Source organism: Arvicanthis niloticus, chromosome 22, assembly GCF_011762505.2.
Source record: "Arvicanthis niloticus isolate mArvNil1 chromosome 22, mArvNil1.pat.X, whole genome shotgun sequence".
Lineage (NCBI taxonomy): Eukaryota > Metazoa > Chordata > Mammalia > Rodentia > Muridae > Arvicanthis > Arvicanthis niloticus.
The window spans coordinates 49,298,387-49,370,475 of NC_133429.1; the positions used below are offsets into that span (position 1 = coordinate 49,298,387).

Consider the following 72,089-nt stretch of genomic DNA (forward strand, 5'->3'; position numbering starts at 1 on the left):
AAATGAGTAACAATCAACTCTCATTGTTGATAAACATCTCTATTGATGAAAATTAATATTGATCAATTCTCAATGTTTTTCAGCATCAATACCACTTGTCATCAATATTGTTCAACTCTCCTCAGATGCTTACTAAACCCAATGTATTGGCTAATTTTGTGAAAACTTATCAAAAGCTAGAGTCACCGGAGATGAAGGAGCCTCATTTGAGGAAATTCCTCCATAAGATCCAGCTAGAGTGTATTTTCTCAATTACTGATCTTCTAAGGAGCATCTAGCCCATTGTTGGTAGTGCCATCCTTGGGCTGCTGGTCCTGGATTTTATGAGAAAGCAGGCTAAGCAAGCCATGGGGAACAAGCCAGTAGCATCACTCATTCCTGGTTTCTGCATTATCTCCTGCATCCAGGTTCCTTCACAATTTGAGTTGTAGTCTTGACTTCCACTGGTGATGAAATGTGATTTTGTACTGTAACCTAAATAAACCCTTTCCTAGAACAACTTGCTTTGTGGTCATGATGTTTTGTTGCAATAGTAAAAATCCTAAGACACCAAGGGACAGAATAAGGGAGGTGATGATCTTTGCTAATAATCAATAGGACAGATTTTTGGCTGTCAACCTGAACACAGGGTGCTCTCTTTCCCACCAACCCACAGGTGGCCCTCAATCATCCCTTTGAAATTAAGTAATGGATCTTCAAAGAACCATTCTGAAAGGCCTACAAATAAACATCTTATCTCCATCTTCAATTTCCATGCAGGTTGAATGGGAGACCAGTTGACTGAGATTAAGATCAGCATTTGTTGATGTTAAAACTTGGTTCAAATAAAACATCTGCATCCTTGGCTCAAAATCATGTCTTATGATTCTATAGACACATAACCTCTAATCAAGATTGTTTTTGTTCAGTTTTGAAAAACTATATGAGGACGTACTTCTGTAGAAGCTTGCTAAAATACATATCTCAGGAGTCACCAAATGATGGTAGATACAAAACCCCAAGTAGAAATCAAATGCCAACAAGTAAATCCTTCACTGCCAATAATGGATCACATTTTGTCATACCAACTCCACAAAAAAACCCATAGTATAACTCCTCTGTTTTAGTTGGGGCTTTAGTGCTGTGAACAGACACCATGACTAAACCAACTCTTAGACAATACTTAATTGGGGCTGGGTACAAGTTCAGACATTCAGGCCATGATCATTAAGGTAATTTTCCAGGCAGCCTTAGGGATGAAGGAGCTGAGAGTTTCTCCTCTCCCTTGAAAGGTACCTAGGAGAAGAATGGTTCCAGGCAGCTAGGATGAGGTTATTAAATCCCAAGCCCACAGTGGCACACCTACTTCATCACAGGTATACCTCCAAATAATGCCACTCCCTGGGCAAGGCATACTCAAACCACCACAGCCTCCAAACCCCCATTACAGGCTTTGCTCAAGACTACTATTTGCTCTCTAAACCTGATGGTAAGGCTATTTAGCTGTGGTGGTTTGAATATACTAGCCCAGCAATTGGCACTATTCAGAGGTATGGCCTTGTCAAAAGAAGTGTATCACTGTGGGCATAGATTTTAAGATACTCATCCTAGATCCCTAGAAGCCAGTCTTGTCCTGTTTGCCTCTGAAGAAGATGTAGAACTCTCAGCTCATCCTACACCATGACTACCTAGATGATTACAAGGTACTGCCTTGATAAAGGACTGAATATCTGACCGTTTAAGCCAGCCCCAATTAATTGTTGTCCTTCTAAGGGTTGTCTTGGTCATGATGTCTGTTCATACCAGTAATCCTAACTAAGACAGTATGACACTGTGGAAATATGATTGAAGACCCTCATCCTAGGTCCCTGGAAGCCAATCTTCCTTGGTTTTCTTCAGAAGAAGATGTAAAACTCTCAGCTCCTCCTACATCATGCCTGCCTGGATGCTGCCATGCTTCTACCTTGATAATAGAGTGAATGTCTGAACCTGTAAACCAGCCCCAATTAAATGTTGTCCTACTAGTCCTTAAGATTTGTGTTGGCCATGGTGTCTGTTCATAATAGTAAAACCCTACCTAAGTCAATAGCTGAAGTCTGTACTATCTGATGTCATCCAGCTAAAAGAATGCAAGCTGTTGCCAAACTAAAAGCTTCACTGCTATGGATTAGCATGTCAGGTGCCAGAAGATAGACTGGACACTCCTAGAGGAGAAATGTAGTCATTAGTATTAGCACAAGCCCTGTCTGTGATCTACCTCAGTGACCTGACTTTAAGATATACTGTTCCATAAGGCAACAATGGCATGGGTTTAACTAAACACTTTTCATTAGATTGAAGGTGTTCTTTCTGAGATGGAATCCATAATGACACTACTAGAGTGGCAAAGAACCTGAGACTAGATAAGTCATCTTTCTATGGGAAAACTAAATATCATTATTATTCTAAGGGAACACACAGTAACAATACTCTGAATGCATATTACTAGCAGCACTCAAAAATCCAGTGATTTGATCAATCTCCATGTGGAAAACATGCCTTGCAATGACAAGAATTAACACAGAAACAGACAAGTGACCAATGTGCAAAGAGTGAGAGACTCTGGCACACTCAGTCCTAAAAGGGACGTCTTCATCATGCCTCTCCCTTCAAGACTCAGAGGTCTATGGTGATGAAGAGGCAGAAACACTTTAAGAGCCAAAGGTGATGAGTGACTCCAAGGAAACTGTCTCCAGGCACAAAGGACTGCTGTTCACATTAACTCACAGAGGCTGTGGACGCACAAGTAAGACCTGCACAGTCAAAAGGGGACAGTGACCCAGCACTGAGGAGGGAAATGGACACAGGGTCTAACCTCTAAGCAACAAGCTATTTGTAACTGATAACTGTTGTCCAGAGAAAGAACAGTTTTCTGCACTGTAGTGTCAATGGTACCTTGTATGCATTTTGATGTGCACTGTGTGAAGATTGACATGCTGATTTCTGTGTCCACTGCATCTGGTTACAGTCCTTATTCAGAGAATATCCAGGTGCAATCTTGTGTAAACAACATTTTTCCAATTGTTCTCTGAAGTGTTAATAAAGGCTTTATTAATAAAGTGTTAATAAAGAAATGTCTGAGCAGGGGAGAGAACAGGCTAGTCTTCTCTTTGACAATGGACTGACCTGGAGAAGAGGAAGTATGGATCAGCCACCTACAAAGAGTCTAGGAGAGACCATAAGAAAACACCTGGAGCAGAAAAAGTCTTAAATGCAGTATCTCCTTGATTTTGACTGGAAGTTTGGTAGATTAGAGCATTGAAATGAGTAACACATCTCAGTAATTCTGCCCTTTAAGCATGTTAAATAAATAAGGTGGTCCAGCCTCAGTTATTTGAAAACTAGTTGGGTAAGAAGCAAACTGTAACCCTCTCATTATAAAGGCACACACAGAGCTTTGCACCCAATAGTTGTGTTTCCACAAACTAAATTCCATGAAATATTCGGAAGAAGATGAGCCTGCATTTTTCTTATTCTGAATCGAACTGGCTTTTATGCTTGTTTCTTTTTGTTTCTTTTTTGTTATTGGTTTTTTAATTTGTTTGTTTGTTTATGTAACCTTTCCTTAGGGGATTTATTTTTTTGTTTCTTTTTTTTAGACAAAGAGAAGTAGAGACATAAAAAATATGAATTGTGTGACTGGGACATGGTGAGGATCTGGCAGGAGTTCAGGAAAGGGAAACATGAGCTAAATGTTTGGATGAAAAATTTTAATAAAATATGGAAAACAGGTATTTTAATTCTAGGATCCCAAAATACACATGCTTGAAGACTCAGAATTGACCAGAAGTATCACAAGACAGTACTTAGGACAATAAAACAAGGTGAGACTGGTGACCATTTCTGCTGATGCCAACAGGAAGGAGCTGAGGAACAGGTTCATCAGGTAGTAACCAGCTCCATATGTGAAACCCTGCCTGAAGAACATGAGGCAGAAGAACACAAAGGGAATAAACAATACCAGTGCCAATGCCTGCTAAGTGTAATAAGGCTTGGATAAGATCAAGTTATTTTACTTCACTGAATGTTATTATTTTAATCAGTGTTCTTTAAGTGGAAAAGTGGTCACAAAGCTTGATTTTAAAGGGGAAAGTAAGCACATACAGTAAACATAAAGGTCAAAGTATTACTAGTTTTTATTCACTAAATAGTAAATCATACATTAGTTTTAGTTTGACATGACTAGAGTTTAGAAAAATAACTGTTTCCAATTTATTTTTATATAAATTTATCTTTTAAATAATACAAATAGTGGAGAGAGAGAGAGATTCAGTTGCAATGAGTGTGTGTGTGTGTGTGTGTGTGTGTGTGTGTGTGTGTGTGTGTGTGAGAAAGAGAGAGACCACTTCCTAGATTTTCATTCCTAAGGCATTCCTTGACTTTGAGCCTAAGCATGGCAATGGTTTTGGCTATCTCTGTGAAGATACACAGGTAGTGTATAAGAATGTTTCAGAAGTGAGAAAGCAGATGCACATGGGCCCATGACCTTCACATAGAGACCGTGCCCCAGTAACCCAGGGCTCTTCTTCTTCCTCACTGTCTCTAACTAGGATTCAGCAGCAAACAATTCAGTCTTTCTACATACAAAGGTAAAGAAGACAGAGAAAAATTTGGACATAAATACTTCCCAGGGCAACAGGTGATCAAAGAATACACAGAGTGGAGAATTCAGTGTAGAGGTAAGAGGACAGACTGATGTGCTAGAAAGGAACAGAGTGTGCAGTGACTCCAACACCAATGTGACCTCACCGGGAATCTTTTCAGACTACACAGGCCTTCCCTTCACCCACTGAGAAAAAAAACAAAATAGACAGGAATCTCCATGGTACCTCTGTTTCCAACACACTCCTTCACCTACTTAGTGGCTGCCACAATACTCTCTGTTTTGGTGACACCAAGAATGACTATCCCCAGCCTCTCAGATGTCTGTCTCCTCAGCTGCTAGCTCTCTTCTCCTTCAGACCTCCAGGGAGTACCTTCATTCCTCTCCTGTCCAGCTATCTGGCCAGCAGGTTCCCAAAGCCTGAGTCACAGCCCATGAAGAAGACATATTTGTCATGGAGATGGCTCATGACCTGCCTCTCCCTGAACAAGCACAGGAGTGTCCACAGGCCCACAAGTGCTATCAGGTAGAGCTACATGTCTTTTAGAAGTCAAGCAGAGTGAGAAATACTCTGAGTCATAATGATCCTTACATCTGCTCACACAGGCAGGTGTAGATATCGAGGACTCTAGGCTTTTGGGGGCTAAGTTATCTGCATTTTCTATAATTATTGATGTATCACATCTTTGGTCTTTGACCTGTTTTTAAACAGGAGAAACATAATGAATGCCCTTTGGCTTTCCCAATCTCGCTGCCAAGTAAAATACCACTGACTGTCCAATAACACACGCCTATTGTCTTATGCTTATTGCTTCCAGAACCAATGTGGGAAGACATGGATATTTCATTACATAGGTCCCATGCTCCAGTGCCAGGTTCCACTTGTGTCTCTGCATCTTGCACTCTGGAGCCACAAACCAAGATGCTGTGGACATAATGAAAATTTATTAGTGACCTGCAGTTGGAATCACCACAAGTTACAGGAGAAGCCAGGGAGAGCTGGTGCCCTCCTCATACAGCAGCTCCTAGGAAGGTAGAAGAACCAGACCCAAATATGGCATCCTTCTGTGTCCCTTTGAGTCCAATGGCTTCTCCCAACAAAGAAACCTGGGAGAGGGTGAAAGGAGGCTCCTCCTGAAATGTTGCAGGCAGCCTGGGATCACTTACGAGACACTTCCTGCTAATAACTCATTGTTCTGTCTCATTATGATGCTCTAGAGCCTCTCCCCATGCTTAGAGCTGTAGATCTGTTCTGGGTGCTGCCCCTTCCCCTGTGGATCCAGCTTGATGCTACACAGCAGACTGAGATGGTCCAGCCTCCTGAGCAGTGCCCTCACAGCCTTCAATGTGCAGAGATGCTGTTGGATTACTACAGTATGATTAATGTAATGATGAAGACAATGAGGCTACACATTACAAGTTCATTGTAAACCTTTTGCCTTAGTCAAGGTCTCTATTCCTGCACAAACATCATGACCAAGAAGCAAGTTGGGCTGGGAAGGGTTTATTCAACTTATATTTCCATCTTGCTGTTCATCACTAAAGGAGGTCAAGTCTGGAACTCAAGCAGGTCAGGAAGCAGAAACAGATGCCAGAGGGCATGGAAGGATGTTACTTACTGGCTTGCTTCCACTGGCTTGCCCAGCTTGCTTTCCTATAGAACCCAAGACTACCAGCCCATGGATGATGGTACCACACACAAGGGGCTCTCCCCCATCATTAACTAACTGAGAAAATGCCTTACAGATGGATCTCATGAAGCCATTTTCTCTACTGAAGCTCAGTTCTCTGTGATAACTCCAGCTGGTGTCATGTTGACACAAATCCAGCCAGTACAATTAACCCCTTATCCACTTGGGATAAAAGTACAGTACTATTAAGCCTCAAACATTACTTTCTTTTTCATCCCCAAGATCTACATATCTTTAAAAGTCCCACAGTCTTAGAAATTCATACATATCAACATTTCAATCCCTTTAAAATCTCCAATCTTTTTTAAAATTCAAAGTCTTTTTTTGCAATTAAAAGTCTCATATCTGTGGGCTCTACTAAAATACTTTCTTCCTTCAAGAGGGACAAATATCAGGGCACAGTCACAATCAAAATTAAAATCAAACTGGCTAGTGCCCAAGATCCAACTGGCTATCTTCTGAGCTCCTCAAAGGGCTTGTGTCACTTCTCCAGCCCTGCTCTTTGTAGGAAACACATTTTCTTCTAGGCTTCAACTGCCTGTACTCCACTAATGCTGCTATTCTTCTTGGTCATCTCATCATACTGTCATCCCCAAAACACTGCTGTCTTCCAGTGTAACTAGGCTTTACCAATAGCCTCTCTCTCTTATAGACTCTCTTCATGATGCCAAGCCTCATCTCCTTTGCATGACCCCTTCAGTCTGGAGCCATCAATTGCAACTAAAGCTGCATTTTCTTCAACAATGGACTTTCCTGACCTCTAACAGTGCTGAGCCTCAGCTCAAATTCATGACCCCTTCATGCCTTCACAACCAGTACCACCTTGGTGATTCTTCCACATTACCAAGTCCAGCCACCAATGGCAGGCTCTGTTCTCTGCCCATTATGGCTACACTGATTCCATCCCTTGGAAAGGTTGCATTTCAATCAACACAAAATAAATAGAATTCTGCAACCTCCAGTTCTCCACAACTCTACCTCTGCAAACCTAGTGCGCATTCTCATAGGAATGCACATAGACATCCAGATTCCAGGTTCCAGGGTCTGATGATTACTCTGGTGCAGTCTAATTCTGCTACAGGACTCTCAACAAATCCGATGGCTAGAATAGTCAACAGAGCTGACAGGCCATGGCAACCACACAGGAAAGCCACAGTTATTCTTTGACTCCTCTCTCATTCCCTTAGGTGTCATAGCATTTAAGTCCTGATAGAAGCACATACATTATGCTAGAAAGTGTTTATGGTCTACTCTAAAATAGGCCAGACTGTCTGTGAAATTGAAAGATATATTTGCCCCAATGCAAAACATGCTCAGTATGTAGAGATCAGGGGAATGTATTCTTGACCCAGAAATACTCACATTTCCAATCATATCTGAGTAACATGCCACACTGCCCTCCCTCCAGTATAACAGAACAAAATGAACTCAACTAATGTCTCGATCATTTCCTCTTGTAGAGACATGAAAATGTGCTGCCCAGTGAATGATTCAGTGAGGGGAAGATGAGAGAGATACAGAACCTGATGCCTTCCCCATGACTGGGGACTTAAAATTTGTGAGTAAATAAAACCATCCAAAAGCTCTCCTGGGGGATCCCTTCCTTTCCAGTACATGAGGGAGTCTGAGAAGGCCTCTATACCATGCTTGCAGATACAGTAACTTACACCACCAAAAGACACTTGGCCCAGGATGCTGGAGACATTGACCATGTGACCTCTTGCCTTCCTTACTAAGGGCAGAATGCTCAGATTCACCTTGATCATGCCCAACAGGTTCACATCCAGTATGCTTGTAAAGTCCTGTTTGTTCATCCAGTCACTAGCACCCGAGAGGATGAAGATGCAAGCATTGTTGAGCAGGCACCAGAGTCCTGGGGACAGTGGGAAGAGACAGTCACACAACACAAGTTTAATAATAGATGAAATACACATTTGATAAGGTAAGACACAGTGACACAGGTTTACTAGAGTTTAGGCAGTAATGCATAAGAGCAAGGTGTCTATAGGGCTGGGGAACTCAAGCTGGAGACTGCTGGCTCACAACATGGATGCCCTCATCCTTTACGACTTCTTGGCCCAGCTCTTTACCTGGGAATCAGACAGCAGTCCCTTGTCACTTGCTACATTTAAGAACATATAGTGAAAACATGGTGCACGTTGTTAATCTGGAGACCAGAAAAGTATGTTTGTCACTTACAAGTTCATGCCATCCTTGCAGAGATTTTATTCTTATATTTGCTGTGGTGGTTTGAATGGGAAAGCCAGCCACTGGCTCCAGGTTAGGAGCCCTTGTTGGAAAGGGTGTGGTCTTCTTGGATTTTATGATTCACTGGGAGTGGGCTATCCCAGAGTTTTGCTGTTCCTTCTACCTGTAGATCTGGATGTAGAGCTCTCAGTTGCTTCTCAGGCACCATGTCTGCCTACAACCCACCATACTTCCTGATATGATGATAATGGACTAAAACTCTGTATGTAAGCCATCCTTAGTTAAATGCTATCCTTTATAAGAGTTACCATAGTCATGGCATGACTTCACATGCAAGGAACTCTGAAAAAGACACCCATATCTTCAGAGTGCTATGAGAAGTTTACACACTGTTGCCTGTTCCTTTCAAATGGCTGCGACATGTAGTCATAAGGAAGGATTGTTATTCCTTATTTTTCTAATAAGGAAAGAGAAAAAGCAAACAGAAAATTACACAGGATAAAAGAAAGAAAGGACAAAATTAATCTATCTGTGAAATTTATGCTAAAAAGCCAAAAATTGGAGACATGTTGGGGGGAGATTTTGAAAAACAGTGTCATGTTTTTTGGCTCTGATGAAGCTGGCCTTGAGATCAATACTGATCAAAATCTCTATTGATGAAAATCAATATTGATCAACTCTCCTCAGACGCTAACAAAACACAGTGTAATGGCTAGTATGTGGCATCTTAGCACAAGCTACATTCATCAGACATGATGGAGCCACAGTTGAGGAAATGGCTCTAGGAGATCAAGTTTTAAGGCATTTTTCAACTAGTTATCAATGGGGAATGACCTAGCCCATGTGTGTTGTGCCACCACTGGGCTAGTGGTCTATGTGTTCAATAATTAAGAAGGTTTGTAAGCCATGGAAACCAAGCCAGTAAGCAGTACCCCTTTATAGCCTCTGCTTCAGCTGCTGCCTCCAGATCCTGCCCTGTTTGAGACTCTGTCCTGATTTCCTCAGGTGGTCAACAGCAATTAGGAATTAAAAACTGAATAATCTGTTTTCTCACCAGCCTTCTTTTTGGTCATGGTGATTTATTGCAACAATACTAACCATAACTGAGACAGGTTGGTACCAGTACTGTGGGGTATTTTGGGGACAGATTGAACCATGTTTTTAGTAGAAATGTAGAAGGCTTTGGAACTTGAGCTACAAAGCCATTGATTATTGTAACCTCAGTGGGATGGTCTTTAGTATCTTGGAAGACTCTCTTAGGAATATTGGCTATTTTGAGTCAAAATTCTGCCATTCTGGTCATCTGGGGCTGAAGAGTCAGCCATGATTCACAAGAGACCAGCAATATTAAAGTCAAACATTTGAGTGAGTGGAAGAATTAATGCAGGTCACATGGAGCTATGTGATTAACAGTGATTCAAAAGACTCCAGCATCACTGAGATTGAAAATCTGAAAAGTATTTCCTGAGAACACATAGAAGCTGAGTTCCAGAAGTAGCCAAGTTTGTAACTCACATTGATAGGCACCTTAGGTCATGTGTAAGAGAAAACCAGGTGATCCTGGATTGAAGGGGTCATGGAGAGCAGCTGATGCTTGGTTCTGTGAGAACCGAGGAGAGGTCATTGGTGAAGTTGCAACCTCAGTGGCACTTGAAGGTCATGACTGAAGGAGTCATGCAAAGAAGTTGAGGCATGGGCCCAGGAAGAGAGCCTATGACAGGCTATTGTAAATGTGCAGCCAATGGGTTAGAGAGATGTCTCAGCAGTTAAAAGCACTGACCGTCATTTAGAGGTCCTGAATTCAATTCTCAGCAACCACATGGTGGCTTACAACCATGAATCAATAAATCTTAAACAAAATCAAATTACAGCCCAGTTCCAGGAAGGTTTCCTAGAGGTTTTGGAGAGGCCAGTAACATGGGATGATCACCAAGAACAGCAGCAGATATGGACTGAAGCAAGGAGGATCTTAGTACACAAGCTGTGTGACTCAGAGTAGAAGTGACCTAGGGTCCTTTGGAGGAGCCCAGAAGAACATGAGTAGATCTCAGACATTGGACCTTGTGTTGTTACACAGCTGGTGTTTGGTTTGGTTTTAGTTTGATCATGAGTATACCTTGGTTCTATTCTCTTGAAGTAAGAAAGAATTTATTTTAATTTAAATATTCAATCTTCCCTCCTCCAGTCTGAGGCCTGCAGAATTGTATATTGCAGAATGATCAGCCTTGGTGTATCTACTCAACAAGCAAGCTGGGCAGACCTGCTCAAACCTCTGAGGTCCAGGAATTCCATCTGGAGGCAACGAAGACACAGCATCAGAGGATTGTCAATTTGCTCTCCCCCCAACTCCTCTTCTAATATCTCGACGCCCATAATCAGCTTGAAGAAGCTAATGAAGAGTCAGCGCCCCTATTCCCTGGGCTAGGGAACTAAGGTGGTAAATGTTGGGCTGTCTCTCTAGGGAAAAGTAGTGGTTTTGTCAGAATAGAGAGAATTAGCTAGGGTTTATTGCATAGCCATAACCTATTAGTAGAAATCTGTATAATTAATATCAAGATGAAGATATAAATTCTTAAATGGCACCAATTTACTTTGTTTACAAATTTTAAGGTTTTCATTGGCATGAGCTTCTTAGTGATATAAGAGTGAGATGAATATTGTTACTCTCATAGGCATTGTACCAGTATAACACATTTAGGAATACAAAGCTTAGACCCAGTCCTTCTTTAACTCTTTTTAACTGATTTGAGATGGTCAGCCTGTGAGTTAAGGGACTATAGCAAATTCATGACTTGGAGTTTATTATAAGGGTATTCTCTATGTTTTATGTAGAAATAGCTGAGTGGAGTTAACAGGCAACAGTCCAGATTATCTTACATGGATAGCTGGCTTTCAAAACATCAGAAATCCTTAGAATTGACATGACAAACATTTCAGTATTAATGCTCATTTTCATTAGAGACCTGTCTGCTCAGGACAGCTTCCTATATTGAATTCTAAGAAGAAATTGAGCATCCTTGGAGTTACTCCAGTTGTGGTGAGACAGCCACTAGGCAAGAATTGCCACTTTCCTTCTACAGACAAATTACTGTCCAGAAAAGGACACACTTGCAGAATAGTCGACTGATTATATCTGCCTAGACAGAGTAATCATCCCTTAATAATTCTGCAGCACTAAGGTCTGTCAGAAGATCCTGGACCAGAAGGCAGAAGAACAGATGCTCCAATGTTTTGAAGTAGAGCGAGTGTCCAGGTGTTCAGAGGTCTCTATAAATTGGCTAAGTTTTAGAAACTACGATTTGTGCTTCCCACAATTATAGTTAACTCAGTCATTCTGGATTTCTGATGGGGTTGAAAACAAATAGCTATTGACCTTAAGAGAAAAGATTTGAGTGGATGGTCGTCAGCTGACATTCATCCTAAAGCCAGGTTCAGAACTAAATGTTCTAGTTAGATTAGATGACAGAGGAGCTGGTTAGTCAACAAAAGGACGGACTGGGTATTAGGACTATCCTGTTCCTCACTGGTACAAATTGGCATAATTATGCTCTAATTGTATTTTGAGAGAAAAGTTTCATTTTAACAGGAAGGGTGATGTGTAGGAGGAGATAAGGTAGGAGGAGTACAGAGAGGAAGAAAAGGAGTAAGAAGAGGAGAAGAAGAAGGAGAGGAGAAGCTAGGTGATGAAAGAGAGGAAGAGGGGGAGGACAGGGAGGCAGATATTCATGTATCTCCACCAGTCAAAGATAGTTGTTATACCTAAGTCGGTCAGTGGGTTACACCTCTGATTGAACAATTCCAAACTTATAAAGCCTATGATTAACATTCTTTTTAAAAAAAATGTATAAATGCAAAAAGGAAAAGGGGGCATGGGATATGGGTTTCCTAAGGGGGGTGGGGGAGAATGGGGATAGGGGATGCCATCTGAAGTGTAAATAAAATATCTAATTAAAAAAAAAGAATTGTATAAAAAATATTCAATCTTTTTTAAAATTCACAAACTTTTTACATTAAAAGTCTCATCACTGTGTGTTCCATTAAAATACTTTCTTCCTTCAATAGGGAAAATTATCAGGGCACAGTCACAATGAAAATCAAACACAAACTCAGTCGGGCCAATGTCTACGATCCAACTCCTGATCTTCAGGGCTCCTGCAAGGGCCTGGGTCACTTCTCCAGCTCTGCAATTTGAAGTGCATACCTTGTCTTCTAGCCTCCAGCTGCCTGTACTCTAATGATGCTGCTGTTTTTCATGGTAATCTCATGGTGCTAGCATCACAAAATAACTAGTATCTTCCACTGTAACTAGGCTTTACCAATAGCCTATCATAGGTTCTCTCATGATGCCACGCCTCATCTTCTTTGCATGACCCCTTCAGTCCTAGGCAATCAATTGCAACTGAGGCAGCACTTTTTTCACCTATGGCCTTCCTTGACCTCTAACAGTGCTGAGCCTCAGCTCAAATTCATGACTACTTCATGCCTTCAAAACCAGTACCACCTGGGTGATTCTTCCACATTACCAAGTCCAGCCACAGCACAAGGTACAACCTTGACTATCTCTGGGATACAGACTCTGTGCTCTCAGAAAACACTTCCCAGAATATTTCACATCAGTGATGCTATATCTTGGGAGCCACCTCTTAGCAGAAATCGGCTATCACCTTTGCAGGCATCTTGAGCCATATACCCTGATAAGAGACTTGTTTTTCAACAGCTTACAACCACTGAAGCACATATGATAAACATCTTGTTTATCCCACATATCTGGTTTTGCTGTTTAGTGATCCCAGCTGCATGGTGCATGTGGTAAAGAATCTTTAGCTATGTGCCCTTGCTTGTGCTTATAAATACCTAGGATTTCCTTGCACTAGGAGGAGACAATAAGAGACAGAGGAGACAATAAGAGAGAGACAATAAGAGAGAGACAATAAGAGGGAGACAGTAAATGAGACTGGACCACACACTCTGGTTTGTCTCCATTCTTCGAGTCTGTTGCCCCTGCATTCGCACTCTCTCTCTTGACCAGAGCATGTAGCCCCAAAGCATGGAACAGTGTGGACAGCAACATAGTGGCCCCCAAATGTTGGGGCTCCAGTAATCTGGATACAGTGAAGAACACCACAGGAATTGGAAGCGGGCATCCTCACTCCTGCGCTGGAGAACCAGTCGACTGACAGAGCTGGATTGGCAGTGGCCCTTGACTTGAGACAGCAAGAATGAGAGACCCAGTGAGGGACGTTTCTGGAAGAAGGGTCTGCCGAGAATTCAGAAGTGAAACAAAGGTGATTGTAGCAAGAACAGTAGGTCATAGTAACAAAAATGGGGCAAGAAATAAGTAAAGATAAACAGATGAGAAAGGCTTTAAAGATGTGAGGAGTAAATTGCAGGCTGCTCTGAATCAAGAGAGCCAAACAGATAAATAGATAAATAGAAGGTTGCTTTAGGCAGAGAGCTGAACAGAAAGATAGTGTTAATCAGTTGTATTAGATTGATTTACCTTTTAAAATGGGTGTGATTCTGAGTTGTATAGTTATATTTTTCCTCTGGATAAAAGGTCAATATAAAGGCTTTTCTGGTTACTGGCCAAAGGATAGACAGATTTGGGGAAAATGTTTTTCTATGTATTTTCAGAAGAGGTCATTAAGATAGTAGTTATATCTTCTAGAATTATATGGATCAGACATGGCAGAGGTAGGCCTCCAGAAGACTAAATTCCAGAGAATCAAACAAAATAATTATATTGATACTAAAATTTGTATATTACAGAATACATAGCCTTGGTGAATGAATCTTCTTATCACCTGCATGTTCACTGATGCCCTGGACTTCCAGCTGAATGCAGTTAAGACAGACATCAGAAGCTTATTAATTTCCCCTTCCCCTAATCCTTATAATATCTCAATGCCCATATTAAGCTTAAAGAAGTTAATGAAGAGTTGGCGCCCCAATACCCTAAACTTGGGGACTGAGGTAGTTAATATTAGGCTGTCTTTCTAGGGAAAACTAATGGTTTTTCGGAAGAGGAAGGAATAGCTAAAATTGATTACACAGCCATAATCTATTGGTAGAAATCTGTATAATTGTTACTAAGCTGATGCAAATTCAAGGATTTCATTCGTGTAAGTTCTTCTATTCATAATTTGTGGGTACAAAGCTTAGACCTTTTACTTCTCCAACAGGGTCCTTGTGTGCTACCCTAAAAAAAGTGTTGCTTTTATACCAACTATTTTGGCATTACGTCTCTTGTCTCTTGGGTTCATGCTGTTCAACAAACTGATGGCTTTTATATGACAACAGATAGATGAGATTCAAATGAAACCCATACAGGTCCAATATTACAGGCTGGAAGTAGGGGACTCTGAAACCTCTGTCATCAAGACTGACAAGGATTAACCCCTAACTTGTGCTCTAAACTGGATAGTCAATGACAGGTAAGAGAACACCTCAAGACCCTTCACTTCAAGAAAACACTTCAAGACTCTGGGAGGCTTCACCATCTTAAGGGACGCTGGGGTCATTTGTTCCAACCTAAGTCAGACACAGTTTCTGTAAGTTTTTCCAGCCTTCCCTTTTGAAAAAAATCAAAAAGGGGGACATTTTGGGAGGTAACTTTTAGCAAAAAGCAGCTTTCAACTTTGCAGCCATCTTGAGCCATATTCCCTGTTAAGAGACTTCTTTTTCAACAGCCTACAACAACTGAGCACACTGTGATAAACATTTTGTTTATCCCACATATCTTGTTTGCTGTTTAGTGACTCCAGCTGCTTGGTGCACCTGGTAAAGTGTCTTCAGCTGTGTTCCCCTGCTTGTGCTTATAAATACCCAGGATTTTCTTGCAAGGGAGTTAATGGGAGACAGTTAAGGAGACTTGACTACACACCCTGTTTTGCCTCTAGTCTTTGTGTCTCTTTCCCTTTCTCCTCTCCCCCACTCTCTCTCTTGCTAAACCCTGACCCGCAGACCAGAGCAGCAGAGCAGTCCAGGACATTTTGGCCCCCAAGTGTGGGGCAGCTCAGGCTGGGAAACAGTCAGTGGTATTTTATTTGGCAGTGAGATAGGGAGAGCAAAAGGGCATTGTATGTTTTCAGTTCAAAGGCCATTCAAAGACCAGAAATGCGAGGCATCAATACTTAATGCAGAAAAGTTCACCAAAAAGACTGAAGTCCTCCGAGCCTACACCTGCCTGTGTGAGCAGATGCCAGGTTCATTTTGACTCAGAGTATTTCTTACTGTACTTGACTTCTACAAGCCATGTGGCTCTACCTGGTGGCATTGGTGGGCCTGTGGACACTCCTGCGCTTGTTCAGGGAGAGGCAGGTGGTGAGCCATCTCCATGACAAGTATGTCTTCATCACAGGCTGTGACTCAGGCTTTGGGAACCTGCTGGCCAGACAGCTGGACAGGAGAGGAATGAAGGTGCTGGCAGCATATCTGACAGAGAATGGAGCAGAGCAGCTGAGGAACAAGACATCTGAGAGGCTAGAGACAGTGATTCTTGATGTCACCAAAACAGAGAGTATTGTGGCAGCCACTCAGTGGGTGAAGGAGCTTTTTGGGAAGAGAGGTACCATTGAGATTCCTGTCCCTGTTGTTGGTTTTCTTTCAGTGAGTGAAATGAAGGCCTGTGTAGTTTTGAATCTATTCCTGGTGTGATCAGATTAGATTTGGAGTCACTGCAGACTCTGCTGCTCTCTAACATATCAGTCTGTCCTCTTACCTTTACACTGAAGCCTCCAAGCTCTGTATTCTTTTATCAGCTGGTGCCTCGGGAAGTTTTATGTCCAAATTATTTTCTGTCCTCTTTGTCTTTGTATGTAGAAAGATTGTTGACTGTTGATTCCTAGGTATGAGACAGTGAGGAGGAAGGATAGCCCTGGGTTCCTGGGGTTTGGCCTCTGTGTGAAGGTCATGGGTCAGTTCATCTGCTTTCTCAGTTCTGAAATCTGTTCTTATGCACTGCCTGTGCACCTTCACAGGGAGAGCTATAATCATTGTCATACTTAAGATGAAAGTCAAGGAATGCCTTAGGTCAGAAAAGCTAGGAAGTAGTCTCTCTCTTACACACACACACACACACACACACACACACACACACACACACAAACACACACACACACAGCCATGCACATGCACACTGCCTATCAATTTCCTTCACCCTTTGTGTCTCTTTTTACTATTTGTGTATAAATGCCTCCAACACATCATTGACATTGCTGTGCAGAAAATGGTACTTCTATTAGACAGCAGTTTCAGTCACAAATGTCTTCTTGCTTAGAGGTTAGACAATGTGTCCACTTTCCTTCCTCAGTGCTCGGTCACTGACTCCTTGAGCCTCTGCATGTGTTTCCACAATTTCTGTGAGTTATGTAAGCAGCAGTCCTGTTGTGTCTGGAAGACAGTCTCCTTGGAGTCACCCATCACCTCTGACTCTTAACCTGTTTCTGCCTCCTCATCCTCATAGACCTCTGAGCCTTGAGGGGAGAGGCATGATGAAAGTTTCCTGTTTAGGACTGAGTGTTAATTGTCTATTGCAAGGTACATTCTCCTTGATGGAGACTGATCAAGTCACTGAACTTTGAGTGCCACTAGCAATATGCATTAAGAGTCTTTTTACTGTGTGTTCTCTTAGAATAATAATAATATTTTGTTTCCCCAATAGAGCAATGACTTATCTAGTTTCAGGTTCTTGACCACTCTAGTAGTATCATTATGGATTCCATCTCAGAAAGCATACCTTCAATCTAATGAAAAGTGTTTAGTTACACCCATGACATTGTTGCCTTATAGAACACTGTATCTTAAAGGCAGATCACTGAGGTAGATCACAGACAGGGCTTGTGCCTTGGTAATACTTTTTATTGGAAATTTTATTTACATTTCAGATGCCATCCCCTTTCCCCATATCTCCTCCCTAGAAAACCCCTATCCCATGCCCCCTTCTCCTTTTTGCTTTTATACAATTTTTATATGTTAAACAAAGGCATTATAAGTTTGGTAATGCTCAATATCAATCAGAAGTGCAACCTAATACCTAACCTAGATATATCAGCTGTCTTTGACTGGCGGAGACATGTGAACATCTGCCTCCATGTCTGGACCCCCTCTCTCTTTCTCTCTCATCACCTAGCTCTACCTCTCCTTCTCCTCTTTCCAACCTTACTCCTCCTCTTCCTCTCTGTACTCCTCCCACCTTAGCTCCTCCTACATATCACCCTTCCGGTTAAAATAAAACTTTTATCTCAAAATACAGTTAGAGCATAACTATACCAATTTATGTCCATAAGGGACAAGATAGGCCTAATACCCAGTCCATCATTTTGTTGACTAACCAGAACCTCTGTCATCTCTCCTATACAAAACACTTAGTTCTGAACCTGGCTTTTTTTGTCTTTAGAATGAATGTCAGCTAAAAACCATCCTCTCAAAGTTTTTCTCTCAAAGTAAATAGCAAGGATTGACTATGAGAATATAAGTTTTCAACCCCATCAGAAATCCAGAATGACTGAGTTAACTGAAATCATGGGAAGCACAAAGCATAGCTTCTAAAACTTAGCCAATTTATAGATACTGCTGAACACATCAGTCCCTATACTACAGAACGTTGGAGCATCCAATCTTCAGCCTTCTTGCCCAGGATCATCTGACAGACCTAGTGATGCAGAATTATTAAGGGCTGACTACTCTGTCTTGGCAGATATAATCAGTTGCCTATTCTGCAAGTGTGTTCTTTTCTGGACAGTAATTTGTGTGTAGATGGAAAGAGGCAATTCTTGCCTAGTGACTGTCTCACCACAATTGAAATAACTCCAAAGATGCTCAATTTCTTCTTAGAATCCAAGACAGGAACCTGTCAGGAGCAGACAGGTCTCTAATCAAAGTGAACATTAATACAGAAATGTTTGTAACGTCAATTCTGTGGATTTCTGATGTTTTGAAAACCAACTATCCATGTAAGGTAACCTGGACTGTTGTCTTTTAACTCCTCTCAGCTATTTGTAAAGAAAATATAGAAAACACCCTAACAATAAACTGAAAGCCATGAATTTGCTATAGGCCCTTAACTCACAGTCTAACCATCTCAAAGAAGTTAAAAAAAAAAGTTAAAGAAGGACTGGGTCTAAGCCTTGTATTCCTAAATGTGTTATTCAGGCACAATGCCTATGAGAGTAACAACATTAATGTCATGTTTATATCACTGAGAAGCTGATACCAATAAAAACCTTACATTTGAAATCTATGCCCTTTTCCCCAAGCCTTGAGCAGGCCTGAAAGACCTTGTTTACCTCAGCCCACCAAGTGATAGGATCTAGGTGGAATTACCCACCTTGGCTGCACAGAACACAGAAGCAGAACTGCCCCTGGGCTTGCCTTGAGACATCTCTGACCGTGACCTAGAATGGATTATGGATTATCCCACCCATCTCTGGCTGAAAACAGGAGGGTTTGTGGGTTGGGCCTTCCCCTTTAAATTGAGAGCTGAACATTAAAGCTTTGAACCTTGATCAGAGAATTTTGTCTTGGCTTCATCTCTTCTCGCCCTCTGGCCCCTTTCATTCCCAGCCCCCTTTCAGGTGAATCCAGTTGACTATGGCCGCAGGCGGCTAAAGATTGGCATGCACAATGTGGGACTTGAAAACGGGAGACCAACTGAGGAACGCTGTCGTAGGTGGAGCTCCAAGGAAACCGGAACACGAAGAAGAGTATCCCACGCACTTGGTAAGTAGCAAACAGTACTGATACTAGCGCTAGTTAATGTTTGGAGGCCGTGTTTGCAGGAAGTGTGTTTTAGGGGATATGGTCTAGGTCAGATAGTTGTTCACCCGATGTCTATTTTGTCTAGGAGGTGACAACGAATTATGGGCCAGGAGAATTCTAAACGGGCCCGTAGCCTGTGAGAGCTGCTTCAGGTGAGAGGAGCAGGGTTAGAAGAGATTGGAAAACTAAGAAAACAGGGCACTGAGGAGTAAATATCAACAGCCACCACTACATCTCCTAAAGAAATAGAAAGTGCTAGATCTTGAATATCAGAGAGAGAAAGGGTTTTGAAAAGCAGTTGTTCTCTCTCTGGGGTATTCCAGAAAAAAAGAATGAAAAGTTTGTTTCAGAGCTCTCCTAGGAACAAGAGAAAATTTAGGAGATGTCTTAGATTAAGAGAAACTAAGAGAAATCCTTAGTTCTGCTTTCTTTGTTTATTGTCTTGTCCTTGGTGCACCAATGTCCACGTGTGTCAATTGTCTGTTTTTGTTTCCTTGTCTGAATGAATGAATGGTGTTCTGTTTCATGTTCAAAAAAAAAGATCGTTAAAACTGCTTGATCCAACCCTTGATCTAGTTTACCTTGGTTTTAAAGGCAGTTGTAATGTACACAGCTGAGGTTGATAAGTTGCCCTACACCTGTAGCTAAGAGTTGAGCTGAGCTGGAAAAACCTTTCCAGGAACTGATCATCAGCATAAGCTGCTTTTAAAAGGCCCAGCAGCTTCTTGGCTTCTATGATAAAGAAGAGTTGTCTTTCTTAGAAAAATCTCAGCGATAAGGTGCTTTTTTTCTCTTGAAATTACAGCTAGAAAAGACAAGAAAATTTGGTCTAAATATATAAGATGTGTAGCAACTTTATTGTTGTTTCTGATTGGTTTTAAAAGTGTAAATATGTTCTACATATTTTGGTTATAGATTATTGGCCTATAAGTTATTGGGTTTGATTAAAAATTTATAACTTTGGTAACAAAAAGTTTGCTTAAAACTGGTAACACAGGGTTAGTCATTCAAAAACCAGATGTATAAAAGATTTAAAAGCAATGTCTATTTAATGAGATATTAAATGCTGCACTATCATGCATTCATATATAAGAACTGGCAGCCAAACTTTGTAACGTAAAAGTAATCCACTTGGTGCTGATTTTAGAGAAAATAGATTAAAAATTGGTTTTGTTTCCAAAGATTATGGTTATATGCTAATATTGCAAAAGAAACTTAAAAATGTGGTTAACTGCCAACATTCCTTTGGCTGCAGCTGACAAGCTGTTCAATTGTGGGCTTGAGATATTTTTTGACTAGCTTATGTTTATAGAAGAAAGGCTAGAGCAGGTAGAGTTAAATAAGAGTTAAAAAACAATTGTGGCACAATATGGGCCTACTGACCCCTTCACACAAGCTTTATTGGATACTGTGGTAGAAGCAAATTTAATGCCCAAATATTGGAAAGCTATATGTAAGGCTACTTTGTCAGGAGGAGATTATTTGCTTTGGAGCTCAAAATGGCGTGATACCAGTAAGAAAACCACCATGATGAATGCCCAGGCAGACAATGCAGATTGGGATATTAACATGCTTCTATGAGAAGGTTAATGTGAAGGTAATGCTAGTCAGGTTAAACTGCCTGCAGGAGTGTATGCACAGATTGCAATGGCTGCCTGTTGTGCTTGAAATCAATTACCTACTAAGGGAGATCTTAGTGGAAATTTATTCAGTGTTAAACAGGGTTCTGAAGAACCATTCCAGAAATTTGTGGACAGGTTGCTGAAAGCAGCTGGTAGAATTTTTGGAGATCCTCAAACAGGAATTCCTTTTGTTACACATTTGGCTTATGAGAATGCTAATGCAGCCTGTTGCACAAAGCAAAGACAGACTTACATGCATACATTCGTCTTTGCACTAAAATTGGGCCCTCTTACCATCAGGGTCTGTCCATGGCTGCTGCGTTACAAGGGACCACTCTACAAGTAATGCTTGCACAGAACCATAAAGATAAAAGATGTTTTAAAATGTGGAGATTCAAGTCATTCTGCTCAGCTTGCTTGATGAATAGATACCCCAAGGCTATGTATTCTGCAATATACAATACTCAAAACAAATTTTAGTATCAAGATAATTTTTGTTTGAATTCTGGAATCTAGTCTTCTGGCAGCCTGCCACTGTCATGTCTAATCCATATAATCTGGGAGTTTCTATGAGGGTGTGCTCCCACCATTCTCCCATTTTCTCCTTCCTGCTCTCAAATTTCCCAATATTAGGGAATCCAAACTTTCAGGCACCAAGGCCCTCCACTTCCACTGATGCCTAACCCCTTACCCCATCCTGCCTCCTACAATTACTATGAGGGTGTGCCCCCAACATTCTCTCATTCCCGCTTCCCTATTCTTGCAATTCCCCAACATTAGGGAATCTAAACTTTCAGCTACCAAGGCTGTCCACTTCCACTGATGCCTGGCAAAGCCACCCTCAAATACCTGTACAGGTGGAGCCATGAGTCCCTCCCTTTGTGTTCTCTGGCTGGAGATTTTAGAATGGCTACTCCAGCTTTGTCGCGCCCTGCTTGTCCAGCAAGGAAGACGCGACAAAACGGATCCTTCTCAACAGCCTTTATTGTGGAAGCACTCTTTTAGATTTCTTGGGAGAGACTACCTCGAATGCCCAGGACGGGCTGCTTATATACCCCCAGCCCTGGGCGTGGCAAAGTGCATGGAGGTGTCCGATTGGTCAATTTGCAATGCCTCATTAGCATACTCATTAGCATACCCCGCCCAGGAGGGGGTGATTGGTCAGGTTCTTGGTACCCTAGTGGTACCTCATTTGCATGCCCCGTTCGGGAGGGGCTGGAGCCAAATTGAACTGAGCATGTGCAGGCCTCTGGTAGTTCCTACCAGAGCCTAGGCAGGCGCCATCTTGGATTGCCGCCTGAGAGCGGCTGGCGCATGCAAATGTGTGCCCTTAGCCCGCAGAGTTGAAGCAGCACAGCTTTGTTTTAGTCAGCCATGTCAACTCTGTGGTGCCATTTTATTCAGCCACATAAGGTTGGCGGCCTACACAGCTTGTTTCTTAGGACCATTTGCTTGAAAAATTGTTTTCTAGCCTTTTACTCTAAGGTGGAGTCTGTCTTTGTCTCTGAGGTGGGTTTCCTGTATGCAGCAAAATGCTGGGTCCTGTTTATGTATCCAGTCCATGAGCCTATGTGTTTTAATTGGGGAATTGAGTCCACTGATGTTAAGAGGTATTAAGAAATAGTGCTTGTTGCTTCCTGTTATTTTTGCTTAATATTAGAGGTGAAGTTATCTTCGTGTGGCTATCTTCTTTTGGATTTGTTGGAAGAGGGTTACTTTCTTGCTCTTTCTAGGGTATAATTTCCCTCCTTGTATTGCATATTGGAGCTTTCCTGCTCTTACCCTTTGTAATGCTGGGTTTGTGGAAAGATATTGTATACATTTGGTTTTGTCATGGAATATCTTGGTTTCTCCATCTATGGTAATTGAGAGTTTTGCTGGGTACTGTAGCCTGGGCTGGCATTTGTGTTCTCTTAGGGTCTGTATGACATGTGTCCAGCATCTAGGTTTTATAGTATCTGGTGAGAAGTCTGGTGTAATTCTGATAGGTCTGCCTTTATGTTACTTGACCTTTTTCCTTTACTGCATTTAATATTCTTTCTTTGTTTTGTGCACTTGGTGTTTTGATTATTATGTGATGGGAGTTATTTCTTTTTTGGTCATTTCTGCAAACATCAAAGTGTACATCTCTGTATTTGATATCAAAGCCATCTTTAGATCTCCAACTCCTTCTTCATCATTTTTACTGCAACAAACTTCTTTCTTATGGGCTGGATCTACTTCCTACTATCAGCTTTCCTCAGCAGATATCCTATGACTCTAGCAACTTGAACATCTTGAGGTCTCCAAGGCAACTTCAATATTCAAGCTTTTTGTTTCAGTGCCTTTGATCCACACATGATCTTCTGGGCTCTTCCAAAGAACTTGAGTCACATCTGAAGCTCTGCCCTCTGTACAACTCTAGGCTCTGATTGACACTACTCCACTGCTGCTGCTGTTCTTGGAGATCATCCTATAGTACTGACATCTCTAATACATTGGGATCTTCTCCTGCAACTAGGCTTCAGCAAAAGTCTCTCATGGGCTCTCTTCATTGGGCCAGACCTCAACTTGGATTTAAAAAATCCAAGTGAAAACAGTAACCAAGTAATGATAACACCTAATATCATATAATTCCTTGTTTAATGGCAAACACATTAACAGTATGTTTAGTCGGGGTTGGAGGGCTCTAACCCTAAAGTCACCGCTTCCTTAATCTGTTTATCTCCTTGAACACAAAATTCACTTTCTTTTCACTATCTGGTGTCTTTTTATTACTTGAACCATATATTTTATATTTTTTTCTATCCTGATATTCTTGACCAAAATGCTCATCATGAGACTTGACCTGAGAACAAAGTCTCTCTTGGGCTTTGTTTGTCAATTCTGATAGGTCTAATTCAATTAGGTCGCTTGGGCTTCCTCTGACAATGCAATTAATATAAATCACTTTACCTTGGCCTCAGGTGACCTCTTCAAGCAACCTTAAAAAGCAACCACATTCTTCAACATAATATCACAAAAGCTGTCACTCAGTCACATATTAAAATTCTTCTTCCCTGAAACATCTAGAGCTAGTCTTCCAAAGTTAAAATCATACTCAGCAACAAATTCTTTCATATTTGTATGAAGACCAGTAATTATTAATTTTTACTTAAAGCATTCCAAATCCACTTTCCCAATTCCACATTCTTCCACATAACAGCATGGTCAGGCCTATCACAGCAAAGCACAGACATGGTATCAACTTCTGTTTTAATTAAGATTACTCCTATGAACAAATACCATGACCAAGGCAATTCTTAGAAGGATAACACTTACTTGCACCTGGATTACAGGGTAAGATATTCAGTCCATTATGAAGGCAGGACTTTGGCAGCATCTAGGCAGGCAGGTTGCAGGACAAGCTGAGAGTTCTACATCTTGTTCAGAAGGCAAACTGGAGAAGACTGGTTTACATGGATCCAGGATGAGTATCTTATAGCCTATGCCCACACTGATACACTTCTTCCAACAAGGACATACCTCCTAATAGCACCAATCCATGGGTTTAGTATATTCAAACCACCACAGTTATAAATAGCCTTACCTGAGAGAAAAGATTTGAGAGGATGGTTTTCAGCTGACATTCATTCTAAAGCCAAGTAAAAGGCCAGGTTCAGAACTAAGTCTTTTAGTTAAGAGAGATGACAGAGGTTCTGGTTAGTCAACAAAATGATGGACTGAGTATTAGTTCTATCTTGTCCGTTACTGACACCAATTGGTATAGTTATGCTCTATTTTGAGAGAAAAGTTTTATTTTAACCGGAAAGGTGATATGTAGGAGGAGCTAAAGTGGGAGGAGTGAGTGGGGGAAGAGAAAGAGAAGAGGAGCTAGAAGACAAGAGAGAGAGAGAGAGAGAGAGAGAGAGAGAGAGAGAGAGAGAGAGATAGTGAGGGGGAGAGAGAGAGAAACATGGAGGCAGATGTTCGCATGTCTTTGCCAATCAAAGATGGTTGATATATCTAGGTTGGGTATTGGGTTACACTTCTGATTGTATGGGCATCTTGTTATTGAGCATTACCAAACTTATAAAGCACTTGATTAACATTAAAAAATTGTATAAAAGCAAAAAGGAGGAGGGGGGATGGGATAGGGATCTTCTAGGGGAAGGGAAATGGGGTAAGGGAATGGCATCTGAAATGTAAATAAAATATCAAATAAATAAATAAATAAATAGCCTAACTATCACGTTTAGAGAGCAGCTGGTAGCCTTGAGCAAAGACTGATGGGGATTTGGAGGCTGTGGTGGTTTAAGTATGCCTAGCCCAAAGAGTGACACTATTTGGACATGTCGGTGTCATGGATTAGGTGTGCCACTGTGGGCTTGGGCTTTAATAACCTCATCTTAGGGCCTGGAAGCCAGTCTTATCTTAGGTGCCTTCCAAATTAGAGGAGGGACAAATGTGACCATTTTATGTCAGTGGAATATTTATGTGACATGTGTTCACATTGAGAGTGGAAAATCTTTCCTTTTCGTTGTTAGCAAAGATTGTCACCTCCATTGTCCTATCCCTGGATGTCTCAGTTAGGGTTTTGACTCTTGTTAAAAAAAAAAACAGCATTACCAAAAACAAGTTGTTCTAAGAAAGGTTTTATATAGGTTACATTACCACATCAATGTTCATCACAAATGGAACTTGGAATACAACTCAAATTTGGAAGGAACCTGTCTGTGGATGCTAATGCAGAGGACGTGGAGAGGTGCTGCTCACTGGCTTGCTATGCATGGATTTCTCAGCCTGCTTTCTTATAGAACCCAGGACTGGCAGCCCAGTGATGACACCATCCACATTGGGCTAAACCCTCCTTAGATTAGTAATTGAGAAGATGCCTTACAGCTGGATCTTATGAAGGCATTTTCTGAACTAATGCACCTTCCTCTCTAATGACTCTAGCTTATGTCAAATTTTCACAAAACCAGCCAATAGTTTGTGTTTTGAAAGCATCTGAGGAGTGTTGATCAATGTTGATCTTCATCAGTATATGTTGATCAATTATTTTGTTCAAGGACTGCTTCAGCAGAGCTGAAAAGCTCTGTTTTCCAAATCTCCCACAATTAAGGTTTCAATTGTTTGTTTCCCAACCAAATTTCCTTCAGAGTTTAAATTTGTCTTTTCTTTCTTTTTTTTTTGTGTTTTCCTCTGTTCCTTTTTTTGCTTATGACTATTCTGTTTTATTATTATACTAAGGAATGATAAGAGAAATATTTTTTTCCTTATTACTACCTTCCTTGGCCACTTAAAAGACACAGTTAGTGTGGTGTAACTGCTCAGAGTAATGCATAGATACAACTGTCTGCATCTGACTTCTATATATATGAAGTGATGCCATGACTGTGGTAAGCCTTATAGATGGAACATTGCATTTGGGTGTGCACATGGTTAAAGGTTTTGACTGTTATCATCATGTCATTAAATCTGCTGTGTTCTATAGCAGTCATGTGCTAGAAAAGGAGCTGAGATACTATATCTATATCCACAGGTACCAGGAGCAGGAGAACTCTGGGAGAGCCCATGCCTAGTGATTCACATAATTTTTTATTGGATATTTTATTTACATTTCAGATGCCATCCCCTTTCCCCATTTCCCCTCCCTAGAAAACCCCTATCCCATACCCCCTTTTCCTTTTTCCTTTTATACAATTTTTTAATAATGTTAATCAAAGGCTTTATAAGTTTGGTAATGCTCAATCAGAAGTGTAACCCAATACCCAACCTAGATATATCAACTATCTTTGACTGGTAGAAACCCGTGAACATCTCCCTCCATGTCCCCCCTCTTTTTTGCTCTCTTTCTCTCTCTCATCACCTAGCTTCTCCTCTCCATCTTCTCCTCCTCTCCTTATTTCTTCTCTTCCTCTCAGTACTCCTCCCACCTTAGCTCCTCCTACATATCACACTTTCTTTTATAATAAAACTTTTCTCTCAAAACACAATTAGAGCATAATTATGCCAATTTGTACCTGTGAGGTACAAGATAGTTCTAATACCCAGTCTATCATTTTGTTGACTAACCAGAACCTCTGTCAGGTAAAAGAATAAAATCTCTGCCAAGATAGCATCAACTTGTTAAACCCAAATGTACTTTCATTGTTTCCAGACTAACAAAGGTGAGCCCTGTTTCTATCATCTGTTCTTAAACTTAGCAAGTGAGAAGGGACTGCTGTCTGATTCCCAGGTAGAGAGCAGTGCCAAGAAGTCTTAGGGGATGATGGTATCCATGCTGTGAGCCACTAGGCTCAGGAATGAGTTCCCTGGTTGTATGGATACCTTGCTCTTATTCCTTGCATTCTATTGTTCAGCAAACACTTGTCATAGTGGTCTTACTGTGTTAAATGTGCATGTCATCCACAGTTAAACCTGTGTTGTGTGACTGTCTTTTCTCACTGTTCCCAGGACTCTGGGGCCTGGTCAACAATGCTGGCATCTCCATTGACTCGGGTCCCAATCAGTGGTTGAATAAAGAAAGCTTTGCAAGTGTACTGGATGTGAACCTGTTGGGCATGATCGAGGTGACTCTGAGCATGCTGCCCTTAGTGAGGAAGGCAAGGGGCTGTGTGGTCAATGTCTCCAGCATCATGGGTTGAGTGTCTTTGGCTGCAGGAGGTTATTTTATCTCCAAGTTTGGTGTAGAGGCCTTCTTGGACTCCCTCAGGTACTGGGAGGAAAAGGGTACCCCAAGGGACCTTTGGGAGGGTTTTATTTACTCACACACTTTAAGTTACATTGATGAGAGGACACTCATATTCTGCATCTCTCTCATCTTCCTCTCACTTAATCCTTCACTGGACAGCACATTTCCATGTCTCTAGAAGAGGATATGACTTAGATATTTGTTGAGTTTATATTGTTTTATTAAAAAGGAGAAAGTGCATTGGGGGATATTACTAAGAATCCAGAACCCTTATCTCTAGATGCTAAGCATATTTTTTTACTGGGGTGAATATCTCTTTTAATTCCCTAGATAGAAATCAGGCCTTCTTTTACAATAAATACATTGTAGCATAACTTATGTGATTCTATCAGGACCTAAAGACCATGGCAACTAAGAGAATAAAAGAGGAGTCAAAGAAGAACTTCCTGTATTGTTGCCATAGCCAGTCAGTTGTGTTGATCATGCTAGTCATTAACTTTGCTGAAGGTCCTGCAGCAGGATTGGACTGCATCAGAACAATCATGAGATCCTGGAACCTGAAACCTGTATGTGTAGGCCAAATATGTAAAGGAATGTGATCACCATGTGGGCAGACTTACACTTCTGGAGAACTGGAGAGTGCAGAATCCTATTTATTTTGTGTTGTTGGCAATGCAACCCTTCCAAGGGATAGAACCAGGGCAGCCATTTGAGACAAGAAACAGAAAACCTGCCAATGTGAGGGAGTTGGAGGCAGGAGGTTGTTCTCTGGAGACAACAGCAGAAATAAAGTGAGAGATGTCCTTAAAACTTCCTGGGACAGATGTGGGACAGATGGAAACTTATTAGTAAGGTGGAGGTGACTTAGAGAAGGACTGGGATCCTATGGTCCGTACTCCTTGGAGAAAGGAGTTACTTATTCAGTGCCATAGACCAGAATGTCTAGTTTTAAGGCAGTGAGCTACAAACAAATAATACTTAGTGTGACCTATAAGAGCACAGAGGCAATGTTCTTATCACAAAATCCTTGGCCATTTCCTTCACATCTGAGATCCAAAACGTGTGACATTTCTTCACAACAGGCTCTTCTTGGCATGCAACTGTAGTATTATTAAGGTGTCCTCACTGGAAGACCTCTGAAGTCTTGACATCTGATTGTCTTGCAGGAGGGAACTCTCCTATTTTGGGGTGAAGGTGGCTATTATAGAGCCTGGCTCCCTCCTGACTGCTATGAGCAATAGTGCCAGATTATCTTCAAATGTCCAGATGCTGTGGGATCAGACCAGCTCAGAAATCAAGGAGATCTATGGCAAGAAGTACCTGGAATCCTGTAAGTGAGCTCTGAAGACTGGAGCCAAGCACAGTCCTGAACACTTAATCGTCTGCTCATTTTAGCAGTTCCATTATCATGCTCCTTATGCTCAAAGAACAGGAATTTAGATCCATGTACTTGAGGTATTGGGCAGTTGGTGTATGAGGCCATAAAGGAGTTCTTGTCTGTCAGGACGTGGTGCTATGTTACCTCTGATCCTCTCATGAGAACTTCCTGTGACAGACGTGGGATAGATGGAGACTTACCACTGAGGTGAAGGTGACTTAGAGAAGGCGTGTGGTCCTTTACATCTGCAACTTTTGTAGCAAGGTGTACCTTACTCACTGCCATAAACCAGAATGTTTAGTTTTAATGAAGTAAGCTAAAAATAACTATTAATTGAATTCAGGGATGGGAGGCCATATAAGACCAGCACTTTTCATTAGTGGAGATGCAGGTGACTGAGTGCAAAAGTTTCCTGAAGATTGTTTGTGATCCTCTGAGGAACTGGAACAGGCTAGGCCTGGGTTTCAGACACATGGATTCTCCCACACAGGAAACAGAAGTTCACTTTTATGCTCATGTCAGACAGTAGTGATGTGATCTGAATAATCACCTTAATCTTTCTTCATGCTGCATAGATCTGAAAACACTAACGGGATTAGACCAGAGGTGCAACAAGGACCTGTCTTTGGTGACAGACTGCATGGAGCATGCTCTGACTGCCTGTCACCCTCGCACCTGATACTCGGCTGGTTGGGATGCCAAGCTCTTCTACCTCCCCTTGAGCTACCTGCCCACCTCTCTTGTGGATGCCCTTCACTACTGGACTTCTCCAAAGCCTGAGAAAGCTCTCTAAAATCTTTATGTATGTGGATCCTTGGTGAGATGTAGGTACAGTGTAAGGGAGGGAATACACAGAAGAAGGCAAGATGGCATAGAAAGGAAGGTCACTGTCCTAGGGTTCTTTATTCTACTAATTTTCCTGTGATACTACTCACGACTGATTATGACCAAGGAAATAGCCAAAGAATTCTTCCAATGGATTCAGATATAGAAGTGCTGGCTGTTGTTCAGGCTCTGAGCATCATGAGCATCATGGTGGATCCAAACAAATGAGGAAGTTGGGACCAGCTTGTGCCAATCACTGCCCTATGTCCTCCTCTTAAGAAAATACCCATGCCCCTTTAAGTTTCTACCCCTATGCAGCATGGAAGTGTCCCTGCTCTGAATTCACCTATGACCATCGTGTGGGGTATGAGAGGAGTCACTAACAATGCCATCACTCATGCCCTCCATTCAGGTTTGCAGGACCTGAATGGGAGTTTTAGTCTGTGGTGGTGAGACTCCAGCACGCGATAGTGACATCAATCTTTCATTTATTTTAAAGTCATGGCCTTCTTAAGGTGACTCTTATTTTTTTGACCAAATATGAGGTGAAATGTGTTCTGCCATTTAAGCTCTGGCTTTACCATTTAGTAGGGTTTGGATCACAGAGGTAAGGGGAATGTCTTAAGAAGGGTTGGCACAGGGCAGCAGACTTTCTTGACTGTGTCATCCTTTCCAGTCACTGGGTTGGGAAGAATTTCTCTCTACTCAAAACTTAACAGCAACACATAAGGCAGAAGACTGTGCATGCAAGTCCATAAACATAATTTACCCTTAGACCTCAGCCTCAGCTTCAGCCTCATCATTCCCTTCTTGCTGACTCACTAAGTGAGCATCCCTTCCTGCCATCTCACTAACTGACCATGTAGACAGTACTTTCTCAGCACTGGTCTTTCATATTTGGAACAACATATTTGTAAAAGAGGAAGGGTCTTGAATTTGCCATGACACCTGAGACCTGGCTGTTCCTGGTGCTAGGTTGGTGAATCTCAAGAGTATGCTGAGCAGGCAAAGCATATGTGGAGGAGACAGAGAATCCTGGGCTCATTGCAGACTTACCCTTGGAGAGACTTTTATAGATGGCTGATTCCTCTTCTCTCAGTAGAAATCTGGGGGCCAAGGAGCTACAGGAGAATTTTGTATCTAAACAATATTTTCTGATTCTGTGAAAATTGAAATTCTTCTATCATATAATGTGTCTGGTCATTCATTTTACCTATGTTATTTTGAATGGTTTTTTTTTAGAACCTTTGAGTGTATGTTTGTGTACCTGTATGTATATGTGTGGGATGATCCTCAGAGGTGAGAAGGAAGATGAGGGCCACTGGTTATAAGAAGTTTTGTGCCATACAATTTGGGTGTCAGGAAATGACTTTGGGTTCTATAGAAGAGCAGAAAGCTCTCTTGATGGCTGACTCATTTCTCCTAAAAATGTATTTATATTATATTTTCTACAATTTTATTTGAGATCTCTCAATGCATGGAAGGTGTACTGGCTGTTATTGTGTTAACTTGATACAACCTGCAGTTATCGTATAGAAAGCTGTTTCAGTTAAGGAAATGCTTTTATAAGATTTAGCTTTACAGCATTTTCTCAATTAATGATTAAGGATGGAGAGCTCCCTGTGGGTGGTACCATCTCTGAGTTGGTAGTTTTGGTTTCTATGGGAAAGCAAGATGACCAATCCAGGGTAAGCAAGCTAGTAAATAACATACCTCCATGGATTCTGCATCAGCTCATGCTTCCTGACCTGCTTGAGCTTCAGTCCTGACTTTTCTTGGTGATCAATAGCAACTTGGAAGTTTAAGCTCCCCAATTTTCTTCTTGGTCATGATGTTTGTGCAGGAATAGAAACCTTGACTAAGACAAATTGGTACCAGGAGTTGGGTATTCCTATTCTAACCTGACCATGTTTTGGGAAGGACTGTAGAAAGACTTTAGAACTTTGGCCTAGAAGAGCCATCCAGTGTTAAGAGTTCTGTAGGGTGTTCTGTAGGAGCTGGAAGATAATGTTGAGAACAGTGCAAAGAATGGAGGCCTGGCTTGTGACATTACAGAGAGAAGGTTAATGACTCTAGTCAGTACAATTACTGTTTTGATTGTGAAGATTCTTTAGTTTTGGTTAGCTGGGGCTGAAGAATCAGCTATGGTTAACAAGATACCCATACTACTAAAGCAAATCTTTTGCATTACTGGGAATATTGATGCTGGTTAGCTGGAGCTAAGAAATTACTGGTGAATAAGAAGAGTATTGCTGTCCTGGACTTAGCTGCCCCACACTTGGGGCCAAAAATATCCTGGACTGCTCTGCTGCTCCAGTCAGTAGGTCAGGGTCTACCAAGAGGGAGAGTGGGGGGAACCAAAGTGAGTGGTCAAGTTTCATTTACTGTATCCCTCTTATTGTCTCTCTCTTATTCTCTCTCTCTCTCTTATTGTCTCCTCTCTCTATTATTGTCTCCTCCTAGTGCATAGAAATCCTGAGTATTTATAAGCACAAGCAGGGGAACACAGCTGAAGACTCTTTACCATGTGCACCATGCAGCTGGGATCACTAAGCAGCAAAACAAGATATGTGCAATAAACAAGATGTTTATCAGAGTGTGCTTCAGCTGTTATAGGCTGTTGAAAAACAAGTCTCTTATCAGGGTATGTGGTTCCAGATTGCTGCAAAGTTGATAGCTGCTTTCTGCTAAAAGTCGGCTCCCAACAGGTCCCCTTTTTAATTTTTTTCAAAAGGGAAGGCTGGGAAAACTTATGGAAACCGTGCCTGCATTAGGTCAGAACAAATGACCCCAGCCTCCCTTAAGATGCTGAGGCTTCCCTGTTAGGGGCAAGGATCTTGAAGTGTTCTCTTACTTGTCATTGACTATCCAGCTTAGTGCATAAATTAGGGGTTAATCCTCGTCAGTCTTGGTGACAGAGGTTTTAGAGTCCTTTACTTCCAGCCTGTGATAGCAGACCTGTATGGGTTTCATTTGAACAGTGTCTATTTGTTGTTGTACAAAAGCCATCAGTCTGTTGAACAGCATGAACCCAAGAGACAAGAAACTTAATGCCAAAATAGTTGGTATAAAAGCAACACTCTTTTTAAGGGCAACACACAACTCCCCTGTTACACAAGTAAAAGCTCTAAGCCTTGTACCCACAAATTTCCAATAGAAGAAATTATACCAATGAAATCCTTGAATTTGCATCAGCTTAGTAACAATTATACAGATTTCTACCAATAGGTTATGGCTGTGTAATCAATTTTAGCTCTTTCTCCCTGTTCCAATAAAACCATTACTTTTCCCAAGAAAGACAGCCTAATATTAACCACCTCCATCCCCAAGTCCAGGGAATTGGGGTGCCAACTCTTCATTAACTTCTTCAAGCTGAATATGGGCATTGAGATATTAGAAGAGGGATGAGGGGGAAGGGTAAATTGATAAGTCTCTGATGTCTGTCTTAACTGCATCCAGCTGGAAGTCGAGGGTATAAGGTGAACATGTAGGTGATTAGATTCATTCACCAAGGCTGTGTATTCTGTAATATACAAATCTCAAAACAAATTTTAGTATCAAGATAATTATTTTGTTTGATTCTCTGGAATCTAGTCTTCTGGAGGCCTACCTCTGTCATTTCTGATCCATATAATTCTGGAAGATATAACTACTACCTAAATGACCTCTTCTGAAAACACATAAAAAACATTTTCTCCCAAATCTGTCTATCCTTTCGCCAGTAACCAGGAAAGCCTTTATATTGACCTTTTATCCAGAGGAAAAATATAACTATACAACTCAGAATCATGTTGCCACCAGGCTCTGCTCTACCTGGCTTGAGACAAAAGACTTACAAATATCTGAATAGTTACTATGTTGTGGCCTGCTCCACTCTGCCTGGTTTGGCCTTTCAAAGGCTGTGATTAAAGGCATATGCCACCACTGCCTGGCTTCAAACAGCCACTCCCGTTTTCCGGTCAGGGTCTAGAGAGAGAGAGTGGGGATAAGGAGAAGAGACGCAAGGAATGAAGACAAGACAGAGGTTCTGATCAAGTCTCAAGTCTTTTGTTTTTATTGACAGGAAATTTGGGGTATTTACACTTTTGGCACACCCCTTGTAGGCATGTGGATATGACATAAGCCTTGGAGGCATGGCTAGCATGTGGATAGCTGCTTTCTAGCTGCTTTCTGCTAAAAGTTGGCTCCCAACAGAATCACACCCATTTTGAAAGTTAAATCAATCTAATACAACTGATTAACACTATCTTTCTGTTCAGATCTCTGCCTAGAGCAACCTTCTATTTATCTATTTATCTGTTTGGCTCTCTTGACTCAGAGCATCGTGCAATTTACTCCTCACATCTTTAAAGCCTTTTTCATCTGTTTATGCTTACTTATTTCTTGCCCCATTTTTGTTACTATGACCTACTGTTCTCGCTGCAATCACCTTTGTTTCACTTCTGAATTCTCGGCAGACCCTTCTTCCAGTAACGTCCCTCACTGGGTCTCTCATTCTCACTGTCTCAAGTCGAGCACCACTGCCAAGCCAGCTCTGTCAGTCGACTGGTTCTCCAGTGCAGGAGCCAGAATGCCCACTTCCCGTTCCTGTGGTGTCCTTCACTGTATCCCGATTACTGGAGCTCCAACGTTGAGGCTCTATCAGTCAAAAGGTTCTCCAGCACAGGAGCAAGGATGCCCGCTTGCAATTCCTGTGGTGTAATTTACTGTATTCCAATTACTGGAGCTCCAACATTGAGACCACACTATGTTGAGGACCACTCTGCCCCACACTTTGGGGCCACTATGTTGCTGTCCACACTGCCCCATACTTTAGGGCTAAGTCCTCTGGTCAAGAGAGAGAGTGGTGATGCAGGGGCAACAGACTCAAAGAATGGAGAAAATCCAGAGTGTGTTGTTCAGTCTCGTTTACTGTCTCCTTTTATTGTCTCTCATTGTCTCTCTCTTATTGTCTCATCTCTCTATTATTGTCTCCTCGCTCTCTTATTGTCTCCTCCTTGTGCAAAGTAATCCTGGGTATTTATAAACACAAGCAGGGGAGCACAGCTGAAGACTCTTTACCATGTGCACCATGCAGCTAGGGTCACTAAACAGCAAAACAAGATATGTGGGATGAACAAGATGCTTATCAGAGTGTGCTTCAGCTGTTGTAGGCTGTTGAAAAACAAGTCTCTTATCAGGGTATGTGGTTTGAGATGGCTGCAAAGTTGATAGCTGCTTTCTGCTAAAAGTTGGCTCCCAAAATATAACATCACTGATGTGAAATCTTCTGGGAAGTGTTTTCTGAGAGCACAGAGGTTGTGCTCCAGAAATAGCCAAGGTTGTACCTTGTGCTGTAGCTGGACTTGGTAATGTGTAAGAATCACCCTGGTTGTATCTTCCTAGGAGCTGCTGTATTAGGAGGGCACCAGCTCTCCCTGGCTTCTGTAAGTTGTGCTGATTCCAACTGCAGGTCACAAATAAATTCTCATTATGTCTACAACGTCCTGGTTTGTGGCTCCAGAGTGCAAGATGCAGAGACACAAGTGGAGCCTGGCACTGGAGCATGTGACCTGTGTAATGACATACACATGTATTACCACATGGGTCCTGGAAGCAATAATCATAAGACAATAGGCCTGTGTTATTGGACAGTCAGTGTTATTTTACTTGGCAGAGAGATAGGGAAAGCCAAAGGGCATTTTGTGTCTGGTGTTCAAAAACAGGTCAAAGACCAGAGATGTGAGACATCAATAATTGTAGAAAATGCAGAGAACTTAGCCCCAAAAACCTAGAGTCCTCGATATCTACACCTGCCTGTGTGAGCAGATGTCAGGATCATTATGACTCAGAGTATTTCTCACTCTACTTGACTTCTACAAGCCATGTGGCTCTACCTGGTGGCACTTGTGGGCCTGTGGACACTCCTGTGCTTGTTCAGGGAGAGGCAGGTCATGAGCCATCTTCATGACAAATATGTCTTCTTCATGGGCTGTGGCTCGGGCTTTGGGAACCAGACAGCTGGACAGGAGAAAAATGAAGGTGCTCCCTGGAGGTCTGAAGAAGAAGAGAGCTAGCAGCTGAGGAGCCAGACATCTGAGAGGCTGGGGATAGTCATTCTTGATGTCACCAAAACAAAGAGTATTGTGGCAGCCACTAAGTGAATGAAGGAGCATCTTGGGAACAGAGGTACCATGGAGATTCCTGTCTATGTTTTTTTTCTCTCAGTGGGTGAAGGGAAGGCCTGTGTAGTCCGAAAAGATTCCTGGTTGGGCCCGATGGAGTTGAAGTCACTGCAGACTCTGTCCCTTTCTAGCACATCAGACTGTTCTCTTACCTCTACATTGAATTCTCCATGATGTGTATTTTTTGATCACCTGTTGCCTTGGGAAGTTTTTATGTCCAAATTATTCTCTGTCTTCTTTGTCTTTCTATGTAGAAAGATTGAATTGTTGGATGCTGATTCCTAGATTAGAGACACTGAGAAAGAAGGAGAGCCCTGGGTTACTGGGGCACGGTCTCTATGTGAAGGTCATGGGCCCATGTGCATCTGCTTTCTCAGATCTGGAACATTCTTATGCACTACCTGTGTATCTTCACAGATAGAGCTAAAATCATTGCCATGCTTAGGCCCAAAGTGAAGGAATGCCTTAGGAATGAAAATCTAGGAAGTGGTCTCACTCTTTCACACACACACACACACACACACACACACACACACACACACACACACTCATTGCAGGTGAATCTCTCTCCACTATTTGTATCATTTAAAAGATAAATTTATATAAAAATAAATTTGAAACAGTTATTTTTCTAAACTCTAGTCATGTGAAACTACAGCTAATGTATGATTTAATAATCAATGGATAAAAACTAGTAATACTTTGACCTTTATGTTTACTGTATGTGCTTACTTTCCCCTTTAAAAAGCAACCTTTTCGGCTACTTTTCCACTTAAAGAACACCAATTACAATAATAACATTCAGTGAAGTAAATTCACTGGGCCTGTGGACACTCCTGTGCTTGTTCAGGGAGAGGCAGGTCATGAGCCATCTTCATGACAAATATGTCTTCTTCATGGGCTGTGGCTCGGGCTTTGGGAACCAGACAGCTGGACAGGAGAAAAATGAAGGTGCTCCCTGGAGGTCTGAAGAAGAAGAGAGCTAGCAGCTGAGGAGCTATCTTATCCAAGCCTTATTACACTTAGTAGGCATTGGCACTGGTGTTGTCTGTTTCCTTTGTGTTCTTCTGCCTCATGTTCTTCAGGCAGGGTTCCACATATGGAGCTGTTCACTACCTGATGAACCTGTTCCTCAGCTCCTTCCTGTTGGCATCACCAGAAATGGCCACCATGCTCAGCTTGTTTTATTGTCCTAAGAACTGTCTTGTGATGCTTCTAGTCCATTCTGAGTCTTCAAGCGTGTGTATTTTGAGATCCTAGAATTAAAAAAACATGTCTTGCATATGTTTATTATTTTTTTTCATGCAAACATTTAGCTCATGTTTCCCTTTCCTGAACTCCTGCCAGATCCTCACCATGTCCCAATCACACAATTCATATTTTTATGTCTCTACTTCTCTTTGTCTAAAAAAACCAAAAATATAAATTCCCTAAGGAAAGGTAACACAAACAAACCAACAAATTAAAAAACCAATAACATAAAACAAACAAAAAGAAACAAGCATAAAAGCCAGTACGAATCAGAATAAGAAAAATGCAGGCTCATCTTCTTCCGAATATTTCATGGATTTTAGTTTGTGGAAACACAACTATTGGGTGCAAAGCTCTGTGTGTGCCTTTATAATGAGAGGGTTACAGTTTGCTTCTTACCCAACTAGCTTTCAAATAACTGAGACTGGACTAAGTTATTTATTTAACATGCTTAAAGGGCAGAATTACTGAGATGTGTTACTCATTTCAATGCTCTAATCTACCAAAACTTCCAGTCAAAATTATGGAGATACTGCATTTAAGACTTTCTCTGCTCCAGGTGTTTTCTTATGGTCTCTCCTAGACTCTTTGTAGGTGGCTGATCCATACTTCCTCTTCTCCAGGTCAGTCCATTGTCAAAGAGAAGACAAGCCTGTTCTCTCCCCTGTTCAGTCATTTCTTGTTAAAGCCTTTAGTAACACTTCAGAGAACAATTAGAAAGCTGTTGTTTACACAAGATTGCACCTTGATATTCTCTGAATAAGGACTGTAACCAGATGCAGTGGACACAGAAATCAGCATGTGAATCTTCACACAGTGCACATCAAAATGCATACAAGGTACCATTGACACTACAGTGCAGAAAACTGTTCTTTCTCTGGACAGCAGTTATCAGTTACAAAAAGCTTGTTGCTTAGAGGTTAGACAATGTGTCCACTTTCCCTCCTCAGTGCTGGGTCACTGTCCCCTTTTGACTGTGCAGGTCTTACTTGTGCGTCCACAATCTCTGTGAGTTAATGTGAACAGCAGTCGTTTTGTGCCAGGAGACAGTTTCCTTGGAGTCACTCATCACCTCTGGCTCTTAAAGTGTTTCTGCCTCTTCATCACCATAGACCTCTGAGTCTTGAAGGGAGAGGCATGATGAAGACGTCCCTTTTAGGACTGAGTGTGCCAGAGTCTCTCACTCTCTGCACATTGGTCACTTGTCTGTTTCTGTGTTCATTCTTGTCATTGCAAGGCATGTTTTCCAGATGGAGACTGATCAAATCACTGGATTTCTGAGTGCTGCTAGTAATATGCATTCAGAGTCTTGTTACTGTGTGTTCCCTTAGAATAATAATGATATTTAGTTTTCTCATAGAACTGTGACTTATCTAGTCTCAGGTTCTTGGCCACTGTAGTAGTATTATTATGGATTCCATCCCAGAGAGCACAACTTCAATCTAATGAAAAGTGTTTAGTTAAACCCATGAAATTGTTGCCTTATGGAACAGTATATCTTAAAGTCAGGTCACTGTGGTAGATCACAGACAGGGCTTGTGCCTTGGTAATATTAATGACTACACTTTTCCTCTAGGAGTGTCCAGTCTATCTTCTGGCACTTGACATGATAATTTATAGCAGGGAAGCTTTTAGTTTGGCACCAGCTTGCATTCTTTTACCTGGATGACATCAGATAGTACAGACTTCAGCTATTGACTTACTTATGGTTTTACTATTGTGAACAACTACCATGACCAACACAACTCTTAAGGACTAGGATGACAACATTTAATTGGGCTGGCTTACAGGTTCAGACATTCAGTCTATTGTCAAGGTAGAAGCATGGCAGCATCCAGGCTGGCATGATGTAGGAGGAGCTGACAGTTCTACATCTTCTTCTGAAGAAAACCAATAAAGATTGGCTTCCAGGGACATAGAATCAGGATCTTCAATCATATTTCCACAGTGTCATACTTCCAACAACTAGGCCACACCAACTAGAGCAAGGTCACACATCTCCTAATAGTGCCACTCCATGGGGCAAGTCTATTCAAATCACTCTATTCTCCTGACTAACCTCCATAGGCTTGTTCAAACACATGAGTCTGTGGGGGCTATGCCTATACATATCATGATGTAGAATACATTTATTCCAACTTCATAAGTCACAATAGTGTGTAACAGTCTCTATTATGTTAAAATCTATAGTTCAAAGTGTCTTCTGAGCTTCATGCTCTCTCTAAACTGTAGACCTCAAAGGTATAGAGAAAAACAGCTAGGCAAACATTAAATTGTGCATCTCAGCATCTGATATTAAAGCCATCTTTAGATCTCCAACTCCTTCTTCATCTTTTTTACTGCAACAAACTTCTTTCTCATGGGCTGGACCTACTTCCTATTATCAGGTTTCCTCAGCAGATATCCTATGACTCTGGCAACTTGAACATCTTGAGGTCTTCAAGGAAACATTAATATTCAAGCTTCTTGTTCCAATATCTCAGATTCACTTATCATCTTCTGGGCTTTTTTGAAGAACTTAAGTCACATCTGAAGCTCTGCTGTCTGTACAACTCTAGGCTCTTATTAACACTACTCCACTGCTGCTGCTGTTCTTGGTGATCATCCTATGGTACTGGCATCTCTAATACACTGGGGTCTTCTGCTGCATCTAGGCTTTACCAGTAGCCAGTCCTAGGCTCTGTTAATTTGCGTAGGCCCTAATTTATTACATGACCTTTATTCCTGAGTCATTAACTGTAATTGAATCTGTACCTTCACCAATGACCTTCTGTAGTCTCTCACAGTGCCAAGTCTCAGCTGTTTTCCATGGGTGATTCATAAACACTATCAAGTCTAGCTGCAGAACGAGGTACAACCTTCTCTGGAAAATAGCTTCTTTGTGCTCCCAGAAACCACTTCCCTGACGATTTCACCTCAGTGATGCTTTTCACTACTTAATTATCACTAATTTCCTAGATCAAGCTAACCATCATCAATTGTCCCAGTAGTCTCTTCCTTTATTGATTCTATAGCCAGAGCCAGATGGTGGAAGCTACTGAGTTCTGCTGCTTACTGGGCCTGGAACATGGCCCCCTTATTCTATTATCAGTTTTCTCTTTTTCAGTTCCCTCACTTTTTAACCTTGGCTGTCCTTGATGTTGAGATTTAAGCTTTTCTTCACCTAGAACTTGGTCTGTCCCAAGCTTGCTTAAACTCAGAGATATGCTTGACACAGACTTCAGGGATCAAGCACTTCTACTAACTTTACTAGGCCTGACCATTTCATGGCCAGTGTTCCTCAAGATTCAGATTAAAAGCCTGTGTGTTTCATTTCTGGATTGTATTTCAGTTCCAGATAGAAATCCAAGTGAAGACTGTAACCAAGTAATGATAACAGCTAAAATCATAGAACCATTCCTTGTTCAATGGCAAACTTGTTAACTGTATGCTTAGTGGGGTGGGATCTTTGCAAAGTCACCACTTCTTTAATTTGTTTATACCCTTGGGTACAAAATTCATCTTCATTTTACTTCCTGGTGTTCCTTTATTTCTTGGAAAATATATTTTATATTTTCCTGTTCTAGGCTTGTATTCTTGCCCAAAATGCTCATCATATGACTTACCCAGAGAACAAAGTCTCTCTTGGGCTTTGTTGAGATTCCCTTTGTCAGTGCAATTAGTATAAATCACTTTACCTTAGCCTCAGGTAGACTCTTCAGGCAAGAGTAGAAAGAGCCACATTCTACACCAAAGTATCACAAAAGCCTTCTCTCAGTCACATATTAATGTCCTTCTCTTCTGAAACATTTAGAGCCTGGCCTCCAGAGTTCAAATTACACTTAGCATAAAATTTTTTTTTTTACTAAAATAGCCCATTAATCATTAATCCCACTTAAAGCATTCCACTGATTTCCAAATCCAAAGTCCCCAAATCCACATTCTTCCACATAACAGCATGGTCAGACCTATCACAATACCATAGTCATGATACCACCTTCTGTCTTAGTTAGGGTTACTGGTATGAACAGATGTCATGAACAAGACAACTCTTAGAAGAACAACAGTTAATTGGGGATGGCTTAAAGGGTAAGGTATTCAGTCCTTTATCAAGGCAGTACCTTGTAATAATCTAGGTAGTCATGGTGTAGGATGAGCTGAGAGTTCTACATCTTCTTCAGAGGCAAGCAGGACAACACTGGCTTCTAGGGATCTTGGATGAGTATCTTAAAATCTCTGCCCACAGTGATACACTTCTTTTGACAAGGCCATACCTCTGAATAGTGCCAATTGCTGGGCTAGTATATTCAAACCACCACAGCTAAATAGCCTTACCATCAGGTTTAGAGAGCAAATAGTAGTCTTGAGCAAAGCCTGTAATGGGGGTTTGGAGGCTGTGGTGGTTTGAGTATGCCTTGCCCAGGGAGTGGCATTATTTGGAGGTATACCTGTGATGAAGTAGGTGTGCCACTGTGGGCTTGGGATTTAATAACCTCATCCTAGCTGCCTGGAACCATTCTTCTCCTAGGTACCTTTCAAAGGAGAGGAGAAACTCTCAGCTCCTTCATCCCCAAGTCTGCCTGGAAAATGCCATGCTCTTACCTTGATGATAATGGCCTGAATGTCTGAACCTGTACCCAGCCCCAATTAAATATTGTCTAAGAGTTGGCTTAGTCACAGTATCTGTTCACAGCACTAAAGCCCCAAATAAAACAGAGATTATTCTATGAAGTTTTTTTGTGGAGTTGGTATGACAAAATGTGATCCATTATTGGCAGTGAAGGTTTTACTTGTTGGCATTTGATTTCTACTTGTGGTGTCCTATCTAACATCATTTGGTGACTCCCATGATATGTATTTTAGGAAGCTTCTACAGAAGTAGTTCTTCATACAGTTTTTCAAAACTGAACAAAAAGAATCTTGATTAGAGGTTATGTGTCTATAGAATCATAAGACATGATTTTGAGCCAAAGATGCAGATGTCTTATTTGAACCAAGGTTTTAACATCAACAAATGATGATCTTAATCTCAATCAACTAGTCTCCCATTCAACCTGCACAGAACTTGAAGATGGAGATATGGTGTTTATCTGTAGGCCTTTCAGAATGGTTTTTGAAGATCTATTACTTTAAATGCCAAAGGGATGATTGAAGACCACCTGTGGGTGGTGGGAAAGAGAGCACCCTGTGTTCAGGTTGACAGTAGAAAATCTGTCCTATTGATTATTAGCAAAGATCATCACCTGTCTTATTCTGTCCCTTGGTATCTTTGTTAGTATCTTTACTGTTGCAACAAAACATCATGACCAAAAAAGCAACTTGTTCTAGGAAAGTTTTTATTTAGGTTACACTACCAAATCACAGTTCATCACCAATGGAACTCAGGACTGCAACTCAAATTGGGAAGGAACCTGGATGCAGGAGCTAATGCAGAAGTCATGGGTGAGTGATGCTACTGGCTTGCTCTCCATGGTTTGCTTAGCCTGCTTTCTTATGAGATCCAGGACCAGCAGCCCAGGAATGGCACCACCAACAATGGGCTAGATGCTCCTTAGAAGATAAGTAATTGAGAAAATCCTCTATGGCTGGATCTTATGGAGGCATTTCCTCGACTGAGGCTGCTTCATCTCTGATGACTCTAGCTTTTGATAAGTTTTTACAACATCAGCCAATACATTGGGTTTTGTAAGCATCTGAGGAGAGTTGAACAATATTGATGACAAACAATATTGATGCAGAAAAATATTGAGAGTTGATCAATATTAATTTTCATCAATATAGGTGTTGAGCAACAAAGGGAGTTGATTGTTATTCATTTCAATACTGGCAGAAACTAAATGCACTTCTCTGTAATCCAAATCTCCCACAATCAAGTATTCATTTGTTCATTTACCAACCAAATTTCCTCCAGAGATTAATTTTGTCTTTTCTTTCTTTTCTCTTTTGTGGTTTCCTCTGTTCCTTCTCTTCTTCTTTATGACTGTCTTTTCTAGTTACTATAATAAGAAATGATATGGAAACTAATTCTTCCTTATTGCTTTTTTTGTGGACACTTCAATGACACAGGTAGCCGGGTGTAAACGGCTCAGAATAATACAAAGATACAACTGTCTTAGTCAGAATTCTATCTCTATGAATTGATGCCATGACCATAGTAACACTTAAAGATGAAACATTGCATTTGTGTTTACATAGAGTTAAAGATTTTGACTGCTGTCATTATGTCATGGAGTGTGGAGGGTTACATAGCAGTCATGTGCTAGAGAAGGAGCTGAAATACTACATATATATATCCATAGGTAGCAGGAGAAGCAAGACTCTGGGATTGCCCACTCCCAGTGAGTCACATAATCAAACATAGCCACACACTCACTCCCAAAAGGGCCACACCTCCTAATCCCTCCCCAGCAATGCCCCACTCTCAGGACCAACAATTTAAACATATGAGCCTATGGCTGATATTTCCATTCAAACCACTACAACAAATAGGAGAATAAAATCTGTAGAGGTGGCTTGAACTTATACATCACAAATGTACTTTTATGGTTTCCAGATTAATAATGGTGAGCCATGTTTTCACCATTGGTTTCTAAACTTGACAAGTGCTAAGGGACTGATGGCTGATTCCCAGGTAGAGAACTGGGCCACTAAGTCTTTTTCTTAGTTTAATTTTAATTTTAATTTTTATTGGATATTTTATTTATTTACAATACAGAAGTTATCACCTTTCCCCATTTTCCCTCACTAGAAACCCCTATTCCATTCCCCCTCCTCCTTCATGCTTTTATACCATTTTAATTAAATGCACAAATTAAGGTCAGTGCTATGTTGAGGGTCTAGCAATACTATAGATGTAGATAGTCAAGGAACAAAGAAGACAATAAACAAAATAGTCAAAGATAAAGCAAGGCATTAAAACCAGTTATGTGAACACTCCAGTGATCACTGTTTCTAAGGGCTTATCAGGATGACCAAACTATCTGAGCCCACTTCCCTATTTTAGCCAAGGTCATTTTCATGTCTGAAGCCTACTTCTTTGTTCTATCCTAAAATTTAGATTCCTGTCTGAAATTACTTCTTTGTTCTAGTCTAATATTTAGATTCCTGTCTTAAATTACTTCTTTGTTCTAGCCTAATATTTAGATTCCTACCTGAAACTACTTCTTTGCTCTAGCATAATGTCAGATTCCTGCCTGAAGCTCACCTCCTTGTCCTTGGCCAATGTCATATTTCTGCCAAGCAGCCCATTTTCTTGTCCTTGGCCCAGGTCAGATTCTTGCCATGCAGCCTTAAAAGCTCTCTGCCTCCCCCCGGTTTATTTCATTAACAAGTCTGAGCCTGTCTTAGGTTTTTTGGACAAGAATGACTTCCTTACCCATCATGGAAAATGCATTATCAAAATGCATTATCAAAATGCAATGCCCTTCTGTCTTAGGTTGTTAAGGCTCTGTGCAAAATCTTACCCATCCTCGGCTTGTCAGTCTGTTAATTTAATAACTCTGTCGGTGGTTCCATTTTCAGGTACAAGTCATGTACTTTGGCTACCAACATCTTGATGTTGTTAAAGAAAAGCCTTAGCACAATGGGCAGGAATAAAAGTATTTCCAGGACAAAATGGCTAGCAAGATCAAACTGTATATACCATTTTTGAAGCTTGACCAAAATAGAAATACTGACCTCAGGCCATGTGTAATGGTATCTCCATTATCTACAGCATCAATGCTTAGCAGAGCAGCATTTTTAAAATTCATAAGCTTCGGATGTATCATTAAAACATCCCGAGAGATGTTAGAAATATGCCAAATACACTGCAAGTGTCTTTAAACTTCTTCCTAATTATAATGACTACCACTGTAAATTGTAGAACTAGCATGAATCCAATGGTATTTGGTATGACACTCAAGATGGCTTCTTACCCTTAAACTCTGAACGTCCTTCCAATAATTTGAATAGGACAACAACATGTTAGTAACATTTTTTCAAATGATTAACAATAGTAGCTGTCTTAACTTCTTGTATCACAGCAATTGCAGAAGCAGGGGTGCTAGCAATTATGTATTTAAAGCTGGTATACCAGCAATAATCAAGCCCACTACCCTCTTGCTTCTGCTTAAAGCCTGACTCATTTCTTCCAGTACTTGCATGTTATCTTTAGAATATCAAGGTTCTGTGATACTCAGGGCACTAAAACAAAATCTGGTTGATAGACCTCCATATCTGACATGCCGAATTTCAAAACACAAACACAACTAGAAGGTGTACAATCAATGCAACTTACATTAAATACTGTAGAAGAAACAAAAGTATTTTTAACTTGACAATTAAAAGAGCCTTAACACATGTGCTAACACTAGTTTCAAATCCAGATCCTGCCCCAACTTTATCTCTTGCTAACATAATATAATAGAGAACTGCAGCTAATTTTTATATTTGTCTCTGAAAATATCCAGAACCAGACTTCTAAATGCACACTGTTATTTTTAATATTGGATTGATTTCTAGTCCAGTCCATACTTGAGTCTGAATAAATGTTGATATTTAATAACAATACAAGGGGAATTATTACATCTATTTTTGATTCTCTCTTCCACAAGGTCTAAGAACTTGAGGCAAGGCAGCTTGTCCCATCAAAAGTATAGATAAGTAATGGTGGTCCTGGAACATATGTTCAATACAGCTTCCCAATCACCATTGGTAGACCACTCAGCAAGCTCACAGGTCAGCATCATTCTTTGTCCTGGCATCTGCATGTCTCACCCATCACTACGGTGGCCACCATGATCCTTCAGCATCCTGCAGAAAAAACACAAACATGCCCCCTTCTCCATATTAAATACCGGATCAGGATCATGCCTTATGCCAGTAAGATTTTTCCCTTTCACCTATGCATAAATTTGCCTAGTTGTAGAGCACCATAGAGACTCAGCAAAAAGTTCCTTGGCATCCAAATTTTTTTTAAAAAATTAAAATAAAAATGATTTAAATAAACTTGTGGTAACAGGGGTATAGCTCCTCCTTTTTTATTTTATGAAGATACTGCTTTTGAGTTTCATGGGCCCATTCCACAGCCTCTTGTCCTTGACAATTATAAGGAACCTCCATAATAAAGGTAATGTTATATTGCTGCTAAAAATCTTAAATGTTTGACTGCCATAGCCAGATTCATTTCTGTTTTGGGGGGTTTGTTTGTTTCTTTTTCTTTTATTTATTTATTTTTTAATTTTTGGGTACTTTATTTATTTACATTTCTGATGTTATCCCCTTAAGCCATCCTCTCTCCTCTTATTTCTATGAGGGTGTGCCCCCACCCATCCACCCACTCATACCTTCCCTCCCTCCAATTCCCCCTCACTGGGGCATTCAGCCTTCAAGGGACCAAGGCCCTCCTCTTTCACTGATGCCTGAAAAGTCCATCCTCCTCTACAAACAGAGCTAGAGCCATGGGTTCCTTCATGTGTGTTCTCATGTCAGCTCTTTAGGCACAGAAAGTTCTAGTTGATAGGTATTGTGGCTCTCCCCATGGGGCCACAAGCCCCTTCAACTCCTTCAGTCTTCTAAATCCTCCACTGGGAACCCTGTGATCAGTTTGATGGTTAGCTGTGAGTATCTGCCTCTGTATATGTCAGGCTCTGGCAGTGCCTCTCAAGAGACAGCTATATCAGGCTCCTGTCAGCATGCACTTCCTGACATCTACAACAGTTTGCATATGATGATTGCATCTGGGCGGGATCTTTAGGCAGAGCAGTTTCTGGATGGTTTCTCCTCCAGTTTCTGCCCCACACATTGTCTCGCATTTGCTCCTGTGAGTATTTTGTTACACCTTCTAAGAAGGACCAAAGCACCCACACTTTGATCTGTCCTTTTCTTGGGCTTCATGGGGTTTATGAGTTGTGTCTTGAGTATTACAAGATTTTGGGCTAATATCCACTTATCAATGAGTACATACCATGTGAGTTCTTTTGTGATTGGGTTCCCTCACTCAGGATGATATTTCCTATTTCCATCCATTTGCCTAAAAATTTCTTGAATTCATTAGTTTTAATAGCTGAGTAGTACTCCATTGTGTAAATGTACCACATTTTCTTTCCAGCTTCTGGCTATTATAAGTAAGGATGCTATGAACATAGTGGATCATGTGCCCTTGTTATATGATGGAGCATCTTTTAGGCATATACCCAGGAGAGGTTCACTGGGTACACAGGTAATATTATTTCCAGTTTTCTAGGAACTGCCAGACTGATTTCCAGAGTGGATGTACAAGCTTACAATCCCACCAACAATGGAGGAGTGTTCCTCTTTTTCTACATCCTCACCAGCATCTACTTCCATCTGAGTTTTTAATCTTAGCCATTCTGACTGGTGTGAGGTGGAATATCACCACCTTTAATTTGCATTTCTCTGATGTCTAAAGATGTTGAATATTTCTTTAGGTGCTTCATAGCCATTCAATATTTCTCAGCTGAAAATTCTTTGTTGAGCTGTCCACTCCATTTTAAAATAGGGTTATTTAATTGTTTGGGGTCTAATTTCTTGAGTTCTTTGTAATTTTGGATATTAGCCCAATTTTGGATAACAGATGAAGGATTGGTAAAGACCTTTTCCCAATCTGTTGGTGGCCATTTTGTCCTATTGACAGTGTCCCTTGCCTTACAGAAGCTTTGCAATTTTATGAGGTCCCATTTGTCAATTCTTGATCTTAGAGCATAAGCCATTGGTGTTCTGTTCAGGAAATTTTCCCCATTCCCAAGTGTTCCAGGTTCTTCTCCACTTTCTCTTCTATTAGTTTCAGTGTGTCCAGTTTTATATGGAGGTCTTTGATCCACTTGGACTTGAGTTTTGTAGAAGGAGATAAGAATAGATTGATTTGCATTTTCCTACATGCTGACCTCCAATTCAACTAGCACTACCTGTTGAAAATGCTGTCTTTTTCTACTGTATGGATTTAGCTCCTTTGTCAATGATCAAGTGAGCATATGTACATGGGTTGGTTTCTGGGTCTTCGATTCTATTCCATTGATCTTCTTGCCTATTTCTGTACCAACACCATGCAGTTTTTATAACTACAGCTCTGTAGTACAACTTTAGGTCAGGGATGGTGATTCCCACAGGTGTTCTTTTACTATTGAGAATAGTTTTTGCTATCCTGGGTTTTTTCTTATTCCAAATGAATTTGAGCATTACTTTTTCTAACTCTGTGAAGTATGGAGTTGGAATTTTGATGGGGATTGCAATAAATCTGTAGATTGCTCTTACCAAGATGTAATAGTAAACCTGCCAGTCCATGAGCATGGGAAATCTTTCCATCTTCTGAGATCTTCTTTAACTCCTTTCTTCAGGGACTTGAAGTTCTTGTCATACAGATCTGTTACTTGCTTGGTTAGATTCACACCGAGGTATTTTATATTATTTGTGACTATTGTGAAGGGTGTAGTTTTCCTAATTTGTTTCTCAGCTTGCTTATCCTTTACATAGAGGAGGGATAATGATTTGTTTGAGTTAATTTTATATCCAGCCACTTTGCTGAAGTTGCTTATCATGTTAGGATTTCTCTGGTGGAAGCTTTCAAGTCATTTAAGTAAGTATACTAGCATGTCATCTGCAAATAGTGATATTTTGACTTCTTTTTTTCCTGTTTAGATCCCTTTGACTTCCTTAAAGGATGAAGGCATTCATGCTGTCAGCCAACAGTCTCCAGCATGAGTTCCCCAGCCCTGTGGATACCCTGCTCTTATCCATTGAATACTATCGTCCATTAAAAATGTCACCATGGTCTTACCTTGTTGAATGTACATTTCATCCATAATTAAACCTGTGTGGTATGATGGTCTCTTCCCACTTAATCTAGGACTCTGGGGCCTGATCAACAATGCTGGTATCTCTATCCCCTCCGGGCCCAATGAGTAGATGAACAAACAGGACTTTGCAACTGTACTGGATGTGAAACTGTTTGGCATGATTGAGGTGACACTGAGCATGCTCTTCTTAGTGAGGAAGGCAAGGGGCCATGTGGTCAATGTCTCCAGTATCTTGGTCAAGTGTCTTTTGATGGTGGCAGTCACTGAATCTCCAAGTATGGTGTAGAGGCCTTCTCAGACTCCCTCAGGTATCCAAAGTGAAGGGGACTTAAGGGGTGCTTTGAGATGGTTTTTGTCTAGTCACACTCTTAATGGCCCCATCATGGGGAGGACACTAGATTTTTGGGTCTCTCTCACCTTCTTCTCACTGAATCATTCACTTGGAAGAACGTTTCCATGTCTATAAGTGTCCATGACTAAGACATGAGTTGAGTTCATTTTGTTTTTGATGGATTAGGGAGGACACTGGGATACAATATTGCAATAGGATTGGGACTGTGAGGGTTTTGGGTCAAGAATACATTCTCCTGAAATCTATATTCTGAGCATGTTTTCAAATATGGGTGAATATCTCTCTCAATTCTATAGATAGATATCATGCCTATGTAGAATCTACAATAAACACACTCTAGGATAATTCATATGCTTCTATAATGTCCTAAAGGCTATGGCAATTAAGATAGTTAGAAAAGAAATAGAGAAGAACTGTCCCTAGTACTTCCTGAAACAGATGTGGGGCAGATGTAGATTGTCAGTGAGAAGAAAATGACTTGGAGAAGGACTAGAATTCTTTGCCTCTGCACTACATGGAGAAAGGTCTTACACAGTGCCATAGACCAGAATGTTCAGTTTTAGGCCAGTGAGCTATACACAACAAATACTTAGTGTGACATACAAGAGCACAGAGGCAATGCCCTTATCACAAGATTCTACTCCATTTGCTGTAAGCCCCAGATCCAAAAGGTGTGGCGTTTTGTCACCACAGGGGCCTTTTAGTATGCTACTGTGCTCTTATTAAAGTGTTCTCACTGAAAAACCTCTGAACACATTGACATGTGTCTGTCTTGCAGGAGGGAGCTCTCCTATTTTAGGATGGCTATTATAGAGCCAGGTTTCTTCCTGACTGATGTGACCAGTAATGCCAGAGTAATCTCAAATATCCAGATGTTGTGGGAAAAGACCAGCTCAGAAATCAGGGAGACCTATTGCAAGAAATACCTGGCATCCTGTAACTGAGCTCTGAAGATCAAAATATATTTTAAATGCTTAACCTTCTGCTAATATTAGCAGTTCTAATGCCTTTCTATTTATCCTCAAAGAACAATAGTTTAGATATATTTCCTTAGACAGTTTGTGTATGAGGTAAGGATAAACTTCTTGTCTTTCATAACATGCTGCTCTGTTCCTTCTGATACTCTCATGATCATGAGCCTGTAAGCAAAGTTAAGAATTGGAGGCAGTATAAGACTAACACTTTCCATGAGCTGAGATACAGGTGACTGAGTGCACAATTTCTCTTGAAGAGTGTTTGTGGTCCTTCTGAGGAACTGGGAGAGCCTAGGCTTGTGTTTCAGACACATGGATTCTCCCACATAGGGCAAAGAAATTCTCCTCTGTGCTTGAGTCAGACAGGAGTGGTGGGAGCTGAATGACCACCTTAATGATTTCTCATTCTGCATAGATCTGAAAAGGCTAAACGGATTGGACCAGAGGTGCAACAAGGACCGGTCTTTGGTTATGAACTGCATAGAGCATGCTCTCACTACCTGTCACCCTCACACCTGATACTCAGCTGGTTGGGATGCCAAGTTCTTCTATCTCCCCTTGAGCCACCTGCCTACATCTCTTGTGGATGACCTTCTCCAGTTGATTTCTTCAAAGCTTAAGAAAGCTCTTTAAAATCTTTACCTTGTGAATATTTGGGATGGTGTAAGTACTGTGTTATTGGGGGAATTCTCGGGAGAAAATAAGGGGGTTGAGGGAGGGAGGTCATTACTCTGGGGTTTTTAGTATATGACTTCCATCCTACTAATTTGCCTATGATATTACTCCTCTTCCAGGTTTCTTTGTTGGGAAAAGCCAGTGGACTCAAAGGGACACAGAAGGACTCCATATTTGGGTGCTGTCATTCTACCTTCCCAGGAACTGCTATATTAGGAGGGCACCATCTCTCCCTGTCCTCTCCTGTATGTTCTGCTGATTCCAATTGCAGGTCACTCATAGATTCTCATGTTCACAACATCCTGGTTTGTGGCTCCAGATTGCAAGATGCAGAAACACAAGATAACTCCAGGAGTGGACCATGGGACCATGTGTATGTGTAATGACATACACATGAATTTCCACATGGGTCCTGAAAGCAATAATCATAAGACAATAGACCTGTGTTATTGGACAATCAGTGGTATTTTCTTGGTATTGAAATACAGAGAGCCAAACGGCGTTTATTTTTGCTATTCAAAAGCAGGTCAAAAACCAGAGATGTGAGGCATCAGTAATTATAAGGAATGCAGAGGACTTTACCCCCAGAAGGCTAGAGATCTAGATGCCTACTCCTGCCTGTGTGAGCAGATACCAGGATCATTTATAAGAGTATTTTTCTCTCTACTTGACTTCTATAAGCCATGTGGCTCTATCTGGTGGCACTTGTGGACACTCCTGTGCTTGGTCAGGGAAAGGCAGGTGGTGGGCCATCTCTATGACAAGTATGTCTTTATCACAGTCTGTGACTCAGGCTTTGGGAACCTGCTGGCCAGACAGCTGGACAGGAGAGGAATGAAGGTGCTGGCTGCATGTCTGATAGAGAAGGGAGCCAAGCAGCTGAGGAGCAGGACATCTGAGAGGCTGTAGACAGTGATCCTTGATGTCACCAAGACAGAGAGTATTCTGGCAGCGACTCAGTGGGTAAAGGAGCATATTGGAAAGAGAGGTACCATTGAGATTTCTATCTGTGTTCTTGGTTTTCTCTCTCGGTGTGAAGAGAAGTCCTGTGTAATCTTGAAATGATTCCTGTTGAGTCAAGGTGGAATTGAAGTCATTACAGATTCTACCCTTCTCCAACACATCAGTCTGTCCTCTTCCCTGTACACTGGGTTCTCAAAGCTCTGTATTCTTTGATTAGTTGGTGCCTTGGAAAGTTTTTATGTGCAACTTATTCTCTGTCTTTTCTGTGTTTGTATGTAGAAAGACTGGATTGTTGGCTGCTAAGACCTAAGTTAAATACAATGAAGACGAAGGACAGCCCTGAGTTCCTGGGGCCTGGTCTCTATGTAAAGGTCATGAGCCAGACTGCATCGACTTTCTCAGTTCTGCAACATGTTCTTATGTACTACCTGTGTACCCTCACAGGGAGAGCCAAAATCATTGCCATGTGTAGGCCCCAGTCAAGGAATGCTTTAAGATAGAAAAATATAGTAAGTGATCTCTCTCACAAACACACACATACAGACACACACACACGTTGCCTTTGAATCTCTTTTTTTCTTCTCTCTCTTCAATATTTGTATTATTATATAAAAGATAAATTCATATGAAAATGAATTGGACACAGTTATTTTTCTAAACTCTAGTCATGTCAACCACAATTAATGTACAATTTACTATTCAGTGAATGAACACTAGTAACACTTTGACCCTTATGTTTACAGTATGTGCTTTCTTTGCACTGTAAAAATATAATCTTTTTTAACCACTTTTCTACTTAAGGATCTTTAATTACAATAATATCATTCAGTGAAGTACAATAACTTGACCCTTAACCAAGCCTTATTATACTTAGCAAGCACTGGAATTGTGTATCATTTCATTCCTTTGTGTTCTTCTGACTTCTGTTTTTGTGGCACTTGTAAACCTTCTGTCCAATCAAATTTGTTAAATAAAGGCTACAGCCAGTAATTGGGCAGTGGAAGAGGAGTGGGAGGAGCCAGAGGCAAGGAAAGAGGAGAAGACCAGGAGAGCTGTTGAAGGGAGGAGTAGCAGTTGGTGGAAGCAGAGGGCAGTTGGTGGAGAGAGAGAAGACGAAGAAGACCTTGACCTAGGAAACCACAAGTTGTTAAGAGCTCTTTTAGCCGGGGAATAGTGTAGTTTAATGGTAAATCTGCCCAATCTAGGCATGCAGCATTCATTTTATATTTACTGACTTGTGTCTTTATTCTATGGACTCCCTATGGGCAGGAGATTTACCGCAACAAATTGGCGCCCAACATATTATTTAGAACTCAACTAACTTGAGATAAAAGTGTATTGAAAGCTGAATAGGTCTGAGGACCTACAAAGTTACAAAGTACAAAAACTTCACCAACGGCCAAGGTCAGGAGCAGCACTCAGCTTACAGCTGGGCTTGCTCACTGCCCTGTGAAAACTGAAAGAAGGGTCTTCCAAAAATTCAACAGTGAAACAAAAGTTATTGTAGCCAGACCAGTAGGTCATTTAAATTAAAAAATTAAAGAATTAAATTTAAAAAAAGTGAATAGACACAGATAAATAGATGTAAAAGGTTTTAAGGTTGCGAGGAGTAAATTGCAGGCTGCTCTGAGTCAAGAGAGCCAAACAGATAAATAGAAAGGTTATAGTAACGAATTGTAACGAGGGACTGCTGATCCTAGAACACAACTGCCTGTGAGGTAGTTTTCAGGTAGAAACAATGAATTGAGGGCTCCAGACCAGATAATTTTTTAATATAAAAAAAGAAACATATTTTGATACTTAAAGATGACAAAAACAATGGATTTTTGGGGCTTTATATGATGATATTTCAAATGGTTTGACAGAAATCAACTTAGGGAACACTTTATTATTTATAAGTATTGCTATATTTATTTTTTTATATTCTATGTCTTCTCAAAAGACAGAGCTCTAGATAAAAAATTCTTTGCCTTAGAAAAGATGATCGAACAGAGCATGCAACAGCTCACAGATCAGATGGATAAACAGACAGAAAATAATAAGGAATGGAAGCAGGGCTTAGAACAGAAGTTACAGGAGCTAGAAAAGATGATCAAACAGAGCATACAATAGCTCACAGATCAGATGGAGAAACAGATAGAAAATAATGAGGAATGGAAACAATTACAATATAAAGAAACATATGAAGCATGTATACAAACCTTAAGGGAGCAATTTAAATTTTCAGCTGAGGAAAATACTGAAGTTAAGACAGAAGTAAATAGAGAAAGTCAACCAAGAGTTATTAGAAAACACACCTTGGTCTATCCGGTTACTGTACAACAAAGACCTCCAAACGTTGTTTACCCACAGGGTTATGAGGAATTTGAATGGCAACCTGTGGATGTGTTAGATCTGAGAAAATTTAAGGAAAGTGCCATTAATTTTGGTATGCACTCACCATTTGTTAAACAAATTCTGACTTCTTGGGCTATTAAAAATAGAATAATCCCCCAAGACTGGAAAGATATGGCAAGAGCTATATTAGAACCTGCCACAAATTTACAATGGGTTGCATGGTGGAGAGATGAGGCGAGGGAGATAGCACGACAAAATAGAGCCAGAGGAAGAGAGATTTCCATAGACCAACTGCTTGGTGAAGGTCGTTTTGCTGAAATAGAGGTGCAGGCTGTATATGATGAAGAAACTCTAGCATTGTGTAGATTGTCAGCTTTAAATGCCTGGGACAAAGTTGCAGAATCCGGGAAGAGACTTGAACCATTTACTCAAGTCATACAAGGGCCAAAAGAAACCTTCCCTGACTTTTTACAAAGGCTAACCTCAGCTGTCGAAAGGAGTCTATCAGATTCAGTAGCAAGAAAGGCAATAATTGAGTCTTTAGCCTTTGAAAATCCAACTGCTGAATACAAGGAAGTAATCAGACCACTGAGGGCAAGGTCAGCATCAATTGATGAATGGATTAGATACACAGCTGATGTTGGATCTCATTCAGCTGATATGTCAGTAATAGGAAAAGCTGCAACTAGTAATCTAGAGTTCACCCAGGGTTTCAAATGTTTTAATTGTGGTAAATGGGGTCATCTCAGAAATGACAATAGGACAAATAAAAATAATACTAAATGGGGGCCTAAGCTTTCTGGAATTTGTCAAAGATGTGGCAAAGGCCGACATCTGATTAAGGATTGTAGAGCAACAACAGACAAATGGGGCAATACCCTGCCAAAAAACTCCCAGGGGGGCCTCTTGCAGGCCCCAATGCCAGACAAAAAGAGTTCTCTTTCCCAGGAAAATTAAATGTCACTGCTTCAAAAACAGATGTTCTGAGACCAGTTATGACTGAGGAGAAGGGCACACAAACTGGAGAGATACACGACCTCAAGGACATGCTGGACACGAAGGAGTGGATGGTCAATGTTCTCCAGAAGAAGATAGAAAATCTTCAGGAACAACTAAGAGATAAATGGAAACAGATGAGCAGCTTGAAAGAGCAAGTCAAGTCTCTGCAGGTGGACACAACTAACATGGACATAGCTCTGACAATGCTGAAGGAGGCTCTTGCAGACAAAGAGCGGACAATTGAATGTTTAAAGGAGCAGTGGGACAGAGATGAGCGAGAGAAGCAAGAGGAGATTGAAACCTACAAAAAAGATCTTAAAGACTTGAAATAAAGGTCAGCCTATTGCAAGGAGACCTCTCAGAGAAGGAGACTTCTCTCTTGGATCTCAAAGAGCATGCTTCTTCCCTGGTTTTCTCAGGACTAAAAAGGGACTCACGGCTCAAGACTTTAGAAATTGCTCTTGAGCAGAAGAAGGAAGAACGCCTAAAAATGGAGAGATCTAATCGAACTTTAAAGGAGATGCTTAATAGGCAAAAGGAACCCCCAAAGATGGATTATATATTGCTTTATTAAACTTAAATTTTTTGAATATTAATGAACAAAACACCACAGTCACTGAGAAACATTGGATGGTGGATAAAACTACTGAACTAAATCAATCTGTTTATATTAAGGATATTATGATGTCAGAATGGAAAGTGGGAAATGTGTTACGCTGGGGGAGAGGTTATGTTTATGTTTCCACAGGAAAAGAAAAGCTGTGGGTTCCTTCCAAAATGATAAAGATCAGAAATGACAAAGGTAGACCCCCTGAAGCACTAGTCGACACAGAAGAAAAGGGAGACTAACTCAACCAACCAAATGGGTGATGTATATCTGGTGTTATGTCTCTTATATGGACTTAACTGGCTGGGACTAAAATGTCAATAAAAAGCCAAGAACATTTAATTGGGTAATAATTTCTCATGACTTAATACATGCCATCCTTTATGAGAGCATGTATATGTTATATTATAGTTTGATTAAGTGATCAAACTAACCTGAAGAGGGAAGTGGCCTTTTTTTATTGATCTTCATTGACAAAGCTGTGTGCCCTACACGTTCCACGTGAATGTTTTTATAAAACTACCTGTTGCTTTTAAGTTTTATATGTTACAGGATGAAAGAAGAGAAACTCAGCCCTAGCATGATTTATACTCGGGGATGTTGAGTCTCTGGGACCTCCTATTCCAGCTTTGTGCTTGATTCTACTGCAACTGCATCGAAGCTGATTCTTTTAAGGATTTGCTTCCAGAACTTTTCCAGAACAGCTAGCTTCCCTGTCCAGCCTTTCTGACTGTAACAGTTATGGTGTCAGCTAAGCTATGAGCTTTCTCAGTACACAGTGACTTCAAGGCAAATGATGCCAGCTAGCTCTCCTTTGACTAAGCCAATTTTCCTATTTCCCTTAGGGCCCCCAGATGGGAATTCTTCGCCCCAATTCAGCTGGAAGCAGACAAAATGAGATCATCACCCTAGTTCCTTATGTTGGGGTGGATGGTTCTGGTTACTTTGTAAATTATACATGTGTTGTAATTTAAGGAATACTTTACAAATGTAGCTTCAGACAGGAAGGGAATTAGAGAGCTAAATCTCAGGAATTAAGTGGGATTAATATTTTACTCTTATATAGGCATTGTGCCTGTATAACTCAATTAGAAATACAAGGCTTAGACCCAGTCCTTTTTAATAAAAAAAAACCCACTTGATTTGAGATGGTTGGCTTGTGAGTCAGAGGCCTATGGTAATTGCATGGCTCATTGCTTACTGTTAGGATGTTTTCTGGATTTTAATTAGAAATAGTGGAAAGGAATTAACAGATAACTGTTCAGATTGCCTTACATAGTTGATTTTCAAAAACGTCAGAAATCCATAGAATTGACATTACAAACATTCTTATATAAACATTTATTTTATTGGAGACCTATCTTATCCTGACAGCTTCCCAGTCTTGGATTCTAAGAAGAAATTGAGCATCTTTGGAATTACACCAGTTGTGGTACGACAGCCACTAGTCAAGAATTGCCTCTTTTCATCTACAGACGAAATAGTGTGCAAAAAAATAAACACACTTGCAGAATAGTCGACTGATTATATCTGCCAAGACAGAGTAATCAGCCCTTAGTAATTCTGCATTACTAGGTCTGTCAGATGATTCCTGGGCCAGAAGGCTGAAGACCAGATGCTCCAACCTTTTGAAATAAGGAACTGTCTAGATGTTCAGTGGTCTATTTAAATTGGTTGAGTTTTAGAAGCCACGCTTTGTGCTTCCCATATCTTTATTTAACTGAGTCATTCTGGATTTCTGATGGGGTTGAAGATTTATAATCTCACAGCCAACCCAGGCTATTTACTTTGAGAGGATGGTTTTCAGATGTTATTCATTCTCAAGACAGGACATAAGCCAGGTTCAGAACTAAATATTTTAATTGAGAGAGATGGCAAAGGTTCTATTTAGTTAATAAAAATGATGGACTGGGTGTTAGGTTTATCTTGTACTTTAACAAGCATAACATGGTAATATAGTTAGTGTTCAATTAATATGTGAAAAGAAAAAAATTTTTTTATTGGACAAAAAGAGGGAAATGTGGTGGATAGCCCTAGCCTCTTGTTGTCATGGTAATTCCACTCCTGGGAGGGGCTGCGAAGGAAGAGTGAATCTTGTAAACCTTCTGTCCAATCAAATTTGTTAAATAAAGGCTACAGCCAGTAATTGGGCAGTGGAAGAGGAGTGGGAGGAGCCAGAGGCAAGGAAAGAGGAGAAGACCAGGAGAGCTGTTGAAGGGAGGAGTAGCAGTTGGTAAGCAGAGGGCAGTTGGTGGAGAGAGAGAAGATGAAGAAGACCTTGACCTAGGAAACCCCAAGTTGTTAAGAGCTCTTTTAGCTGGGGAATAGTGTAGTTTAATGGTAAATCTGCCCAATCTAGGCATGCAGCATTCATTTTATATTTACTGACTTGTGTCTTTATTCTATGGACTCCCTATGGGCAGGAGATTTACCGCAACAGTGAAGTAAGATAACTTGACCCTTAACCAAGCCTTATTATACTTAGCAAGCACTGGAATTGTGTTTCATTTCATTCCTTTGTGTTCTTCTGACTTCTGTTTTTGTGGCATGATTCAAGATATGGAGCTGGACACCATCTGATGAACCACTTTCTCTGCTCCTTCCTGTTGGCTTTGCCAGAAATGGCCACCACTCTCAGCTTGTTTTATTGCCCTAAGAACTCTCTTGTGATATTTGTAATCCATTCTGAGTCTGCACACATGTGTATTTTGGGATCTTATTATTAAAATATCTGTTGTGCACATTCTTATTGAATTTCTCATGGAAACATTTAGATCTTGTTTCCCTTTTCCATAACCCCTCCCAAATCCTCCCCAGATCCCAGTCACACAATTCATATTCTTTCTGTCTCTCTTTATTTTTGTCTGAAAAAACAAAACCAAAATAAAAATTTGCAAGGAAAGTTAATATAAACTAACAAACAAAAAACAATAACAAAAAGAAACAACCAGAAGAAAGCAAAAAGACAGCACAAAACAAGATGAAAAATATTCAGGCTCCCCTTTACTTCCAAAATTTCACACAGTTTATTTTGTGAAGAAACAAACCATCTCAGTTATGAGGCTCAGTGAGTGCCTCTTTCATAAGTATGTTACTGTTTGATACTTACCCACATTGTTCTCAAATAACTGAGACTGGACTAAGTTATTTATTTAACATTTTTAAAGGGCAGATTTACTGAGAAATATTATTTTATTTCAATGCTTTAATCTACCAAGCTTCCAATCAAAATCATAAAGATACGATAGTTAAGACTTTCTCTGCTCCAGGTGTTTTCTTATGGTGTCTCCTAGACTCTCTGCAGGGGGCTAGTCTATCCTTCCTCTTTATCCATGTTGTCTCCCCTGCTCATTCATTCTTTGTAAAGGCCTTTATTGACACTTTAGGGAACAATTGGAAAGCTGTCCTTTACACAAGATTGCACCTGGATATTCTCTGAATAAGGGCTGTAACCAGATGCAGTGCACACAGAAATCAGCATTTGAATCATCACACAGTGCACAATAAAACCCCTGCAAGGCACCATGATACAACAGTGCAGAAAACTGTTCATTCTCTGGACAGCAGTTATCAGTTACAAATGCCTTCTTGCTTAGAGGTTAGACCATGTGTGTCCACTGTCCCTGTTCAGTGTTAGGTTACACTACCATTTTGACTATGCAGGTCTTATGTGTGCTTCCACAGTCTCTGTGAGTTCATGTGAACAGCAATCCTGATGTGTCTAGAAGACAGTCTCCTTGGAGTCACCCATCACCTCTGGTTCTTAAAATGTTTCTGCCTCCTCATCCTCAGAGATCTCTGAGCCTTGAGGGGAGAGGCATGATGAAGACTTCTCTTTTAGGACTGAGTGTGCCAGAGTATCACACTCTCTGCACATTGGCCACTTGTGTGTCTCTGTGTTATTTCTTGTGTATTGCAAGGCACAATTTTATGGATTGTGATTGATCAAATCACTGGACTTTGAGTGCTGCTAGTAATATGCATTCAGAGTCTTGTTACTGTGTGTTCCTTAGAATAATAATGATATTTAGTTTTCCCATAGAATCATGACTTATCTAGTCTCAGGTTTTTGGCCACTCTAGTAGGATCATTATGGATTCCATTTCAGAAATCACACCTTCAATCTAATGAAAAGTGTTTAGTTACACCCATGACATTGGTGCCTTATAGAACAGTATATCTTAAAGGCAGGTCACAGTAGTCACAGATCGGACTTGTGACTTGTTAATAGTAATGACTGTCTTTCTCGTCTGGGAATGTCCAGTGTATCTTCTGGCACTTGAATTCTACTCAATAGAAGTGAATGTTTTCTTGGGCACCAGCTTGCCTTCTCTCAGTTGGATGATATCAGACCTTATGGACTTTAGTTATTGACTTTGTTAGGATTTTACTGCTGTGAACAGATGCCTTAGAAGGACAACATTTAATTGAATGTGGTTTATAGGTACAGACATTCAGTCCATTATCATCAAGGCATGAGCATGGCTGCATCCAGGCAAGCATGATGTAGAAGGAGCTGAGAGTACATCTTGTTTTGAAGGCAAACCAAAGTAGATTATCATCCAGGGAGCTAGGATGGGGGTCTTCAATTCTATGCCCATAATGACACATTTCCTATAACAATACCACACTGACTTTTACAAGGCCACATCTCCTAATAGTGCCACTTCATGGGGCAAGTCTATTCAAAGCACTGCATTGTCCTCACTAACCTCCATAGGCTTGGTCAAAATCATGAGTCTGTGGGAGCCATACATAAATATAGCATATTGCAAAATACATTTAATCTAACTTCATAAGTCGCAGTAGTGTGTAACAGTCTCACTAATTTTAAAAGTCCATAGTTCACAGTGTCTTCTGAGATTCATGGTCTCTCTTCACTGGAGACTTCTCAGCTGTACAGGAAAACAGCTGGGCAAACTTCACACTGTGCATCTCTGCATCTATTATCAAAGCCAAGTTCAGATCTCCAATTCCTTCTTTACCTTTTCACTACAACAAACTTCTTTCTCATGGGCTGGTTCTACTCCCTGTTAGCAACTTTCCTCAGCAGATATCCCATGACTCTGCGATCTGGAATATCTTGGGGTCTCCAAAGCTACTTCAACATTACAGCTTTTTGTTACAATGTATTGATCCATGCATGACCTTTCTGGGTTCATCCAAAGTGCTTGGGTAACAACTGAACCTCCTAGCTCAGTAGAATTCTATGCTCTGGTTGACTTTACTCCACTGCTCTTTGTGTTCTTGGTGTTCATCCTGTGGTAGTGGCATATCTAATACATTGGGGTGTTCTGTTGTAACTAGCCTTCACCAGTAGCCTCTCATAGGCATGCTTTGTGGTCCCAAGCCTTCTTCTTCACATGACCCATTCTATCCAGGAACTTCAACTATACTTTATGCTCTACCTTTACCAATGAACTTACCATGCTTCTTACAGTGCCAAGTTTCAGCCATTCTCCATGACCCCTTCATATCTTCAAAACAAGTACCACCTGGGTGATTGTCATGCATTACCAAGTCCAGCAGGAGCATGAGGTACAGCCTTGGCCATTCTCTGGAATTAGCTTCTTTGTGCTCTCAGAAATCACATCCTGGATTATTCCACCTCAATGATTTTTGTCCCTTCTTAATCATCACTATTTTTGGCGCTTGCTAACAATCACCAGTTGTCCCAGTAGTCCCTTCTTTTTTTGACTCTAACACCAGAGCCAGATGGTCAAAGCTGATGAGTTCTGTTTCATGCTAGGCCTGGAACATGATCTCCTTCTTGTATTACCAGCCTTTTGTTTTCCAACTCACTCTCTAAACATTGGTGTCCTGGATTCTGGGAAGGCTTGTACCACCTTGCCTGTATTTAAGCATTTCTTCACCTAGAACTTGCTCTGTCCCAGGGTGGTTATGAAATCATAGATCTGCTTGACACAGTCTTCAGGAAACCAAAGCATGTACTACGTTGACTGGGCCTAAGCTTTTTGTGGCTATTGTTCCTCAAGAATCCGATAAAAAAAACCTGTTTTGTTCATTTCTGGATTATCATTCACTGCAGATGAAAATCTAAATGAAAAGATAAGCAAGTAATGTTAAGATGTAATATGATATAACCAGACCTTGGTCAATGGCAAACACATTAACAGTATGCTTAGCTTGGTGGGATCTTGCTCCAAAATCACCACTTCCTTAATCTGTTTATCTTCTTAGATACAGAATTCACCTCCATTTTACTTCCTGGTGTCCCTTTATTCCTTGAAACATACATGTTATACTTTTCTTTTCTATCCTGGTATTCTTGCCCAAAATGCTCATCATGGGACTTACCCAGAGACAAAGTCTCTCTTGGGCTTCGTTGAGACTTCCTTTGTCAGTGCAATTAATATAAATCACTTTACCTTAGCCTCAGGCATACTCTTCAGATAAGGATAAAAAGCAGCCATATTCTAGACCAACATATCACAAAAGCAGTCTCTCAACCACATATTAAAATCCTTCTAAAACATCTAGAGCCAGGCTTACTCAGTTCAGATCATCCTCAGCAACAAATTCTTCCATATTCTTAAAAAGATAGACCATAAATCATTAATCCTCACTTAAAGCATTCCACTGCTTTCTAAATCCAAAGTCCCAGAATCCATATTCTTCTACTTAACAGCGTGGTCAGGCCTATCACAGCAAGACCACACTCCTGGTACCAACTTCTTTCTTAGTTAGGGTTACTGCTATGAACAGACACCATGACCAAGGCAACTCTTAGAAGAACAAAATTTAATTGGGGCTGGCTTACAGGTTCAGATGTTCAGTACACTATAAAGACAGCATTTAGTCAGGCAGGAACTAGGATGAGCTGAGAGTTCTACATCGTGTTCAGAAGGCAAACAGGAGAAGACTGGCTTCTAGGGATCTAGGATGAGTATCTTAAAGCCTATGCCCACAGTGATACTGTTCTTTCAACAGGGTCATACCTCCTAATAGTGCCAATCTCTGGGCTAGTATATTTACACCATCACAGCTAAATAGCCTCACCATCAGGTTTAGAGAGCAGCTAGTAGCCTTGAGCAAATCCTGCAATGGATTTGTTTGGAGGCTGTGGTGTTTTGAGTATGCCTAGCCCAGGGAGTGCCAATATTTAGAGTTGTAGCTGTGATTGAGTAAGTGTGCCACTGTGGGCTTGGGATTTAAAACCCTCATTCTAGATGCCTGGAAGCCAGTCTTATCTTAGGTGCCTTCCAAAGGAGAGGACAGACTCTCAGCTCCTCCATCCCCATGCCTGCCTGGATACTGCCATGCTCCCACCTTCATGATAATGGACTGAATGTCTGAACCTGTTGCCAGTGCCAATTAAGTGTTGTCCAATTATTAGCTTGGTCATGGTGTCTGTTTACAGCAGGAAAATACTAACTAAGCCAGGGGGTATTCCATGCATTCTTTTATGGACAAATGTGACCCATATTATGTCAATGAAGGAGTTACTTGGCATATGTCCACATTGACAGTGGAAAATCTTTCCTGTTGGTTGTCAGCAAAGATTGCCATTTCCATTATCCTGTCCCTGGGATGTCTCAGTTAGGGTTTTTACTCCTGTAAGAAAATATCATTACTGAAAAGCAAGTTGTTTTAGGATAGGTTTTATATAGGTTACACTACCACATCCCTGTTCAACACCAATGGAACTTAGAATACATCACATATTTGGAAGGAACCTGGTTGTGGACACTGATGCAGAAGACATGGAGAGGTGCTGCTCACTGTCTTGCTATGCATGGATTTCTCAGCCTGCTTTCTTATAGAACCCAGGACTGGCAGCCCAGTGATGACACCATCCACAATGGGCTGAACCCTCCTTAGACTAGTTATTGAGAACATGCCTTACAGCTGGAGCTTATGAAGGCATTTTCTGAACTAATGCACCTTCCTCTCTGATGACTCTAGCTTATGTCAAGTTTTCACAAACCAGCCAATAGTTTGTGTTTTGAAATCATCTGAGGAAAGTTGATCAATGTTGATCTTCATCAGTAGATGTTGATTAATTATTAAATTCAAGGACTGCTTCAGCAAAGCTGAAAAGCTCTGTTTTCCAAATCTCCCACAATCAAGGTTTCAATTGTTTGTTTCCCAACCAAATTTCCTCTGGAGATTAATTTTGTCTTTTGTTTTTATTTTCCTTTGTGCTTTCCTCTGTTCCGTCTCCTCTTGCTTATGACTATTCCGTCTTGTTACTATACCAAGGAATGATAATGGAAATCAATTTTTCCTTATTACTTCATTCCTTGGCCACTTTAAAGACACAGGTGGCATGGAGTAACTTCTCAGAGTAATGTATAGTTACAACTGTTTGCATTAGTATTCTATATCTGTGAAGCGATGCCTTGACCATGGTAACCCTTATAGATGGAACATTGCATTTGGGCATGCATATGGTTAAAGCTCTTGACTATTATCATCATGTCATGAAGTCTGCTGGGTTACATAGCAGTCATGTGATAGAGAAGGAGCTGAGATACAACATCTATATCAACAGGTACCAGGAACAGGAGAACTCTGGGATAGCGCATGCCTAGTGAATCACATATCTAACAGGGCCACACATCGTAATCCCTCTCAAGCATTGCCACTGTCTCAGTACCAAGCATTTGAATATAGAAGCAAATGGCTGCTGTTTTCACTCAAAGCATCAGAAAATGTAAGAAATTAAATCTCTGCCAGGATAGCATCAACATGTAAAACCCAAATATACTTTCATTGTTTCCAGATTAACAAAGGTGAGCCATGTTTCTATCATCTGTTCTTAAACTTAGCAAGTGAGACAGGATTGCTGGCTGATTTTCAGGTAAAAAGCTAGGCCAAGAAATCTTAAAGTTGAAGCATCCATGCTGTGAGCCAGCAGTCTGAAGGGCGAGCTCCCTGCTGTGTGGAGAAGTTGCCCTTGTACTTTCTTCATTTGATATTTCATTTATTTACAATACAGATGTCATCCCCTTTTCCTATTTCCCCTCCCTAGAGCCCCCATCCCATCCCCTTCCTCCCTTATGCTTTTATACCTTTTAGATTACATGGAGGTATTAATGTCAGTTCTAGGTTGAGCATCTAGCAATACAATAAACACAAATAGTCAAAAAAAAGTAAGGCATTAAACCCAACTACATGGACAATTTCTTGATCACTGTTTATAAGGGCTTATCAGGATGACCAAAGTATCTGACCCTACTTCTGTAGCACATCAGTCTATCCTCTTACCTCTAAACTTTGTCTTCCAAGCTGACCAAAGACTAATTGTTACAAATAGCTGCTTGCCATAGGTTAGACCATATGTTCACCTTCCCTCCTCAGTGCTGGGTCACTGTTTCCTTGAGATTGTGCAGGTGTTATATGTGTTGCCATAATCTCTATGTGTCCATGTGAGCAGCAGTCCTGATGTTTGTGGAAGAAAGTCTCCTTGGAATCCATCGCCTCTGGCTCTTAAAATGTTTCTGTCTCCTCATCCACATATAATCTCTGAGCTTGAGGGGAGAGGCATGATGAAGACTTCCCTTTTAGTACTGAGTGTGCCAGAGTCTCTCACTCTCTGCACATTGGCCACTTGTGTGTTTCTGTGTTAATTCTTGTCTATTGCAAGGCACATATTTCTGGATGGAGATTGATCAATTCACTAGACTCTGAGTGTTGCTACTAATATGCATTAAGACTCTTGTTACTGTGTGTGCTCTTAGTAAAATAATTATATTTATTTAATTTGTCCATAGAACCATGACTTATCTAATCTCAGGTTCTTGGACACTCTAGTAAAATCATTATGGATTCCATCTCAGAAATCACACCATCAATCTAATGAAAAGTGTTTAGTTACCCCATGACATTGGTGCTTTTATTGCACCATATACCTTAAAGTCAGGTCACTGTGGAAGATCATAGGACTTGAGGTTGGGTGATAGCAATGACTGCCTTTCTCCTCTGTGAATGTCCCGTGTATCTTCTGGCACCTTGAATGCTAATCAGTAGCAGTGAAGGTTTTAGTTGGGCACCAGCTTGCCTTCTCTCAGTTGGATGACATCAGACAGCATGAACTTCAGCTGTTGACTTACTTAGGATTTTGCTGTTATGAACAGACGCCATGACCAAGGCATCTCTTAGAAGAACAATATTTAATTGGTATTGGCTTACAGGTACAGACATTCAGTCCATTATTATCAAGGAGGAAGCATGGCAGCATCAAGGCAGGCAAGGTACAGGAGGATCTGGGAGATTTACATCTTGTTCTGAAAGCAGACTGCTTTCCAGGGAGCTAGGATGTGGGTATTAAAGCCTATGCCCACAGTGACACACTTCCTACAACATGGCCACACCAACTGCAGCAAGGACACATCCCCTAATAGTGCCACTCACTGGGTCAAACCTATTCAAAGCACTGTATTCTCCTCTCTGACCTCCATAGGCTTGTTCAAACACAAGTCTGTGGGAGCCATACCTAAACATAACATAATGCTAAATACATTTCATCCAACTTCAAAATACTCAATAGTGTGTAACAGTCTCAATACTGTTAAAAGTCCATAGTTCAAAGTGTTTTCTGAGATTCATGCTCTCTCTTAATTATAGAATTTGAAGCTATACAGATAAACAGCTGGGCAAACTTCAAACTCTGCATCTCCATATCTGATATCATAGCCATCTTCAGGTCCCCAAATCCTTCTTCATTTTTGTTGACTGCAACAAACTTCTTTCTCATTGGCTGGTTCTACTTTCTGTTAGCAATTTTCCTCAGCTGATATACTATGACTCTGGCATCTTGAACATCTTGAGGTGTTCAAGGTAGCTTCAACATTAAAGCTTTTTGTTCCAATGTTGCAGATCCATGCATGATCTTCTGGGCTTTTCTGAAGGGCTTCAGTCACATCTGAAGCTGTGCCCTCTGTAGAACTCTAGGGTCTGGCTGACTCTATTCCACTGCTGCTACTGTTCTTGGTGATCATCCTATGGTACTGGCATTTCTACTACACTGGGGACTTCTGCTGAAACTAGGCTTTACCAGTAGCCCCTAATAGGCTCTCTTTACTATGCTAAGCATTGACTTCATTGTATGACCCCTTTAGTCCTGAGTCATTCACTGCGTTTGAGAGTGTACCTTCCCCAGTAGCCTTCCCTAGCCTCTCACAAGGACAAGTTTCAGCTGTTCTCCACGACTCTTTATACATTTAAAAGCAGTACCACCTGGATGATTCTTACACATTACCAAGTCAAGGTGCACAAAGAAGTACCTTGGCTTTCTATGGCACATAGCTTCTTTGTACTCTCAGAAAACACTTTCAGTAAGATTTCACCTAAGTGATGCTGGTCTTAATTTCTTAATTATCGCTAATTTCTTAGCTCAAGGTAACTATCATCAATTGTCCCAGTAGTCCTTTCTGTTCTTGACAGTATAGACAGAGCAAGATGACCAAAGCTACTGAGGTCTGCTGCCTGCTGGGCCTGGAACATGTCCCCCTTATTCTATTCCCACATTTCTGTTTTCCAGTTCCCTCACTTCCTAACCTTGGCTTTCCTGGATGTTGGGATTTACACTTTTCTTCACCAAGAACTTGCTCTATCTGAGGCTGACACTAAATTCAGAGATCTGCTTGACACAGATTTCAGGGACCAAAGGCATGTAACAACGTGACTCGGCCTAAGCTTTTCATGGACACTGTTTATCCATATCCAGATGAAAAGCTTCTGTCTTTCATTTATGGATTGCAGTTCACTGCAGACCTTAAATCCAAGTGAAAACAATAACCACATAATGATAACACCTAATATGATATAACTATTCCTTGTTCAATGGCAAACACATTAACAGTATGCTTAGCTGGGTGGGATCTTGCCACAAAGTCACCACTTCCTTAATCTGTTTATCTCCTTGAACACAGAATTCCTCTCCTTTCACTTCCTAGTGTCTCTTTATTATTTGCACCATACATTTTATATTTTCCTTTTCTATCTGGGTATTCTTGCCAAAAATTTTTATCATGAAACTTACCCAGAGAACAAAGTCTCTCTTGGGCTTTTTTTGAGACTTCCTTTGTCAATGCAATTAATATAAATCTCTTTACCTTAGCCTCAGGTAGCCCCTTCAGGCAAGGGTAAAAAACAGCCACATTCCACACCAAAATGTCACAAAAACAGTCTCTCAGTCACATATTAAAGTCCTTCTCCTCTGAAACACCTATAGCCAGACTTCCACAGTTCAAATAATTCTCAGCAACAAAATCTTCCATATTCTTCCAAAGATAAGCCATTAATCATTAATCCTCACTTAAAGCATTCCACTGCTTTCTAAATCCAAAGTCCCAAGATCCACATTCTTCCAAATAACAGCATGGTCAGCCCTATCACAGGAATACCACAGTCCTGGTACCAACTTCTGTCTCAGTTAGGGTTACTGCTATGGACAGACACCATGACCAAGGCAACCCTTAGAAGGAAAACATTAAATTGGGGCTGGCTTACAGGGTCAGATGATTAGTCTATTATGAAGACAGGATCTTAGCAGCATTTAGGCAGGCAGGGTATATGATGAGCTCACAGGTCTACATCTTGTTTAGAAAACAAACAGGAGAAGACTGACTTTAATGGATCTAGGATGAATACCTTAAAGCCTATGCACACAGTGATACTCTTCTTCTAACAGGGCCATACCTCCTATTAGTGCCAATCTCTGGGCTAGTATAGTCAAACCAGCACAGCCAAATAGCCTTACCATTAGGTTTAAATAGCAGCTAGTAGCCTTGATTGAAGCCTGTAATGGGGGTTTGGAAGGTGTGGGGGTCTGAGTATGCCTATCCCAGGGAGTGACACTATTTGGAAGTACAGCCCTGATAAAGTAGGTGTGCCACTGTGGAATTGGGATTTAGTAACGTCATCCTAGCTGCCTGAAAGCCATTCTTCACTTAGGTGACTTCTGAAGAAGAGGTGGGACTCTCAGTTCCTCCAGCCACATGTCTGCCTGGATACTGCCTTGCTTCCATCTTGATGATAATGAACTGGTTGTCTGAACTTGCAGCCAGCCCCAATTAAATACTGTCTAAGAGTTGGCTTGGTCATGTTCACAGCAGTAAAACTCCAACTAAGCAAGATGGAGTGTGCTATAGGTTTTTTTAAGGACCAAAATATAACCCATTCCTGCCAGTGAAAGTTTTACTTTTTGTCATTGGATTTCTACTTAGGGTGTCATGTCTACCATCATGTGGATATTCCTGTGAAATTCCTTCATATATGTATTTTAGGAAGCTTCTACAGAAGTAGTTTTCCATATGTTTTTTTCAAAAACTGAACAAAAACAAACAGATTACCTGTTTATATATGCACAAGATATGCTTTTGAGCCAAGGTTGCAGGTGACTTACTTGAGCCAAGGTTTTAACATCAACAAATGCTGATCTTAACCTCAATTAACTAGTCTCCCATTCACCCTGCACAGAAATTTAATATGGAGATATGGTGTTTAGCTGTAGGCCTTTCAGAGTGGTTCCTTGATGATTCATGACTTAAAAGCCAAAGGGATAAGTGAGAGCCACCTGTGGGTGAGTGGTAAATAGAGCACCATGTGTTCAGGTTGGCAGCCAAGGATCTGTCCTGTTGATTACTAGCAAAGATGGTCAACTCTGTTATCTTTTCTTTGGGGGGATCTTAGGTAGGGTTTTTACTGTTGCAACAAAACATCATGAACAAAAATTAAGTTGTCTAGGAAAGCGTTTATTTAGGTTACACTACTATATCACTGAACATCACCAACAGAACTCAGGAGAGGAACTCAAGTTGGGAAGGAACATGGATGCAGGAGCTGATGCAGAAGGCATGGATGGGTGCTGCTTACTGTCTTGATTCCCATTGGCCTGCACAGCCTGCTTTCTTATAGAACCCAGGGCCAGTAGCCCAGGTATGACATCACAAACAATGGGCTGTGACCTCCCTAGTTGTTCACTAATTGAGAAAATGCCTTACAGCTGGTATCATCATTTCATGAAATCTGGTGGGTTCTATGTAGTCAGGTTCTACAGAGGGAGCGGGAACAGTAACTCTGGGATAGCCCATTCCCAGTGAATCATATAATTCAACATGGCCACTTCCACTCCAATAATTTTTCTGTGATACTACTCAAGACTGATGGTGACCAAAAAAACAGCCAAAAAATTCTACCAAGGTATTCAGATACAAAAGTGCTGGCTGTTGCCTAGTCTCTGAGCATCATGGCTGACTATGATAATCCACACAAATGAGGAGGTTGAGACCAGCTTGTGCCAAGCACTGCCCTGTGTCCTCTGCAGAAAATGCACATCCCATGGTTAGTTTCCAGCCCTGTGCAGCATGGAAGTCTCCCTGCTCTGGAGTCACCCAGGAACATCCTGGGGTCTGTCACAAGTAATTTCAACAGTCATGCCTTTGAATCAGGTCATCTGGTCCTGGGTTGTTGTCTCAGTCCCTGGTGGTGAGAATACAGCAGAGGATGGAGACACAAATTTTTTATTGATTTTGAAATCATGGCTTTTTTTACTCTTTTAATTTTTAGAGCAAAGTATTAAGTGATCTCCTGTGCCCTGTGATTTAAACAATGGCTTTGCTGGTTAGTGAGGTTTAGATCACAGGGTTAAGGGTGGTGACCTGAGAAGGGTTTGTACGGGAAGCAGGCTTATCCTTGAGTGTCTCAGCCCTTCCAGCCACTGAGTTGGGAACAACTGCTCTCCATCCAAAACTTGACAACAGAAAAAAAAAAAAAAAGCAGATTTGCATGCAAGTTCATGAACAGAATTTGTCCATAGGCCTCATGTACATCATTCCCTCCCTGAAGACTCACTAAGTGTTCATCCCTTTCTACAGACCCACTAAGTTACTGTCCCTCCAGGCAGACACACTAACTAACCTTCAGTTCTCTGCTGACTCACTTACATGACCATAAATTCCCTGAAAAATCACTAAATGACCATCCTTTTCTGCCGACTTCACTAAATGACTGTATCTTCCCTGCAGATTCAGTAAGAGACCACTGCTTCCCTCAGAACTACTATGTGATCATCAATTCCCTGTAGACTCACTAAATGACCATCCCTTCCCTGCAGACCCACTAAGTGACCATTCCTTCATATATGATTTACTATCTGACCATCAGAACAAAGCATGTCTGATTTTCCATCTGGCCTTGTCCCAGGCCACTTCTCATGTTCCCTCCTTCAATCCCACTGCCAAACTCCTCCAGCAGCATGTAGAATGTTTCCTTCTCAACTCTGGTTTTCATTTTCTAAGCAACATTTTTGCAAAAGAAGAAGGGTCTTAAAATTGCTGTGACCTCTGAGACCTGGCTCTGCCTTCTGCTAGGTTGTTGAATTTCAAGAGTAGGGTGAGAAGGGAAAGCATGTATGGAAGACACAGAGAATCCTGGGCTCAGTACAGACTTGCCATGGAGAGGGGCTTCCATAGATGCCTGACTCCTCTTCTCTCAGTAGAAATATGGAGGTTGAGGAGCTACAGGACAAACTTGTAAATAAACAATAATTTCTGGATTAATGAAAATAGAAATCCCTCTACCCTAACATGTGCCACCTATTTACTTTATTTTATTTTTAAAGGTTTGTTTTAGGACATTTGAGCGTATTTGTATGTTCTTGTGTCACACATGTCTGAAAGTACCTTCAGAGGTAAGAAGGAAGATTAGGGTCACTGGTTAAAAAGTTTTCAGCCATTCTGTGTGGGTGTCATGAATTTTAATCTGAGTTCTCCATAAGAGTAGAAAGCACTCTTTATGCCAGACTCATTTTTCCAAAACCTGGATTTATATTATAGTCTTTTTTTGAGGTGTCTCACCATTTAACAAGTTTACTATGACCTTATAGTCTCTAGCCCTACTGTCTTCCTCGTTACATAAATCACACTGTAGGAATCCAACAGCATCTCTGCACATTATAGCCTGTGAGGAAGATGGTCAGGAGGTTAGATCAATCTAAGTACTCTCTGAAGCATCTTACTGGCTCCATAGTGGAAGGGGCAACACCGAGAACAGATGTACAGTCCTAAGCATAGGTAGAAGCTCAAGAACATCATGATAAGATAAGATTGAAAAACACGTAGTTAGCAGGAAGTGCCCTGTAAAGTGGTTCAAGGCTGCATGCCAGATCCCTAAAGGAGCCCCCTTTCCTCCTCACCTGGGTTTCATGGTTGTCAGAAACAAGTGTTCATAGAGGAACTCATAGGAACTGCACTTGCCACAAAAGGCTG

General features: G+C 40.9%; 1 protein-coding gene, 1 long non-coding RNA gene and 1 pseudogene across 3 annotated transcripts; all 3 read left to right on the forward strand.

The window, feature by feature from the left end:
• Positions 1-15,694: 15,694 nt before the first annotated feature.
• Positions 15,695-26,443, forward strand: LOC143435640 (retinol dehydrogenase 7-like). The gene is made up of 4 exons (XM_076919162.1): positions 15,695-16,087; positions 19,084-19,239; positions 19,364-19,430; positions 26,356-26,443. The coding sequence occupies exons 1-4, from the start codon at positions 15,775-15,777 to the stop codon at positions 26,441-26,443; spliced, it is 624 nt and encodes a 207-aa protein (XP_076775277.1). The 5' UTR covers positions 15,695-15,774.
• A 557-nt stretch (positions 26,444-27,000) lies between these two features.
• LOC143435641 (retinol dehydrogenase 16-like) lies at positions 27,001-30,880 on the forward strand (annotated as a pseudogene). The gene is made up of 5 exons (XR_013106135.1): positions 27,001-27,031; positions 27,318-27,457; positions 27,545-27,576; positions 28,722-28,885; positions 29,509-30,880. The product of XR_013106135.1 is annotated as a retinol dehydrogenase 16-like (transcript).
• A 2,903-nt stretch (positions 30,881-33,783) lies between these two features.
• Positions 33,784-58,595, forward strand: LOC143436321 (uncharacterized). Its single transcript, XR_013106437.1, has 3 exons — positions 33,784-35,926; positions 50,689-50,936; positions 51,068-58,595. It is a non-coding gene; the product is annotated as an uncharacterized LOC143436321 (long non-coding RNA).
• The last annotated feature ends 13,494 nt before the right edge of the window (positions 58,596-72,089 follow it).

Excerpts from the sequence above, each read along its gene's own strand:
- LOC143435640 (XM_076919162.1), top strand. The coding sequence starts at position 15,775 with ATGTGGCTCTACCTGGTGGCATTGGTGGGCCTGTGGACACTCCTGCGC. Across the intron at positions 16,088-19,083 it reads GGAGCTTTTTGGGAAGAGAG|CCCCCTTTCAGGTGAATCCA; the intron begins GTACCATTGAGA and ends TTTCATTCCCAG. Across the intron at positions 19,240-19,363 it reads AAGAGTATCCCACGCACTTG|GAGGTGACAACGAATTATGG; the intron begins GTAAGTAGCAAA and ends TATTTTGTCTAG.